A 72,089-nucleotide genomic window follows, 5' to 3' on the forward strand; every position below is an offset into this window, starting at 1 on the left:
ATGGGAGGAGATGGGAGTATGTCTCGAGAGGTACTTGTAGGTGTTGTATGACTAGAGTTTTCTTCATCCTTAGAAAACTTGTCCACAAAGAATTCCACATCTCTGGATTCCACAACAACACCCGAATCAATATCTAGTAACCAGTAAGCCTTGTTATTTTGAGCATATCCAATAAATATACTCTTATTAGCTCGTGCTCCCAATTTGGTTCGCTTAGGATCGGGAGTCCGATAATAAGCAACACACCCCGACACTTTCAAATAGTTTAGGTTAGGCTTTCTACCTTTCCACAACTCATAAGGGCTTGTGGGAATCACACGACTAGTGATCCTATTATGAACATAACAAGCAGTCAATAATGCTTCCCCAACAGATTGTTTGGTTGACCCAATTGGTTCAACATACAGTTGACCATCTCACAAAGGGTTCGGTTCTTTCTTTCAGCCAAACCATTCTGTTGGGGAGTGTATGGTGATGTTCTCTCATGTTTGATTCCATTCTCTTCGCAGAATGTGTTAAACTCTTGGTTGAAATATTCCCCGCCTCTATCTGAGCGAAGAATTTTGATGTGTCTTTCAAGTTGATTTTCGACCTCAGTCTTATATTGTTTAAATGCATCAAAAGCTTCATCTTTTGATCTCAGCAAATAAACATGTAGATATCTACTGAATTCATCACAAAATGTGATGAAATACCTTTTTCCTCCTCGAGTAAGGATTCCATTCAACTCACATATACCGGAATGAATCAACTCAAGAAATGATGTGTTTCTCTTAACTGATGGAAATGGTTTCTTAGTGAACTTTGATTTCACACATGCTTCAGATTTTTCAAAATCTTTTGTGTCATATTTTAACCTACCTTTAGTTTGCATTTTTTCAATGTTTTTAACATTAGTGTTACCTAAACTTTTATGCCATAAAGAAATTGAACAAACAATATAACTAGAAAAGTTCACTTCATTCACATTAGCAACCAATCCATAAATTACATCATTACCAACACTCGACACACTAGCAACACTAGAAACACCACTTTCAACACTAGGACAACTCATATTACCCTCATCACTAAGACACAAGCGATACATTCCCGAAGTATTGTTCGCCCTCCTAACATGTCTTCTACCTTTAGTGATCACAATTTTGCCTTCTCTCAAGCACCATCTTGAACCCACCCTTGTCAAACTTGTCTGCAGAAACCAAACCCTTTGAGATAGTAGGAACATGTAGAACATCTCGAAGAGTCACCCATTCACCACGTGTGAACTTCAACCTAACATCACCCCTTCCTAGAACTTCAGCTCTGTGCCCATCAGCACAGGCGACAACTGTCCCATGTGGCATGGGGTGGTAAGTGCGAAAGCTCTCTCGTTTCCCACAAACATGCATAGCGGCTCTAGTGTCCACGAACCAACCTCAAGCATAGATAGCTCAAGTAAGAGAGGAGATCATGAAAATCTCTCCAAGGTTCACACTAGCCACCATGTCAGTCACCTTCTCGACTGCTTGTGCAACCGGTACTGATTTGCGATCTTTGCATTCTCTTGCATAGTGTCCAAAGTCTCCGCAGTCGTGGCAAGGACCAGCCCTTTTTGGCTTTGAGTTGGGATTCTGATGACCAGGTTTCTTGAAGCTTTGTTTCTTGGGTCCAAAGTTCTTCTTGTTCTGTCCCCAAATTTGCCTTTGTAGCTAGAACTCCCAGCTGACACTTGATGCACACTTTGTCCAAATTTACCTCGCTTGTCCCTGATGCGAGTTTCCTCCTCAATGCGGAGGTGTTTCATCAGATCATCCAAGGAGTAGTCCTCAGATTTGTGCATCATTCTCTTAGAGAAATCTTTCCACGAGGGTAGCAGTTTTGCGATGATCGCACCAACCTGAAAGAGTTCTAGAAAAGAGATGGAGAGTGCGTTCAACTTGTTGACCATGACGTGGAGTACATGCACTTGCTCCATAATTGATTTGTCATCAACCATTTGTAACTCAAGGTACTTGGACACAAGGTACTTGTTAGTACCTTCCTCATGTGCCTTGTACTTAAGTTCCAACGCACTCCATAACTCTTTTGGATCTTTGACCGGCGAGTAAAGATCATAGAGCCGATCAGATAGGGAATTCTTGATGTGACTCACACAAAATTCCTCGGATTCTCTACGCAGAATCCTTTGCTTTTCTAGTTCTGTAATGATAGTTGGGTCCACAGATTCCCCTCCTTGGGAATTGGATTATCAGGAATTGGTGCCAGTTTTGGGTCCAACACAAAGGAGAGCTTCAAGACATGAAGCATGAACTTCACCTTTTCGGCCCAATGAGTGTAGTTCTGACCATCGGATTGGTCAAGTTTGGCAAACTCTTGGTTCATGAAGTGGAGGCTAGCAGTAGTGTCCATTAGTCTGTTGATTTATCACAAAATAAAAACCTTTAAGATTGTTTTGAAACAAACTAAAAGACGCGCAAGGAAACCGACAAATAATATTGTGAATTATATGTCGATTAGTTGCGAATAATAGATCCAATTATTATTAATATATTTACCAAGTTTCGTCCAGAAACCAGATCTATCCTTCTCGATTAGATCTTATTATAAGAAAGGTAGAAGAAGACTGTCCTGTTATTGAACGAATTAAACACAAGACAGAAAAATAAAACTGACTTGTTGATTGCTGATCTTGATCTTGAAGCAACTGCACGGATCAGACTCCTATACTTAAAGGTTTTTACTTCGCTTCTACTGGCTGTAAGCAACAGAGTAAAACCTAAGGATTTAATGCAGCTTGATCGATATTCCAACAGCACTGGAAATCGACAAACACAAAGCGACTACTTGGAAACCAGAAGAAAAAACACAGATGGAGGGAGAGAGCTTTCAGATTTCGTGAGGTGTTAATGCGGCTCCTAGAGAGCTGTATTTATAGGTATTGTAACCCTAGAAGGCATCAAACGGGCCCCCATAGGCCGGCCCTAGAAACCCTAGGGCGACAACTTGCTCTCCAAGCAAGCGATTTCTTGATCCTTCTAGAATACCCTGACTTGTCCTCCACGAAGTCAACGTCGGTCAACCATTTGACCAGATCGATCAAACCGGCTTGACCCGAGCTCGTCAAAAATAAAAGCTCCTCAGCTCCCAGCGACCGATGCAAAGTGCGCCTAAATCGCGCACTCGCGGCGTCGGCTAGTGCTAGGCTAGGCTAGGCGTGCGCGTGGGCTTGGCCTATTCCTTTGATCCACTAAAGCCTTTGAAGGCTTACCAAGGGAATAGGCTTATAAACACACAAAAGTTGCTTCCCCCCCACCAATGTGGGATACAAAGGAAATTGCCAACTTGCAATTCCTTTATAAATAAAGTTCCAACATATTTACACATTTAGAGTTTATTTGTGTTGTAATCTAATCACTTTAAAGTTTATTTTCGAAGAATTCAAGGATACTATTATCATTGAGTTTCAAATTGTTTGATGAGACTTAAGTTGCATATAGTAGATATTAAAAGTTTCGAATTTATGTAGAGGCATTATGTACTAGATCCCTACATTGGAGCACAAGGGAGGAAAGCCGGTTAAACCAACTTTGATAATCGATAACGTGTGGAGGAGTTTCAGAACTTACTAAGATACACCTTGTATATAAGTAGAAACATTAAATAAATGCAGAAAATCGTAGGAAGGGTGAAGAGTCATCAACCCTTAACTCATAATGGTTGTTCTATCTGCACTTCCAGAAGGATCTTCATCTTCTTCATCTAGTCTTGGCCATAGTTCACCAACTCGTGGCCATAGTTCATTAACTGATGGTCATAGATATGATGTATTTCTAAGTTTCAGAGGTGTTGACACTTGTCATAGTTTCACTGATCACCTTCATCAGGCCCTCATTAATGCCAATATCACTACCTTCTTGGATGATGAAGAGATTGAAACAGGGGAAGATATAAAACCAGAACTGGAGACTGCAATTAAGGCATCTCGGGCTTCTATTATTGTGTTGTCTAAGAATTACGCTTTTTTAACATGGTGCTTGGATGAATTGGTGCTGATCCTTGACCAGCGTATGACATCCAACCATATTGTTATCCCAATATTCTATCATGTGGAGCCCACACATGTCAGGAAGCAACAAAGTAGCTTTGGAGATGCAATGGCTAAGCATAAACAAACAATGGAGGCAGAGACAAATGCAAATAAAAGAAGTCAATGGGCTCAAAAGTTGGACCGATGGAATAAAGCGCTTATAGAAGTTGCTAATTTAAAAGGAAATGATGTTTATGGAAGGTAACGACTTTATATCTTCATGCACATTTGATTTCTTTTTTAGTAAACACATGAAATGTCAATAGCATCTTTTGCCTACGCTTTTCAATATCATCAAATAACTCGGTGATCTCCTTAATTCATACATATACATAGATTAACCATCATGATAAATTTGACATGTTTCTGTGCATTTAGTATTTTATTATCAGGTAGTTCTTTAAGATAACCTATTTTCAGTTATTTTAATATGTTTTGAACCAAATTTTGAACAGTTTTATATGCATCTACTATCAATTATGTTAATATGTTCTTACCTGTGAGTAGTAGAGGATAACCTAAAACTGGCATATATTTTTCAGACACATGCAAAACCACATTGATACTTATGTTTGATGGTCTTGTAGAAACATAGTGAAGTTAGTTGGCCCATTAGTGAAATTGTAACATGTTTGTGGATTTTACTTTATCATACATAAATATTTATGACCTTACACATTAGGTGCTAATCCTATATGGTGTTGATGTGAAGAAGTTAATTAAAAATACAGCTATGATATACTTTTGATTTAGCTCTTTGGATAAACTAAATCTCCAAATCTAGTTTGTTAGTTTTGTGTACTGTGTTTTGTAACTCTTATCAAATCAAGTTTCAGGCTAGAGACGAAATTTATTGAAGAAATTGTGAAGGACATCCACCGTAGGTTACATGTACCCTTAAGGAGTGTTCGGCAACAACTTATTGGGATGGACTATGATATTAAGTTCATCACTTCATGGTTGAAAGATGGATCCTCACATACGGCAGACATACTCACTATTACGGGAATCGGCGGGATCGGGAAGACATCTTTAGCCAAACATATCTATGACCTATATTGGTGTGAATTCAACACAAGCAGTTGTATTGAAGATATCAGTAGGAGATGTGATGGAAAGTTTAATGGGCTGCTTGATATACAAAAACAACTCTCGGATGACATTTCAAAAAAAGTTTAATTCAAGTTCATAATGTTTCAACATACACCTCAAAGATAGAGAATGCATTAGCCCGCAAAAAGGGTCTTTATAGTTCTTGATGATATCAATACTATTGATCAGTTGGATGCATTACTCAAAAACAAAGGTTTTCATCCCGGAAGCAATATTATAATAACAACAAAGGAAAGAAGGTTAACACAGAGTTGTGCATTATTCAAAACAAATATTAAACCCAAGCATGTGGAATGCTTCCTTAAAGTCTTATATAGGACTGAATCATACCAACTTTTGTGTTCCCATGCATTTATGTGCAACCATCCCAAGGCAGGTTATGAAGAGGTGTTAGAGAAGCTTGTGAAGTATTGCCAAGGACATCCCTTGTCTCTCAAAGTTTTGGGCAAGTCGCTACATAATCGAGATGTAGCTTACTGGGAAGCGTGCATACAAGGGCTAAAAAAAGAAACAAGTTCCTGTATAAATAATGTCCTGAGAATGATAAGGAGTTGTTTGCCATCTAATGTCCTGAGAATGTATAAATAATGTCCTAAGAATGAGCTTTGATTATTTGCCATCTAACAATGATAAGGAGTTGTTTAAGCATATTGCTAGTTTTTTTGTTGGAATAAATAGAGATGTTACCGAAAGAATATTAGAGGCATGCAATATAAACAAGATCCGGAATCATTAATTTCATTGACAGATGCCTTCTTAGTATAGGACGGAATAATGAATTTAAGATGCATCAGTTGGTTCAAGAGATGGGAAGATTCGAAGTACTTCAAGAATCACTTGACAAGCCATGGAAGCGCAGTCGATTATGGTATCATGAGGAGTCGTTCAAAGTATTAAAGAAAAAAAAGGTAAGAGCCTTTGTAACCCTGTATAGTTGTTAGTAATGTGCATATTTTAAGTATTTTGTATTGTCTAATTTTTGTTGGGTTTTGGTTCTTCTTAGGGTAAGGGAAATATTCCAGGCCTTGCTTTGGACATGCGAATGATTGAGAAAGAGAAGTCAGGTGCATCATTTGAGGTGAAAATAGATGCGTTGAGTAACATGGATAATTTGATGCTGCTACAACTCAATTATGTGCACATGAATGGTTCTTATGAAAACTTTCCGGAAGAATTAAGATGCTTATGCATGCATGGGTACCGTTTAAATTCTATACCTTTAAATTTACCAATGGGGAATCTGGTTGCTCTTGACATGTCATATAGCAATATTGAATCATTTGTCTATTGTGATAGTAATCCACAACGACATGAAAAGAGACAAAAGGTAACTTATCTTCCTTTGTTATTATTCCATGTTGATTTGGTGAAATTCACTATTACTCTAACTTATCCCTATTTCAACAGTTAAGCGGATCATGCTTAAAACACAAAAGGGTACTTGGATCATTGAAGATTCTTAATTTAAGTTTCTGTAAACAACTTCGTAGTCTTGGTGACTTTGACCAATTCCCTGCTCTTGAGAGGTTAATAGTTCGAAATTGCATTGGTTTGCATGAGGTTTGTGAATCAATTGGGCAATGTGTTAAACTTGTCTTAATCGATCTGAGCTACTGCAACAAGCTTGAAAATATTCAAAAAGTCATAGGCATGTTAGAGAATGTTAAAATAATGTTCCTAGAGGGTTGTAATCTTGGGGAATCACGAATCAAGATTAGGGATATTGATTTACAAGAAAGGCTCAAGGCTAACGACATTGACGTAAATACAATAACCTCTTCCTCTGCCTTTGTGGGTGCTATACCAAGTGATTTGACGTTCTCTGCATTTTCTTTACCTAGGTCTTTAGTAAGTTTGGTACTTACAAATAATAATTTGTCCAATGAATCCTTTCCCATGGACTTCAGTTGCCTATCCATGCTAAAGCATTTATATTTAGACGGAAATCTTATCGATTCCATGCCTATTTCTGTGAGAACCCTTCCTAGGCTTGAGATACTTAGCATGAATAATGGTAAAAATTTGAAGTCAATCGAGCATCCTGCACATACACTAAGAGCGTTGTTCCTCGCTTCTCATAGGCCCTCTATAGAAAAATTGGTATTAAATCGAACAACATCCATACACCAATTCTTATATAACGATAGAGATTACGGACGTTGGTCATATGAAATAGAAGGCGTGGTCAAAATCCAAGAAATGGTGGGTGTTGAGGAAGAGGTATTGCGTAGCTTGGGATGGACTAATTTAGACTTCCATAACGACAGGCGTGTAAGAACTAATTTTCGGAGATCTGGAATCCAGGTTTTGTCTAGTTAAATGTTTGTCTTTATGTAAATACATTTAATATAATTATTACGGTGATTAATTAAGGTGGTTTGTATTTGGCAGACGATGCATTATGAATTTGGAATATTTAGCACAATGTATGAGGTGGAGGAGATGCCGAGTTGGTTTAGGCATAGAAGCGTGGGGACATCAATATTATTTACCATCCCATCATCTCCAAACTGCCTTAGAGGATTCAACTTCTGCTCTGTGCAGACGTTGCGAGTTCCAGATGAGGATTCAGGAATCCATCTTTTGCCAAAGATCACAATTAGTAATATAACAAAGAATTGCACATGGATATACCAACGTCCCTTGACCAGATTTAGTGTATGTCGAGAGTGTTGCGTGATGTTAAGTCATTGGATGTTTGGAATGAATGACATGGAAGGTGGTGACCAGGTTACTATTACTGTTACAGGGCCATATAATGAACTTATAAAGGAGTGTGGGGTGAGAGTCTTGTATGCTGATGATGATGATGGTGCATTGGGTTATTACAAGACATGGAATCACATAATTGGTGGAGATCTCTCTCCTTTTCAAACAACTACAGGACAATACATCCTAACCAACTGGGATTTTAGATTCCAGTTTATGAATTTTTTTTCATGGAACACTAAATTCATTAGAGAATGCGTCAGCTATCAAGGTTGATGTCATTCTTAATAAATATTTTGTTGTCAGAGCCTTATGTATACAACCTGACCCATGACCAAACTTCATTAAATAGATGAACAATGACCTATTTATTTTAAATAAATGGATCATAGCCTGATTCGTCTAAATATGTACATCATATGACCCAAATCCACCCATTTATTATTGATTTTGTTTGCCCTCTAAGATGAGAGTTTATTTTTAATGTATCGATCCAGATGCATGATGGGTCGACCCAAGTATTGATCCTTCTAAATGGGTTGATCTGCTACATCAATTGGTTAAGTTTTTTGACATGTTGGGTCACATAATTATAATATACCAGGACCAATACAACTGCTTTGTCCAAATGGATGTATGTGAATAGTGATTAACACAACGCTTTTTTTTTCTCTATATTTTCAACACAAAAGGAAGTGTGGTTCAGATATTTTTCGCAAAGGAAGCCTGACATAATTGGTCATGCACGTGAGGTATATTTTTATACCCAAACATTTCTCTCATCACATAAATAAAGGGAAAATGACTTAGATTTTGTCCACATTTGGTCACTTTCAATTTTTTTTTGACAACATTGACCATTAAATTCTCATTTTCTGTTCAAGTTATAGTAGGTTAATGCCCAATTGGCATATACTTGGCATCTACATGGTGGCATTTGAGATTAGCTGATACGTGATATAAGGTATTTCTTCACCTTCTTCCTCTTTTGTGCCCTAGAATCACAAAATCAACATGTCTTCTTCTTATTCATCTGCCAGTCAAAATCAAGAATTCCATATTGAAAATCCTTGGAAATGTGGGTTACCTTCTCGATTGAGGACATCACAGACTGATGACAACCCTCAAGAAAGTTCAAAATGTGCCCTAACTCCATGGTAAATCAAGTTATGTTCTTTCTTTAACCCTTCTTTTTTATGTTCTTGCTTTAACCTTCCTATTTTTTCAAGACTAAAAGGAAAAGTTGCAATTTCTAGGAGTGGTCGATGAAGATTTAAACATCAAGTTGAAGTCGAAGAATATGGGTGTAATGGAAGCTTATGAACTAATGCTGAAAATTTGCTACATCAAAGCATGAGATGAAGATGGACCACGAAATGGAGGCACTGAAATGGAAGGTGTCCACTCACAAAATAGTGCTCTTGTGTTGTTTGTTATGCTTGTAGTTAATCTACTTTAGGTTAGGGATTAATGGCTTAGTGAAAGTTGGCTTATTGGGTTAATGTACTTTGGATGTAACTAAAAATGGCTTAATGAAAGATGGATGCTAGCTAACTGATTATTAATGACAGTTTTGGATGTTTTTTTGACATGGCTTAATGAATGATACATGTTGGGTTACCGATTGTTGATGACACACAAACATAAAACTAGCAAACAAGTATGTGTCATGAACATAAAACAGATAAACAAATATAGCCATGAACATACTAAATTAGAAAAATTAAAGAACATGATAACGTTAACAGACAAACTAGCTTCCCACAATATGAATGTGGTTCCTTTTCATGAGGTTCATCTTCAGTTGGTTTGGGAACTTCCATGTGTCCTTGAACTTCTTGTTCTGTTTTCTCGGCTTGACACGTCTAGTTTCACTACAAAGATTTGTAAGTTGCAATATTATTTTGTTTTTGCCAAAAATATTTTTGTTGTAAGTTACAATACATTATTTTTTGTTTAGGATACTATATTTGTAGTTCTTCCTATACTCTCCCTCTATTTTCCTCTTTATAATGGGCCTCCCACGTAACCTTCTTTTTAAGGGGGGTTAATGGATTATGAGCATCAACATGAGGCTACATGACACAATTAGAAGTCATAAGTTCAATCATTAACTTTTTTACTTGATTTCTGGATGTTGCTTTTTCTAATGAAGCAATCGTTGATGGGGATTATATTAGATGTCCTTGTTCTAAATGCAAGAACAAGTCTTATAAAACAAGAGGTGACGTAGAGCTTCAATTGTTACAAAACGGTTTCACTCCTAATTTCATAACTTGGCAGACCAATGGTGAAAGAAATACGATATCTCAACATGAGGAATAATCTTCTAATCTGATGCAGGATCCGATGGAAGATGATGATGATGATGATGATGATGATGATGTTAATGGGTGTACACAAATGTTGATGGATGTAATGGAAGGACTCCTGAATCCAACCGCCAAGGGATTCTATGATATGTTAGAAGACGCTGATGAACCTTTGTGGCATGGATGTGAAAACTATTCAAAATTAGAAGTTGCAACAGAGTTGTTGCATTAGAAGTCTGAATACAATATATCTAAGGCTACTTATGATCACATACTTCCTATAATTAAGCGGATGCTACCCAAAGGTAAGAAACTAGTTGAGAACTTCTACGAGACAAAGAAGCTTTTGAAAAGAATTAGACTCCCAGAAAAAAAAAGATTCATGCTTGCAAAAACCATTGCATGATATTCTATTGGGCTGATTTTGATTTGACTAAGTGTCGAGTGTGTGATCATGATCGATACAAGAGTGGCAGATAGCCTTATCTGGTTATGAGGTACTTTCCGATTGCTCCTAGACTCCAAAGGTTGTATTTGACAAAAAAGACGGCAAAGCAAATGACATAGCACTATGAACATCAAACACAATCGGGTTTGATGGTCCATCCAAGTGATGGTGAGGCTTGGAAGCATTTCGACTCAATGCATCTAGAATTTTCAAGTGAACCACAGAATGTTCGCCTTGGGCTATGCACTGATGGGTTCAGTCCAAATAACTCAAATATAACCTCGTATTCATGTTGGCCTATTTTCCTTTCAATTTATAACTTGCCTCCTTGGATGTGCTTAAAAGAAACATATGTTCAATTAAGCATAGTTATTCCTGGAAAAAAGAGCCCAGGTCAAAATATAGATGTGTTTCTCAGGTCGTTAATTGATGAGTTAAAGATGCTATATACATACGGCGTTGTCACTTATCATGCTTCGAGTAAATGCAATTTCACAATGAAAGCTATACTTCTTTGGACAATTAGTGACTTTCCTGCCTATGCAATGTTATCGGGATGGATCACACATGACAAGTTAGCATGTCCGTATTGTATGGGTGAGTCGGGGTCGTTTCGGTTACACCATGGTAGTAAACCATGTTGGTTTGACTGCCATCAAAATTTTTTACCAGAACAACACACATATAGGGGTGACAAAATAGGATTTTTGGCTAATAAGGTTGATCGATCTAGCCCCCCACCAATATTAACCGGTGATCAGATTTGGGAGCAAGTACGACACTTTCCAACAGTTTATGAAGGCAAACCTTTTAAGAGAAGAATGCAAAATTGCCTGGTTTCGGGATTACTCATAATTGGGTTAAGAGGAGCATCTTTTGGGAGCTACCATATTGGCAGAAGTTGTTAATACGACACAACCTTGATCCCATGCACATTGAGAGAAATGTGTTTGAAAATATTTTCAACACCGTGATGGACACTCCAAAAAACAAAGACAACATGAATGCAGGAAAAGATATAGAAATGTATTGCAATCGAGTGCAATGGCATACATGGAAGAAGCGAAATAAGGATATGAAAAAGAGAGCATCGTTTTCTTTGAGCAAAGAACAATTAAGTAACTAAAATATGCCAATGGTTGATTAAACTTAAATTCCCGGACGGATACGCCTCAAACTTGGGGGGTGCGTTAATGTAGATGATAATAGCTTTTACAAATTCAAGAGTCACGAGTTCCATGTATTTATTCAAAGATTGTTGCCTATTTCTCTAAGAGGTATGGTGCCAAATTCAAGATGGGATGCAATTACAGAGTTGTGTACATTCTTTCGTGTAATATGTTCAAAGGTGTTACGCGTAGATGGCTTACAGCGCTTGCAAACTACTATTGTTTAAACCATTTGCATGTTGGAAAAAATATTTCCACCTGGATTCTTTGACTCAATGGAGCATCTTGTTATCCACTTAGCTCGTGAAGCTATGCTTGGTGGTCCGGTTCAATATAGGTGGATGTATCTTTATGAAAGGTATATTTTTTACCATACAAAAGATTTTACCATAAAACCTATGGAATTTCTAATAAGCCTTTTCCAACATCTTTTTAGGAAGTTGGAATCAATGAAAAGAAAGATAAAAAACCATGTGAAGGTTGAGAGGTCCTTTGTTGAGGTTTGCATGATTGGAGAAATATTGACTTTTTGCTCACAATACTTTTTGCCTACAATCGAAGCCCAGTTGAATCGTGAGTCGCGTAATTTTGGACCAGACATTCCTAATTATACCATGGTCGACTCTTGATTAAGCATTTTCAAAGTTCCATCTCGAAGATTATTCGAAAAAAGTGGTCAACGGAGGCCTTTGACAGATGACGAGATGCGTATTGATCATAATTACATCTTGATCAATTGTGTTGAGGTTCTACCTTTTTTAAGGTATGTTAAGTTATCTACTTTTACTTGATGTCATGAATCTCTAAAATGTTTTTTATTTTTTAAGGTTGTTTGATAATTATGTGATCCAAAGAAAACCTAATATCGATGATGGAGCATTTGAAAGGTTTAGGGATCAACATTTTGCTAAGTGGTTTTAAAGATCATGTAAGTATGATACAAGCAAAATTTGTATTCTCAAAAAGTCTTGCCCCATGAATTAATTAACAAATGACTTTATCAATGTAGGTTTCACAACAATCGAATAATATTAGTCAACATCGTAAATGCCTTGCACGAGGATCATTGCGAAATGTTAGGTCCAATAAATGATACTTTGTCAATGATTACAAGTTTCATACTGAAAAATATGGTGATGGACGGGTCACACACAATAGTGGTGTATTCGTAAGAGGAGGAACTTGTTACAATGAGACCGAGTGTGACTATTATGGGTTGTTGGATGAGGTCTTGGAAGTAGAATATCAAGGCATATGGCGTTGCGTTGTAGTATTGTTCAGGAGCACATGGTTTAACCCTACTGAAGGGGTACGTGTGGATCGAAAGAATAATTTGGTTGATATTAAATACAAATCAAGGCTAAGAAATAAAGATCTGTTTATCCTAACGTCACAAGTAGAACAAGTGTATTACACACCATATCCTGCAATGAAGGATTTGAAAGATTGGTGGGTTGTCGTCAAGACGAAGCCAAGGGGTGTATATGATCTACGACAATGTGTTACCAAAGAAGATGATGATGAGGATGAAGAGGATCAATTTTTTCAAGAAAGTGAAGCGACTTTACCTTCTACAAGTAGCGGTGCAAATGAGGTGGCAGGACCCCTTTCTCATGTAATTGAAGGAGAAATAGAAGAAGTTAATGACAATGACGTTGAGAGAGAAGAGGATGAAGAAGTTGATGATAACTCGGATGATTCATCCGAAGATGATATTGAAGACGAAGACAACATATGTGATGATAATTCTGATGATGAGTAATTACTAAAACTGTAGAATGAAACAATGTATTTGGAACAATATATTGTCTGATGGACCTTATTAATAACTTTTTAGCTAAAATGATTGTTTTCTTTTTCTATATACATTGTACTTCCATTTATTCGTGTATTATATAGCATGCTACCTTCTTTTACTTCTATAATTTTCTATTATAATACATACTTGTTCTAACCAATAGTTTATTAATTCTTGATTTTAAAGGGTTTTTTTTTACTAATGACGCCACAAGGAGCCCATGGTGGTGGTCGCAGTGGTGGTCATATTGGTGGTCATGATGTTGGAGATAGAAATGCATCTCAATCATACAATAATACAGAAAGTTAACCTTCTTTAGTCAGAGGATCAAACATTTTGGAACAAGTTCCAACTAACCCATCAAAAAGGAAGTTCATTGAAGTTGATTATGAAAACGAGTACTAATGTTAATTTTATAATTATTTATGAAAATGAATTTACTTGTTAATAATAATACTAATGCTAATTTTTTTAATTATTTATTTTTCCAAGAGGGGTAATTTAGGCATTTTACTTGTTTAACTTGTTAAGAGGATAGTGAAGGTAACTTGTTATTTTTGTGTTGTTTCGAGTGTTTTAATTCAAACAAAACAAAACATTTGTCTTTGGTTCTTGTTTAGAAACTATGCAATATTCTTTGATGGAGATGCAACTATCTTGGGGCAAGCAACCCCGATCTCTGGATACGAAGGAGGAACCAACCGGAGAATCAAGAAGCTAGAGATACCGCTATTTAATGGAAATATTCCGAATGACTAGGTTCTTGAGGCAGAGAGACGGTTTCTAGATTATCGATTATCAGAAGAAGCAAAATCGGAGGTTTGCGGTGGCTTAACTAGAAGGCGACGACGCTCACTGGTATAACGAGGAACACTATCATCGGCCAATTAGCGATTGGGAAGAGTTAAAATTCCCAATCAGCCGGTGATTCGGACCTTCCATGGTGGGGGTTGCAGTCGGAGCGAGAACGTAGTCTTATGCAGATAACGGCTCCGTTAAATGACGGACGGGAAAAAATAAGACCTAGGTCATCACAAAGTTGGCCTTAAAAACGACTTGTGGGCCAAAATTGGATTGTTGGACCCCGAGAAGTTGGATCAGGCAATGGACTCGGAAATTAAAATGGAAGATAAATTAAGCCCAGTGTAAATAAACCTAATAGCCCTAAAACGATGGAAACGTCAGTAAGGGGATCATAAACAATTTACGACGACCAATGTTCAGAATTTTTCAATATCGAGAAACTTCTGTAAGGGGATCATAAACAATCTTTGTGTAAGGTCGGTGGTGTTAACCCAGCTCAGAATATGCAGGAGTTTAATTCTTCAGTGCATTATGATCATCAGCTTCCCTTATCCTCAATCGGTTTCATCCCTGGCATGTGGTTGGTGTGGAGGGGCCTCGTTTGAACTAATCTGTGTTTTGGACAAACACATTATTGGTCAATGGTATCATATCAAGGGATGAATTACCTCAAATAATATAGAGAACTCGTGATGCATTTTGAGATCCGGGGAACACCATTCACGATCAGTGGCTAGGTTCTTGTGTACACCCTTTTTGGAGCTTATTACATTGAAGCAGGTGGAGATTGTGCAATTTTAATAATTGATCCTCAAAACTTACTTCGTGGGTCTGAGGAATTGATGGAGCTTGATGATACTGAACCCATGAAGATGGAGTGGGACATATATGGGGATTGTTGATCATGGTATGGCAGAGAGCAAGACGATGAGGTCCACCTGGGAGAATCCGGATGCTATACACCATTTCTATCCACCGGACAGTGTGAATCTTTGGGGGTGGGGTATTGCTATCCATCCACCTTAAAAATCTCTTAAGATAAGGGTATTTTGGGAAAATCACTATGTTTTATCAGTAGAGGGGTAATTTAGGTATTTTATTATATCCGTAGGCTGAATGTCTTAATGTCTTGTAATCCTAGGTTCTCGCTAGCTTTATCCTTTAAATGAAAATTTTCTTGCTGTTCAAAAATAAAAATGAGGTATTTTACTTATTTAGAGGGTGTTTGGGATATCTTTTTGAGAGGGAAAAGAACTTTTGAGAAAAGATAAGATACAAAAGATTTTTGGGAAAAACTTCTTGAAAGCTTGTTTTGGATTTTTTAAAGAGGGAAACTGACTTTTTAGAAAAGTCAGGGAACTGACTTTTTAGAAAAGTCAGGGAAACTGACTTTTTAGAAAAGTCAGGGAAACGTGACTTTTTGGAACTTTTCCTAAAAGTTCTTTTGCCCTTTGAAAAGATACCCCAAACACCCCCTTAGTTTGTTATGCCAGAGTATTATAAGAGGATAGTGGGAAGGAGGGTGAAGGTATCTTTTCTCAAATTCTGGTCTTAGAACCTTTGGCACAGACTAGGCTCTCGAATCTCTAGCAAATCATTAGGTTTATCTTTGTTATTCTTGTGTTGTTTTGAGTGTTTTAATTCAACACAGAGAAGCTTTTGTCCTGGTTCTTGTTTGTTGAGTTTATTGAGATATCAGTTCATAGCATTGTTTTGTCATTTTCATTAATTACTTGGCTAAATGCAAGAAATAACAATGTATTTTTTATTTTATTTTTTATTTTAGCATTTTAGTTTTATTTCTTCTTCTTACAGCATTGTACGTCCATATTATAAATTCAAAAGGGTATTGTCCTTAAAAAATCTACCTGTTATAACAACTGATAACTCTATAGCTTTTTTATTAGTCATCCCCTTATTTATTTGTGGACATGGCACGATTATGATGACATCAGTGAGCATTATAAGTAAGATTTGGATACAATTAAAACGGCATCGCCTAACATAGTTTAGTATATCATTCTAACTAAGAATTCGTAAGCCAAAGCAGAATGATTTACAAACGCGTACATGTCATGTGGATTTAAAATGTTTTGTTGATATTGGTTGCTTGTTTTGCTAGTGGTTATGAAAAAAATAATGGTACATACTATTTTGCTTCTTATAGTCATGGTTCAATGTTGTGATGCTACTTTAGAAAACCTCCCCAATTTCATAATGTTTGTGTTTACGTGTTGCATTCCGTTATGCTTGTTGATTTTATTTTATTTAAAGACACGCTTAATTTTTTTTTTAATTTGTTTCTTTTTTTTTTTACAATGATGGCCAACCAGAAACGTGTGAGGCCCTACTTGGTCACCTAACATACCATTCCCATCACACGATTAACAAGAAATTGACATTTGAGTTTTTCAAAAGCAAGTAGAATAAGATGCCACTATGAAAAAACAATCTAAATGGATTCATAATGCTTTTAACACAATGATCAACTCCATATCAAGAAAGGTTCATGTTATATACGAAAAAAAAAGGATAAAGCAACTACATGAATGATGAGATGGCCCACATGATGTCGGGAATATTTTTACTCCAATTGTGGCCATTATATAAAAAAGTAATCAACTATTTGTAATTTATAAAGAAGCAAACCACTTAAAGATACATTAGAAATCAGCTGACCATCTTCTTAACAAACCATTATTATAACCACAAAAAAGAAGAAATGTGAACAACGAAGTCGGTCAATACGCATAATTTTCTCAGGCCAACCCCCTTCTTAAAATTCGAACAATTTTACGCATACAATTGGCCTAGGAACAACATTCATTTTTAAAAAGTTGAAATGAAATGAGAATGAAATTTAAAAAGTAAAATGGAAAGAAACTGGAAGAAGATGTGTGGTTTTTTTAAAGGGTATAAAGGGATTTAGATTGTATTCTCTAAAAAGTAAAAATTAGCTTAAGTTTTCAAATTTTGCATCTAATTTTCATTTTTTTTGATTTTTCATAAGAGAATAAAACCGTTTTGGATCATCCTTTATATTTTCTAACAATCGTATTATCTAAAAAAATTGCAAAATATAAAGGAGTATGGTAGTGGGTGGTGGTGGCTCTAATAGGTAGAGGCGGACCCAATTTTTTTTAGTAGAGGTAGCACCAAAAAAATTCCTAAAAAAATAAAATTAGATAATTAGATTAGAAAACAATGAAAATTATGATTTCATTAGATATAAGAAACTAACGTATATATTACATTTTAAATTTAACCTCTTTGTTTACTCGTTTTTTAAAACAATTCATCGTTTTTTTAATCTTAACAAACATAAGTGTCGTTCATAAAATCATCGCCCACTTTCATCACTACTACCAAGTACCAACATCCAATTTTCATATAAAAAAATTCCAAAAAAACCTTACTAATATAATTAAAGATTTAAAATTCACAATTGAAAATTTAAACCTAATTTCACCAATAATACAAATAAATAACAAAGGAAGAACTAATTGATTAATTTTAGGTAATACTTGTTTATTTTGCTAGTGTGAAAAAAAGCCTAACTTTTGAGAGGAGTGAGCAAGTAGGAGAAGACGCCAAACTTTTGTTATTTGTGGTGTCGACTTTCAGTGAAGGAGGGGCAGGAGAACCCAATTTTTCCCTTTTGCTATTGAAGTATGTCGTATACGTTTTGAGTAGCTGATTTATGCAATGGTCTAATTGGCTAATTGATTCACATAATGGGCTGTTTATTTGTATTTTTTTATTTAGCCAATAGTGGACGTTTACTTGGAGTTACACCCGGTGCACATTAGATCAAAGATATAAAATCCAATTGTTTTTTGAAACTTCTAAGTGCTATCCCTACCAACTAACTATATTCGCCACAAGAAGTATGTGGTGGTGGATTGTAGGTGGGATGTGGTTGAGGGTTCATAGAGAAAAAAAGGAGAAATGACAAAAGAATGTTAAAAAAGCCTTTTTATAATTGAACTTAAATGAAAAGTTTAAGAGTTTTGGTAAAAAGGACTACCCATGCAAGAAATGAGACCATAAGGATTGGTGATGTATTGTTTTTTAAATTTGTTCTCAAAGTGAAAATTTCACTAAACCGCAAGGATCATATTTGTAATTTAGTCTTCCGTTCTAGAAAAAGAATAAAAAAAAGAAATTCAAAAGTAGCAAAACCGTGTTCTTTTTGGTAAAGAACCCAGAAAGCCTCGGATCCCAACGAAAAAAAAAACCCGAACATTTTCGTTGTTTGTTTATCGTCGACTCACCGTTTGCCTGCTTGCTCATCTTTCTTGGCCCTTGTCACTCTTCATTTTTCATATGTTATCACCGCTTCAGGTTTATATAAAATCTGCTCATTCTTACAAGTTACTTTTGCTTGTCTAAGAATTCCACTTAGCAATCACAGATCACATCATAATCATTTGAAATTTCATAAACAGGTGATTAAAACTTTGTGTATTTCAGATACTTTTGTTTAGTTTACATATCAGTTACAGTCCAGCTAGCACGTTCTTGCTTCAAGTCCAGAATGATAAACAAAACTTTGCGCAGACGGGAAGATTCTCCAATTCTCGAATTTTTTTTTCCCTTAATCACTTTATATTTTGAGTTCATAACCACCATTTTTTACATTTGATTCTTTATTGAATGATGTTATCTGCTCCTTAATTGTAAGCTAAACACTCAAAATCAACAAGCTTCAATATTCGATTGTCATAATTCTACATTGCCTGCTGATGTTCCCCTTGTTCAAAACTTGTAGATCTGTCAAAGCCAGATTGTAAGACAACCGGGTGTTATTCTGCTTGAATCAAAATTAGGATTTTGCTAGTGCATAATCTAGATCCTGAACCAAATAAGTAATGCCCTTAATTTCTGTTTGAAAATAAGCTGGATTTGGTTTATGTTTCGAGGCACAAAACTGATAAGAGATTTCTTGCATAATGAACGGGGCCTTAAAGCATTAGTAGACAAAAAGATTCAAAGCACTAGAATCCCCACTCAATAGTTTTGTTAGGGAGTTCATAATCTTCATTTAAAGTTACTTCTTAATAAGTAATAACTCACATGGCAATATAATTTTATTTTACATCAATACTTTGCTATTAGCAGATGAGATTTAAGTTGCATACTGTAATCAATAATTTGCTATTATGCAGAGGCATTTGTACGGGGTCCTAAAATTTAAAGAACAAGTGAAGAAAGCCGGTGAAGAAAACTTTCATAACTAATAACATAATTTATTATGGTGGTTCTATCTAAACTTCCAGAAGGATCTTCATCTTCTTCATCACTTCATGGTTATAGTTCATCAGCTCGTGTTCATACTCCATCCACTCATGGTCATAATTCATCAACTCATAATCATAGATATGATGTATTTTTAAGTTTTAGAGGTGTTGACACTCGTCATAGTTTCACTGATCACCTTCATAAGGCCCTCATTCATGCCAATATCAATACCTTCTTGGATGATGAAGAGATTGAAACAGGGGAAGATCTGAAACCGGAACTGGAGAGTGCGATTAAGGCATCTCAGGCTTCTATTATTGTGCTGTCTAAGAATTATGCTTCTTCAACATGGTGCCTGGATGAATTGGTGCTGATCCTTGAGCAACGGATGACATCCAACCATATCGTCATCCCAATCTTTTATCATGTGGAGCCCACACATGTCAGGAAGCAACAAAGTAGCTTTGGAGATGCAATGGCTAAGCATAAACAGACAATGGAGGCAGAGAAAAATGCAAATAAAAGAAGTCAATGGGCTCAAAAGATGGAACGATGGAATAAAGCGCTTACACAAGTTGCTGATTTAAAAGGGAATGACATAAATGGCAGGTCACCACTTTCTTACCCTTATTCATCTCCCTATGCATTTCAATAAGTTTTTCTAAATCATTAAATAGACATATATCTGATGTTTTAGGATATATAGAAAATGAACATAATTGAAAATAAGTTCTCAAGTATGTGTTCTCATAAACTAGTTCGTACAGATGGATTAGCCATTTTGATAATTTTTACATGTTTTTTATGCATTTTGTATTTTATCATAAGTTAGTACATTTAGATAAACCTTCTCCACGATTTTTACATGCTTTTTATTTAAAAACCAAAGTTTGATGGGTTTGCTATGCTTCTACTATTAATTATATCATACTGCCTTCAAATCATAGCGGTTTTAATGATAAATAACTGCTTTTAGTTGTATTTATTAAAAGATAACCCATAACTATTTCATGGCATTTTGTTCAAATCCATGTAAAGCCACATCGATGGTTAAGTTTGATGGTCGTGTATAAACATAGTGAAATCTTGTATTTCGTTGGTTGCTTTGGTCTTATCATAAACTAATATTTATGACCTTCTCCATTAGCGAAATCTTGTATTTCATGGTATTTTGTTCAAATTGATGTGAGAACTCAATTAATAATAACAGAAGTGATATAATCTTAGTTAGGATCTTTGAATAAATTAAATCTCCCAATCTGGTTCATTAGTTTTGTAGATTGTGTTCTGAAATTCTTATATAATCAAGTTTCAGGTTGGAGACAGTGTTTATTGAAGAAATTGTGAAGGACATCCACCGTAGATTACATTTACACTTAAGGAGCGTTCGGCCACAACTTATTGGGATGAATTATCATATTAACTTTGTAACTTCATGGTTGAAAGATGGATCCTCGCATACAGCAGACATACTTACTATTTATGGTATAGGTGGGATCGGGAAGACATCTTTAGCCAAACATGTCTATGGGCTATATTCTCATGAATTCCACACAAGCAGCTATATTGAAGATATCACTAGGAAATGTGATGGGAAGTTTAATGGGTTGCTTGATTTACAAGAACAACTCTGCTATGACATTTCAAAAACAAGTTCAATTAAAGTTCATGATGTTTCAGTATACACCGCAAAGATAGAGAATGCACTAGCACGTAAAAGGGTGTTTCTAGTTCTTGATGATATCAGTACCCTTGTTCAGTTGGATGCACTACTTGGAAGCAAAGGCTTTCATCCTGGAAGCAAAGTTATAATTACAACAAAGGACAATTGGTTGACTGAGAGTTGTTCTTTATTTAAAACAAACATTAAACCCAAGAATGAAAGGCATTTTCTTCGAGGCTTAGATTATTTTGCATCGCAACAACTTTTGTGTACGCATGTATTCATGTGCAACCAACCCAAGGTGGGATATGAAGAGATGTCTGATAAGCTTGTGAAGTATTGTGAAGGACATCCATTGGCTCTTGAAATTTTGGGAAAGTCTCTACATAATCGAGATGTAGCTTATTGGGAAGGGTGCATCGAAGGGCTAAGGAATGAAATTAGTTCCCCTATCAATAATGTCTTGAAAATGAGCTTCGATTCCTTGCCATCAAAAAACGATAAGGAGTTGTTTAAGCATATTGCTTGTTTTTTTGTTGGACTAGACAAAGATGTTACCGAAACAATATTAGAGGCATGTGATATAAACACAAGATCCGGGATCACGAATCTCACTGACAGATGCCTTCTTAGTATAGGACGAAATAATGAATTGAAGATGCATCAGTTGGTTCAAGAGATGGGAAGATTCGAAGTACGCCAAGAATCACTTGACAAGCCATGGAAGCGAAGTCGATTATGGTGTCATAAGGAGTCATTCAAAGTGTTGAAACAAAAGAAAGTAAGAGGTCATGCATGCTTTTAGTAGTGTGTGTGTGTGTGTATGTCTGATATTTTGTATTGCCTAATTTATTTATTTGCGTTATGTTTCTTATTAGGGTAAGGGAAATCTTCTAGGCCTCGCCATTGACATGTGCATGCTTGAGAAAGAGAAGTTAGGTGTATCATATGAGCTGAAAACAGATGCATTAAGTAACATGGATAATTTGATGCTACTACAACTCAATTATGTGCGAATGGATGGGTCTTATAAGAATTTTCCAGAAGAAATAAGATGGTTGTGTATGCATGGGTTTCGTTTAAAGTCTATACCTTTAGACTTACCGATGATGAATTTGGTTGCTCTTGACCTGTCATATAGCAATATTGAATCATTTGTCGGTTGTTATAATAATCCACAACGGCTTGAGAAGAGGCAAAATGTAAGCTATCTTCATTTATTATTCATCCATATTGAGTTGATGTAGTTCTCTACTATTCTAACTTATTTCCATTTTTGTAGTTTGATGGATCGTTCTTAAAAGAGAAAAGGTTGCTTGGATCATTGAAGATTCTTAATTTAAGTTTCTGTAAACAACTCCGTAATCTTGGTGATTTTGACCAACTTCCTGCACTTGAGAGGTTAACAGTTAGAAATTGCATTGGTTTGCTCGAGATATGCGAATCAATCGAGCAATGTGTTGAACTTGTCTTCATCGATTTGAGCTATTGCAACAAGCTTGAAAAACTTCCAAGAAACATAGGCATGTTGAAGAATGTTAAAACAATGTTGCTAGATCGTTGCAGTCCTGGTGGATCTCCAATCCAGAATTGGGATATGGAATTGGGCAAGGCTAACAAAATTGACATAAATACAAAAACCTCTTCCCCTGCCTTTGTGGGTGCCATACCAAGTGATTTGAAGTTGTTTGCAAGTTCTTTACCGAGTTCTCTAGTAAGTTTGTCAATTGCAAATAGTAATTTGTCCACTAAATCCTTTCCCATGGACTGGAGTTGCCTATCCATGTTAATGGAATTATATTTAGATGGCAATCCTATAAATTCCATGCCTAGTTGTGTGAGAACCCTTCCTAGGCTTGAGATACTTGCTATGAGGGACTGCAATAAATTGAAGTTAATTGATCATCCTCCACGTACACTAAGCAGGTTACTCTTTCCTGTTAATGGGCATCTTCTAGGAAAAGTCGTATTTGATCCAGAGATGTCCCCACTAGAGTTATCAATACCCCTGACGCTTCCTACATTTTTGTCATGTGAAATTGAAGGCATTGTGAAAATCCAACCAATGGTATGTGTTGAGGAAAAGGTATTATGTAGCTTGGGCTGGAGTAATTTAGACTTCCTTAACGAAAGGCACTTGGGAACTAATTGTCGGGAATCTGAAACCCAGGTTTTTTTAGTTAATTTTTTTGTCTGTATGTGAATATGTTATATGTATAATATGCTTCTTATGTTGATTAATTAAGGTGGTTGTATTTGGCAGATGATGATTTATGAATTTGGAATATTCAGCACAATGTATGAGGCGGAGGAGATGCCGAGTTGGTTTAGGGATAGAAGCGTGGGGCCATCAATATCATTTACCATTCCATCATCATCGTCTCCAAACAAACTCCTTACAGGACTCAACTTCTGCTTCTCTGCTGACACATCGATATATCCCGGTGAGCGTTTTCCAGTTTCATTTGGTCAGTTCTCTTTGTCGCCAATGATGACAATTATTAATATAACAAAGAACCGCACGTGGATATACAAACGTTACTTCGACAGATTTAATGTATGTGGAAAGTGTTGGGTGTTGTTAAGTCATTGGATGTTTGGGATGAATGAGATGGAGGCTGGTGACCATGTTACTGTTACTGTTACAGAGCCAGATGATGAACTTGTAAAGGAGTGTGGGGTGATTCTTGTGTACGATGATGGAGAGAAGAAGGATGAAGAAGAAGATGTGTTGGGTTATTACAAGTCATGGAATCACATAATTGGTGGAGATCTCTCTCCTTTTGAAACAACAACCACCGGAGAATACATCCTACACAACGAACAATTTTTTATGTATGGCATTAGATTGTTTCCCTATCATGGTAAATTCGTTCCAGACAGCCCCGACTTTCATGGTAGATGTCATTTTTATTATTGTCATGTATATATTACATGAACCATCACCCAACTTCTTTAAATAGATGGATAATAACTCCATTAAATTTTAATACATGGATCATAACCTAATTCTTTTAAACAAATGGATCATATGACCTAAATCCACCCATTTATTATTGATTTTATTAACCTCTAAGATAAGAGTTTCTTTTTATAAAATATAGAAAATAAAACCACTACTTTTATTTTTGATGAATTAACCCAAACATTGGTCAATCTAAATGGATCAATGTGTTATATCAATTGATAAGTCTTTCGAGATGTTGGAATTTGGATCACATAAATATATCGAGACCTAATACAACTACTGTTTTCAAGTGGATATGTGTGAATAATGATTAACACGTAACTTTTTTTTATATGTTTTCAGAAAAAAAGCAACCATGGTTTAGAGCTTTATCCCGAAGGAGACCTTAAATTATTGGTCACACACATGAGGTATACTTTTTGAAACCGAAACCTTACTCTAGTCACATGTATAAAATGCATATACAACCAAACAAGTTATCATGAAAGTTCTTGATTGGTCTATGATGTAATAAAATAAAGGGTGTTATGACCTTGCAATGGATGCTTGAAAATGGCAACATCAGAATGTAGTTGGAGCATGAAATTTGTCTAATGTTCTTTTAAATATTTACATGCACAGCTCTAATCTTTAATCATGTGGACCTATGGAGCCCTAATGTCTTCATTTAGGGCTTCAAATTCAGTGTTTTTTGGTTGTTATTACTTTTGTTTATTTTTATGTCAAATACATGATATTTATTAGGCAATTATTATCAATTATTTTTGGTTGTCAGATACAGGTTTTTCTCTTTCTAACTTAATGCATAATGGATAGCTTAATGGGCCAAGTGTGGGAAGGGATGATTTATGTATTGAGATTTGAAATTTTATCCCCACTATCCTTTACCCAAAATTTTAATATAAAATAAATATACCAGCTGAATTTCCCTCACCTTTTTGTTTTGTACATTTCTAGATATTTTTTATGGTATCAAAATCTATATATTTTTTTAGAACTTTTTCATAACATTAAAATCTATTTTTTTTTTTCTCGTATTATATGATAGTTATATTTGGTGTGTTATTAAATATTATGTTTACTTTAAGTTATTAATTATGTTAGTAATATTTTTATTTTAATTCTTTTAATATGATTATTTGTGATTTCTGTTTTTATTTTAATTCTTTTAATATTTTTATGCAAAAAAGTCCCCATTATTTTGAATTTTTTTTTTTTTTTTTATAAAGTCCTTAACTTTTTTTTGAACAGAGTCCCGGTTATTTAACATTTTGTCCAAATTAACGAAAAAGTCCTTTTTTTTATTTTAAAAGGAAATGACATATTTTGTGATTTCCTAAAATCATGAAACTTTTCTGTTAAAAAAAACATTTAGGAATTTATTAAAAAATTTCTCAAAATAATGGGATTTTTGTGCGTAAAACCTTTATTTATATACAAAAGGGTAAATATAGTCATTTATTCATATTCAAGATAGTTCATTTAGTTCTAAAAAGGAACAGTCTTTATGTATATACAAACGCTTTATTATCCAGACAAACATTAATACCTATTCATCCACTTTATCAATAGAGGACTTGTTGAGGAAAAAAAATCTCTAAGCGTGTAGATTCAAGAAAATGTATCATAACATGTATATACTTCCAAGTGATTATCTATTTTCATAGTATTTTGTATTTTGTCTCTGTATATTTATGTTATGTTTAAAATGTTCTTACTTTTCTTTTATTCGTAGGGCAAGGAGGACTTTTCCAGAAGAATTTAATTAGAAGGTTTGGTCATTGCCATCTCTAGTATTGATTCATCTTTTCAGTTTTTGTTTTAATAGTTGTATCTTTATTGTCAAAAACAGGGGAAAATCCTTATGAATGGTTTTTGTGTTGGTTAATATACGCATCTAAGGAATATTATAGAAATGGTCATGTTGTCTTGATTACTTAATATATTTGTTATTATGGTGAGTTTACATGAATTAATCTCACATTTGTTGCATCTCCAAGAATCCCCACCTTGAACAACCACCCAACCTCACTGTTTGTTGAGTTGCATTGAATTTATGTTTGAGAGTATATATTTGTGTTTCTGTTTTATCATTGGTTCAACTTCCAAGTGTATATTTGATCTGGTATATGTTTGATTGCACATGAAGGTGCTAATATGTACTTGTGTTAAATCGTGGTATGGATATTAAATGGTTGCTCATATTGAGGACTTTAATTAGCTTGTTCTTCTGTAGCTATGAATTGCAATGATTTGACTATACTCGTTAAACATTTGAGAAGTTATATTCACTTGCTGACATGTTTTGCTACGATTAGAACTTGGTTAAAAAAGATAACCGCAACTTGCATGAATTTTCTAGATTAGCTACTAGCTTCCGTTGCAAAATGAAACACTTATTGAATTATATGTTATTTCCCCAGTGATTCTTTTGAGGGTTATTATATATATATATATATATATATATATATATATATATATATATATATATATATATATATATATATATATATATATACACACACTAGATTATAACCCGCGTTAAACGCGGGGAACATATAAAAAACATACAAATATCTACAGATATTGCATAATAATTATTAAAAAAAAAATTATGGTTATTGATATTATTGAAATGTGTAGAAGATACATTGAAATCGATAAATATCTATAATCATTGAAATACCTCTTTGTATACAACATTTTTTGTTTTATTAGTTGAATGACCTTTTTCATCACATATGGTTATGATATTGTTATATAAGCATAAGTATTCTAATTAGACGTTCATTCCATAATAAGGTTACTTAATTTGAGCTTATATTGACAACCAATATACCGTTTTTTTTCACTGCATTAAATATTGACAACTATTTCATTTATTCAAATAAAGTCATAAAGTATAATTTATGGAATGTTAAATGTCATATGGATTTAATTTTAGTATATCATCAATGGAAATTCTTTTCTAAATCATGATTGGTTTATTTTAAATTGATTATGAATATAAGTGCTAGCTTTTATGTTTGTTCTTATTTATTTGGTGTTCGCAAGAACTATGCATTAGTCTTGGCGCAACTTTGAATAATTTTAGTATATCATCAATGTAATTCAGTATATCTTTTAATTATATGAAATATCAAATAATGACATTTCATTACTATTGTGATAATTTAGTTTATATATTGCATTTTTACTAATCTTAACGATCTTATTTTTTTTTTCTAATAACCGTAGTGTTTTTACTAATTGTACTTACAAATCTCCTAATATATTATAATTTTTATCTTACTTTATAATTTTTCATAACTATATTATTTTCAAGATTTGTTGTCTTAATAGTTTCTTTTTAGTCTATTTAATTTTATATTTCATTGTACAATATTATCGTTTGTATGTATTCTGAAATTTTATTTTAAAAATGTTTAATGTTTACATCATGATATTTTTTTAATAAACCCGTGTAATCATTATGGAATATATCTAGTTTGAATTAGCATTTACTTCATTCACTAAATTAAATTCCTCATTAAACGGATATATTTTGAAAAATAATAATTATAATGTGGCAACACTATCTAAGACATAAATGCTTGGTATACTTTTAAAGGGAAAAAATTGGGATCATTAAACATATTTATATAAAGAAAAAGACAAATTTAAATTGGATGAAATTACTGGCGAAAATTATTTTGGAGGGAATTGTATTTTGTAAAGTATAATACTATGACAAAATTCGAAATATGTGTATTGTTCTGTAATTTTATAAATTTTATTGTTATTATATAAAGATAAAACAAAATAGGTTGATATGTTAAACAAAATAATAATAATAATAATTTCAATGTATGTAACTAAAAAATATAATTTGAAGATGAAAATTTAAAACTTAAAAGTATGAAGACACGTGATAAAAAAAATATTTGAAATAGCTTTAACCATAGTTGACCAATTTGTTAGTGAGAAGATCATAAATGGATCCTTTGATAATGATCAACGAATTATTTCTTGTATGAATAAAAGTGGATTCTATAATTAGTGGATTCAAAATGTTTTAAGTAATGCTAAAATAAACATGTATATTGAAGTGTAGATGAACATGTCATTTTCATGCAAACGACATGTTTTATGGTATCATGTAGAAATATACTTTAGAAAATAAATTTTTTTAAACACATATACTTAACTTATATCCTGATCAACCAGGTTCATCAATCGTTTCTCCCTTGAACTTTCAATAATCACTTTCATGAGATTAGTCGACACAACTCGACTAAGAAAATTTGGAACAAAAAAATAAATGGTTGTTGTATTATAAATGTGTAATACAATAAATATTTACGTATAGATAAGGTAGAATGTTAAAATAAAATCTTACCAAATGCAACACGAGTGTCGATTCCTAGCTGTCAAATCCTGGAAAGTCAAAAAATTATAAGGATCCACCATAGTTGTCAACAAAATTGATTCCATACTTAATTTCAAATGATGCATAAATAGATTATATATTATTTCCTATTAAATCAACTTAAAAGTGTAATATGATCATACCAAAATATTTTAAAATCATACCAAAGTTAACCGGATTCTTACGATATAATAATAATAAAAATCATAATCACCTCTAATATATAAAAATAACATTTTCCTAATTAGTGTCAATTCCAAAGATAGTGAAGTTCTATTTTGTTAAAGGTGTGTAATATCTTTTCCTGTTTATATGAAAAGTTTCAGAAAAGTAGTTAACCGATTTCATGTAATTTGTGATAAAGAAAATCGAAATATATGAATACATATATATTTGATATAGGAACAAAAAAATAATCGAAAAAAATATAGAAAGCAAAAGAAGGTACTGACCTTCTACTGCACAACAACGAAACTTTGAAGCAAAGAATGATGACGGAAGTTATAAACAATAAGAATGATATTGTAGGAGAAAGTTTGAAGAAAAGAAACGATTGAAAATAAGTGTGAGTCGCGGATTCAATGATGAATCGTATATGTATGTGCTAATTTGAATCTGATTTTTTGGTATTAATGGTTTCCTAATAAAAATGGATTTTTTATATTAATGGTTTACTAATATAAACAGATTCATATTAATGGTTGATATTAATGTCTTAATTGAAATGGTTTGTTACTAATATGTTTTTAAAGCTGCCCATATTAAAACCTTTATAATCAGAAATTCAGGATTTAAAATATGGAAAGATTTTATTGGAATTATATACATTCCATTTCAACGGATGTAAATTAATTTTGTTTGACAATTGAAAAGTTTTAATTGGAATTAAATATATTCCATTTGGGAAAATGATGTCAGCAATTTGATCTAAGGGTAGAAAACATATAATTAAAATACAATCAATGGCCAAGATTGTTTAAGATGATGTCATAAGGTTTCTCTTTTAATAATATTTAGAAATTAAAGTTATGAAGAAAAGGAATAGTAAACTTGCAATTTTTTTGGCAGAATTGGTCCTTGTACTATTTTACCTATTTTGACGCTTTTGGTCCTTGCAATCAATATTTTTACACTTTTTAGGAACCTTTAATATTTAAAGTTTGGCCACAAAACTTTAACGGTTTGACAACTTTGATCCTTTTTCTAAAAAGTTGCTAATTCCTACCTCTTTAATTCTTTAGCCATTTTGACACTTCTGGTCCTTGCAGTCCAAACTTTTACATTTTTCAATTTTGTTCCTTGCAATCAATATTTTTACATTTTTTAGGAATCTTTTAATATTTAAAGTTTGGCCACAAAACTTTTACGGTTTGACAACTTTGATCCCTTTTCTAAAAAGTTTCTAATTCCTACCCCTTTAATTCTTTAGCCATTTTGACACTTCTGGTCCTTGCAGTCAAAACTTTTACATTTTTTCATGAAAATGAAAAAAACGGTCTGGAGCAAAGCCCGGGCTTTTCATTCTTGCACTTTCTACGTCTGTCATTTTATCGATTTGGAAACAACATTGAAATCTTCTGGCCCCCGCGTTGCGGGGGTAACCTTTCTAGTTGTCATAAAGACCCAAGAAGGTTTTGTGATTGGTTTTAAAAGGTCCTCAAACTAATTTTTGTTCCTTCTATAGGTATAAACTCAAAAATGACATGTTAATAAACAGAAGGTAACCTCTTGTTCCCTGTTAACATATAAATTCAACCAAACCTTAAATGACATGGCATATTTTATGCCACATCGATCCCACGTGTGATGTGTACACCCATCCTCCAAAACCTCACCTGAAACTAATAAAACTCTCTTTAGATTAGCACAACCCTTTTTCATCTTCTTTACATGTGATTTGGTTCTAACATAGATAATATATATTTTTCTCTCTCACAAAATCAAAACAAAACTAATAAAACTCTCTTTAGATTAGCACAACCTTTTTTCATCTTCTTTATAGGTGATCTGGTTCTAACATAGATAATATATATTTTTCTCTCTCACAAAATCCTCCTAAAGAAATCCAGTTACCACCATTTATGTCTCTGGCCTAGAAACTACAGTGCACCATCAACCTTTTTGGCGACCATCTACGGGAAAAGGAATCGAAGCTTCATCTTGTTCATTCACCTTTAAACATTTCAATGTTTGTGTGTTTGTTTTAGTTGCAGGTAAGTATGTGTGTGTGTGTGTTTGTTTGTTTTAGTTGTAAATAGGTGTGTATTTTAGTTGCAAGTAGATGAATAGATCTTATTCTAGTGATCAATCAAGGATTATAATGGTAAACTTATTCTGGAAGTTTGATACAGAAGAGTTCTTTTTTCCACCGTTTTTTCATATACAGAGAGACTGTGGGGGTAGAGAGGTGTGTAGTTTGCCAACACCGACCGATGGTGGGAAAAAGATTACAGATGAGTCGTTCTACAAGTGCGTTTCGTTTCATTTAGGCAAATCAATTTTGGCTAAATCATTGTTTTCCATCTTCATTCCAGGTTTGATTTATATCAAAATCCGTTCTCCAGGTTTAAGTTTGTTGAATCACCATCGGTCAGTGCAGATTTCTACAGGTGCCGATCCGTAGGTTACGAGCTTCAGCCTCCAATTTTTTTTGCAACTAACGATACACGCCGATTAGAATTGTGAGGTGGTTAAGAAAAGTGAGGTTGAAGTTGTCGGGAATAGAGAAGACATCATAGACACGGATCTAAACTAGTCGACGAGCTGGGTGTCGGCCGAGAGTGGCCTCGGAGAAGCTGATTGGAACGGTGGATGTCTGAAGATGGAGATGTGTTTTTAGTCGGCGGGGATGATGAAATTTGCAGACCTAAATGCCAACATGGATTATCTTTTAATTTTTTATTTTTATAAAATAAAAATAAATCCACATGGACTGTAGGTAACCTGTGAAACCGGGACTAAATGGAATAAGTATAGTTTATTATCCTTTTTAACATGTAATATTTATTTTAATGGCACAAAAGACAAAAAAAAAAAGTTTAATGATTTTTTAAAACTAAAGGAAAAACTTCATTAGTTTTTATGTCAATAATCCTTCTTTTGAACACAATTATCAATGTTGAACACTTTTAGAAATGTGTGCTATATAATTTCTACCTATTTCCCCTTGATTAAATTGGAATCTTGGTCTCTACCATTACTCATCATTCTTCAACAATCTCCATCTTATATGATTGGGCTCAAAATCTCAAAACTTTTATAGGATATTTAACTAAGTAAAATTCGCATACTTCACCTTAGTATTGAAGGCTCTGATTCCAAATATGAGAATTCTCTAACAATTGTTTTTTGAATTTTAAACGCAACATGTTTAGGCCTTCCTTTTTTTCTTCACATCACGAGACAGAATAACAGGACATTAATCGATACTTTTTCTATTTACCACCTCTATATCTATATTTTTACTATTGGTGTTAACAAAAGGATACCATTTTCATTTTCCCATGCTATTTTTGCACCAATAACAGACTCCCAAAATTGGTCCATTTAGGCTGAAAATAAATTAGGTACATCAGGCCCTCGATGAGACCCACACAATTCTTCACAACTTACCATGGATTAGGCATAAGCTCATGCGCAAGCCCATCTTGACATACTCCTCCAAAGGCCCATATCTGATTACCTTTAAGGCTATAACCTATAGCCTTTTTCCATGTATTTCCAACATTTAAACGGCCTTTTTAGTCAAATAATTATGTAAATCATATATAGTATACCCATACGCACACACTCTTTCTTCCATCAGGTCCATCTCATTACCAACATCTTGGTCACCACCAAAATTATCCGATTGGCTCTAACTATCGTTGGCAGTAGTAATCTTGTTTCCAATAATTCCATTGCGAGATAGAATGAGCAGAGACTTGAATTTCCTCTCATTTGATACATGTCATTTTATATAATAGGAGAAAAAACAACATTCCTTTACCTGAATTTTCAAAACAATCTCATTCACTTCTATCTCTTTATGTTACTGATTATTTTTCCATGAAACGTAACTTGCATTCCACCAATCAATATATACAATATAAAGGTAAAAAGGGTATACATAAGTGGGCTAGGATACAAAATACAAAGGTAAAAGGGCTATACATGTGTGGGCTAGGATACAATAGGCCACACATATTAAAATGAAACTAAACTAAATATAATATATAATACAACATAAATATACATCTAACATCCTCCCGCAGTCGGAACAGGAGATCTGGAACGGATGCTCAGTCTAGATTTGAAATCAAGAAATAAAGAATATGGAAGCCCTTTAGTGAAGATATCAACATACTGGGACGAAGATGGAATGTGAAGAACACGAATCTGACCCATGGCCACCTTGTCACGCACAAAAGGAATATCAATCTCTATATGTTTGGTGCGTTGATGCTGAACAGGATTGGTGGACATATAGATTGCACTGACGTTAACACAATATACAAGAGTAGCGGAAAGCGGTGGGTAAAGCAGTTCACGAAGTATGTTGCAAAGCCAACATGTCTCAACAACAACATTGGCAACTCCCATGTACTAAAGCTTTAGAACTGGATCGAGATATTGTACCTTGTGTCTTGGAAGACTAAGAGGGAAGGTTGTTGCCAAGGAAGACACAATAACCAGAAGTGGATCGTCACAAAAAGGGGCAGTCTACCCAATCGGTGTCAAAGTAAGCTATGGACAACAGTAAGATAGCAGTCCATATGAGGGGGAGACATAACTGTAAACAAGAATAGATTGAGGGTGAAAATACTTTGTTGATTGTCTACTTTACGAGGAAGCGGTACAAGACTATAAATAGAGGTAGGATCCCTAGACAAAGGAAAACCTACGGCCCATAGGCTAACTAGGCCAAAACCAATATATGTAATATTTACATTCTAAAATTTACATTCTAACAATAACAATGTAAGCAATGATCAAGAGTGTCACGAATGTATCTGAGAATGTGCTTGAGAGCTATAAAGTGGGGCTCTCGTGGATCGTTCCTGTATAGGCAAACCTGTTGGACATCCTAAGTAATGTCACGTCTAGTAATGTTGGACATCGTAAGTAATGTCATATCTAGTAAAATCAGATACTATAATGATCCAGCAAGACTCCAATAGAGAGTAGGATCAGTAACGGGTGGACCGGAACCATCAAAGTTAGCAGACGTGTCTGCTAGTGTGTGAGCTAGTTTGCAACTAAGCATATGTGATCTCTCAAGTATCTCACAACATACTTTGGTTGTGAAAGGAACATGGCATGTCTATCTCTAGTAACACCGATGCCAAGGAAATATTGAAAGGGCCTAGATCAATGATAGCAAATTTTGAACATAACAAGTTAATAACATGCTAAAGAAGAATTGTAGATGAGGCAGTCAATATAATGTCATCAACACAAATGATCGACTCGCACCCGAGTCAACTAACACTAAGGAAGGTACATAATTCACAAGAAAAGTACATACGCATATCATCATATAAGCACAATATCTCAACTCAGCATGAAATAAATAAGAATACATACCAGCCACTACATCAGGCGCTGCGCAGACCTCCTCCGATGTCAACTAGAAAGCTCTCCCGCGAGCCTTCAGTGCCTCGGCCTTCACTGGCCGAACCTTGGTAACCTTAGCAACAGGTGCAGACCCCTGTGCTGATCCCTGATGTAACTGCGGGCACTCGGCCTTTCGATGGTCAGTCTGGTTGCAATGAAAGCAAACCATAAATCCCTTGGGGCAATCCTTGGCGATATGCCTCTCCTTGCCACATTTGTAGCAAGCACCTGATCGACAGACCCCATCATGTCCCTTTCCGCACTTTTCGCAAGTGCGGCCCTTCTGGCCTCCAGATCTCGTATCAGCGGACTTGGACCGCTTGGCTGCCGGATGAGACTGTGCCAGCCGCCGATCCATCCTCTGAGATTCAGCCTCCTCCCTGGCTTGAGTCTCCAACTCAATCTCCCTCTTCCGGGTATTTTCCTGGAGCTCAGCAAATGTCCGGTAAGTCGAGTTCGACACGAACTCCCGAATGTCTCTCCTCAAAACGCCTAAATACCGGCTCATCCATGCCTTCTCAGAAGACACTTGCTCAGGGCAGAACATCGCCCTCTCATGAAACCTCCTGGTAACCACAGTAACAGAATCAGTACCCTTCTTAAGGGTCAAAAACTCCTGAACCAACCGTTCCCTCTCCACCGGGGGAACATACTCATCTCTGAACATGGTGGCGAACCTCTCCCAAGTCACCTCTGAAATCTCTGCAAAAGTGAAGCTCGTTGTCACGAACTTCCACCAGTCCTTCGCTCCCAAGCGAAGCTGGTTCAGCGCGAACCGAACCCTCAGATGCTCCGGACATGAACACGTGTAAAAGCATCCCTCAATATCAACAATCCATCTCATCGTAGTGATCAGGTCCTGTGTCCCATCAAACTCGGGTGGCTTTGTGTTGCTGAACTCCCGAAACAACAACGAGTCACCTCCCTGAGGCCTGGCAGCAGCTACAACTGCGGTAGCTGCAACAGCCGTAGCCTCAGTCACCGCGGCGTACCGCTCATCGAAAGTCTCAATCAGTGTGGTCTTGATAGACCCAAACATCTCCGAAATCTCGGCTCGGATCGCCGTTGCCACCTCATCGTGGATCATCTGACAAAGCTCCTCATCACTCACACCGCTCGCCTCAGGTCTGTGGCGTGTCCCAACCATGATGTCTCTGAAATACAACATAATAGTATCAGAGACTCGCTCGAGCATACTTGCACTCGATAACTCGACCCTACCCGTTCCTTAGTACCCAAAGGATTCTTACTTAGAGTGCGCACTGCTTCGGTGTCTTCAGTAGTACGAGCCCTTATACTACCGTTTACACCGCATCAGTATTCACCCTAAGTCCTCCTCCTTGGATCCCAGATCACAAGTACTCTATATCTCACTGGCATAGGCTACCCTTCGGTAGACCTCTTATCAACTCCTCACTGCTACCTACTCGCTCTCAAGCATCACATAGCAGCATAATGTAAGGGTATTTTGGGAAATCACCGTTCAGGCATCACAAAATCAGGCCACTCTAGTCCTAATATAAATACCTAGCCAACTCTAGTATGCATATCATATCATAACATTTCTCATAACACATAATGTAAGGGTATTTTGGGAAATCACCGTTCAGGCGCTGGCTAATCGTACACACTGCTTCCTTCTGCTTTTCTCAAAATATATTACTCCCTTAGAAAAATTGTTTATTTTGTGAAAAACTTTCTCAAGTCCTCAGTTTGAGTTCAGATTCATCTAAAAATGCACCAGAATCCCTCAAACCAAGGATCTAATACCAACTTGTAACGACGTAAATTCTCAAAACAATTTTTTCATTTTTAAAACATACTTTCAATCATCAAAAACAATATCAAAACATAATGTATCCAATGTTATCATAACAAAACAATTCCCAGAATCTCAAACATAATCTCTATGAGTGTGTACGGATTATGTCGATGCCTTCCCGCGTTCCTCGCTAGTACCTGAAACACATATCATAACAACTGTAAGCATAAATGCCTAGTGAGTTCCCCAAAATACCACATACCATACATACGCCTTTCCAGGCCATAACTCTATAGGATCTTCTGATCCATGTGTCTCAGGGGACTTCCGTCCCAAATCCTGGTAGACCTTCCGGTCCGTACCCTCTTGACCTTCCGGTCCGTATCATCTTGACCTTCCGGTCCTTACCATACGTAACATACATAGCACATACATAAATATCATCTTGACCTTCCAGTCCTTATCATACATAAAATATATAACACATACATATCACATAACCGTATATATCACATACATCATAGAATTCAAGACCTTCCGGTCACACATAGGTACCCTTCCAGGTACAGTATAGTGAGAAGACTCACCTCAATGAAGTCGGATAAACTCTCATGCTCAACGTCCCGAATTAACCTCTTCCTATTTTTCAAATAACATTCCCGATCAATACACTCTCATGGTCTCTTCTCTACAGACTGGGTAGAAGGCCATTCTACCCTTCCCTGAACTCTCCTGAATCAGTCTTGACCAGAATCCTAAGGTCAACGAAAGTCGACGGTCAATTTTGACCTGACTCGTCGAGTGCACATGGGTGACTTGGCGAGTCCATGCGGGTCCTCTGAATCCTTTCAACCTCTCATGGCTCGTCGAGTCATCCTTCCACTCGACGAGTTACACCTGTCACAAATCGCGGGGCAACCCCGACTCGACTCGTCGAGTCCACTTATGGACTCGGCGAGTTGCTCCCATAACAACTCTCAAATGACCTTCTGAGGTCAGATCTTCTTTACCAAACTATAGATCTGGCCTTCCAGTGCTTAAAGGTCACGTAAAGGTGCAGCCTTTACGTGCTCGCAACCCATAACAAGCCATAAATGGAGAAATAACTCTAAAAATGGCAACCTAGTCTCCAATCCTCCAAGAACAAGCATAAAGCAGAATGGGAAAGGTTCTCTGGACCTCTATGGGTCCAGATCTGAGGTCTAACCCAGCGAAGGACCATATACTCAACCTTTCAAGCCTTAAAAGGTTTATAGCAAACCCTAGATCTTAGATTTTAACCCAAAACAGAAGGGAAGTTCGATTTGATACCTCAATAGTGTAGATCTGAACTAGAAAACCTTAGATCTACTGCCCCCTTGACCTCCTCTTGATGGAACCACCTTTCTTTTGCTAAAACACTCAAGAAATGGTGAGTTAGCCACCCTCAAGCACCACAAACACACACACACACACACACTCTCTCTCTAGGGTTCTCAGGGTGAAATGGCCGCAAGCCCGCAATGGAGGCTATAAAGGCCTTTAAATAGGGCACAAGCCCCGAGAATTAGGGTTTTCTCTTAACAGCGCGGACTCGCCGAGTCCATCCATCGAATCGCCGAGTCCTTCATTAAATCAGACCAGAAATGCGCGATCCCACTCGGCGAGTCTAAGCGCCTACTCGCCGAGTTCCTCTCTAAATTTCAATATGAATACTCAAAATAGGATACCTAGAAATCCGGATGTTACAAGTGTGGTCAAACATTAATCGAAATGGGAAGATTTCACGAGAAACAACAAAGTGGACCGAAACCACCTTCGGTCCGGATTCACTTTCGGGCCGAGACCCCTTTCGGCCCAGGCTACTGCGGTTTGAGCCTACTTTCGGTTCAGGTTACTTTCGGTCCTGAACCTAATTTCAATCCAAGGCCATGTTTGGTTCATTCCCCTATGGCACAGACTGCTCTCGGTTCTGACTACCTTCAGGTCCTTACTACTCATAGTTCAATCCACTTTCAGTCCGTAGTCTCATGAACTGAGACCCCACACCACATTTCCCCTCCACCTCATAATTTGAAAACCAAGCTAGAAAACCCAAAAAGGACCCTCTTGGTCCGGAGCCCTCTGAGTCCGGAACGTGACCCTCAAAATGAACCGGACAATTCCGTATACGCCCTCCTTCTTTTGGAACCTCCTCATCCGGAACCAACTCGACTCGAAAGGATCCGTACCAGATGAGCTTCACGGCCTCGGAAGACCAAGGCCACTCCGGAAGTTTATAATCCCGCACCTCTACTCCGAAACCATGGATGAACTCCGGATAGACGTTCCTGACTCCGGACGGACGTTCCTAACTCCATACACTCTATCTCATTTACCAACTTTGTAGAGAAGAACCCGTTCTTATAATATCTATGACTCATTATTAAATCATGGTCTGGGGAAATCCTTATTATAGGAAATATCTATTATACAAGATACTCTCTAAGAATTGGTTGACTTTTTCCAAAAAGTTATGACACCAACCCACTCCCCATACCACTCTATGACAACTTTATGGCACTATTCCCATTGTACCTAGTCAAATCGATATCTTTTCTCCAACACTCCACCAGATTTTCCTATTCTAAATCCACTCATTGGATTCTCAACCTCGATCTATAAAACCTCAATTCCATCCTTCAAAGACAAGCTTTACTTCCTCTTTCTCTATTCTTCAATCTGGAACACAAGAATTCCCTAGGAAGCATCTGCCCTCATTTCACCCTTGGTAAGCTCTTTACCTTCACTCTTGAATATTGCACAATCCCTCACACAAATCATGGTTTTCTTGTGCAATATCATCATAATTACTCTTAGGATCTCCAAAGTTGGTGTCATTTACCAACTTTGTAGAGAAGAACCCGTTCTTATAATATCTATGACTCATTATTAAATCATGGTCTGGGGAAATCCTTATTATAGGAAATATCTATTATACAAGATACTCTCTAAGAATTGGTTGACTTTTTCCAAAAAGTTATGACACCAACCCACTCCCCATACCCACTCTATGACAACTTTATGGCACTATTCCCATTGTACCTAGTCAAATCGATATCTTTTCTCCAACACTCCACCAGATTTTCCTATTCTAAATCCACTCATTGGATTCTCAACCTCGATCTATAAAACCTCAATTCCATCCTTCAAAGACAAGCTTTACTTCCTCTTTCTCTATTCTTCAATCTGGAACACAAGAATTCCCTAGGAAGCATCTGCCCTCATTTCACCCTTGGTAAGCTCTTTACCTTCACTCTTGAATATTGCACAATCCCTCACACAAATTATGGTTTTCTTGTGCAATATCATCATAATTACTCTTAGGATCTCCAAATCCTTAAGCTTTCTCCAAGTGTTCTCGACTTGGAAACCTATTTCCTTCGACATCCATTTCTAGGATTCACTCAAGGTGAGTTCATACCCCTACATTTTCATGTTTTCTTCAAGTGTTCGGGGGGGGGGGGGGTGGAATACAAGTTATAACATCAGAAACTTAACTAAACTCAAACATTAGCTTTCCATAGGAAAGTTTAGTTCCATTCATGGACTGTTTTGAACATCTTAAAATTTTTAGTTTTCAAAACTTTACAAGGTGAAAATAGTTCAGGTTTACACCTTTCTAATGAATACTTGCACAAGTTCATACTATTTTTCTACAAATTATGACGAATTTTACAAAATGGCCTATCATTTCAGCAAATAGTTTCGGACCAGTCTGTGAAGTTGCACATTTTCACACAAGTTAAAGGTCACTAAAAATCATTATAAAAATTATGAACAAACTAGACACAATTTCTAAACTCTCAGAATTTACGGATTCTAATTTCAACTTTCAATGATTTTTCTAAACTCTTAGAATTTACGGATTAGAAAAGCTAAAACTAGAAAAATAGTTAAAAAGTTCATTTACACTTTGTAACATGTTGAGCAAAGTGTGTATTATTGTATAAATACATGTTGTTTGTATTTCATGTCTTATACCTTCGTAAGAAGGTGTGCATCATATACAAAGGATTTCTATCACTGCAAACTCACTATAAAAAGTTCCGTTTACATTATAAAAAGGATTTTCATTAACACTACACGTAAACTCGTTATCATAAATTGTGAGACATAATTTCATTGTACTCTTAGAGTGCTGGTAAATTTCATGTAGTTATAGCCAAAGTCTCTTGTAGGGAGAGCGTGATAGTTGTGTATAGATCTATATTGGGATTGACAACCCACACCTTAGTTGCATGCAGCAGCCTGACCAGCCAGTTAGGGGTGACAAATGTCATAACATTCCGACGCCTGAAGAACGTCGTAGCAGGTCATCTATGTCATAACATGGTTATAACGACTCGCATAGGGAGATAACGAAACATATAGTTTACGGGGATTCTTCATCTAAAAAGGGTTTTATGTTGATTTAAAACCACATTTACTACTATAAGTATGGAAATTTACTTGTACATTTCGGTCTTTGGGTATTAAGACTACAACTCATTTCATAAGGAAGATATTGGATTTTTCTTGAAACATATACATTCATTTACATAGAAAGGTTTGCAATCCTACATGCAAAAAAGCTTATGCACTCACCAACTTAATTGTTGATATTCTTTCAAATTACTTGTATTCTCAGGAAATCAATGAAATCAGGTAACTACAAGCTTTTGTGGAAGGAACACTCCGACGTTTGACAAACTATTTTGATATTATGTTGTAATCGATTTTGAAACACGTAGCATTTGAAAACATGTAACCCTTTTGATAATATTTATGATTGGTTGTATTTACTGTGATCACTATTATACTCATTTGTCATGATACTATACATGAAGTCCTCCACCCCCGAACGTTTCCACCATCCGAGGTTTGGGGGTGTGAAATAAGAAATTTGACGATATCAGGCTCAAGGAGCCTGTTTGAGGCCATACATGGATCTCTGCAACAAGTAGACATGAGTTGGGAGGTTCGGATCATCGAAACCTGGAGGATAATGCATATAGATTGTTTCCTAAAAATGAATGTGAAGAAATGCATTGTTCACATCAAGCTGATGAACATGCCAGTGGTGGGATAGAGCCAAACTAAGGATCGTCCGAATGGTATCCAGTTTGACGATCGGGTTAAAGGTCTCATCAGAATCAATGTCTAGCCTCTGACTGTGACCATTCGCAACAAGTCTTGCTTTATACCGGGATAGAGATCTATCTACATTATGTTGCTTTTGAATAAAAAAATACAATTAACCACGATGGCACTGGGAGGACAAGGCACAAGCACCCATTTTTGTTAGAAATAAGTTCATCATATTCTTCTTTCATAGCGTTTAGCCAGTTAGTATCTCAAAAAGCTTTGAAATAGTTGTGAGGGATATGATAGGAGGAGGATTCAATGTGAAGATTGAGTTTTTGAGAGGTTGGAGATGCCATCATGAGACTGAGTGACCATTGGGTAAGACTGAGGAGGGACGGTAAAAGGAGGATGGGATGGAGGGTGGTGGCCATGATTATTACTGTTACAGAGCTGTATAATAAACTTTTAAAGGAATATGGGGGTGAGTTTTGTGTTTGATGATGGAGATAACTAGGATGAAGAAGAAGATGCGTTGGGTTATTACAAATCATGGAATCGCATAATTGGTGGAGATATCTCTCTTTTTCAAAAAACAACATGACAATACATCCTATACAACTGGCAGGTTTTTCAGCCCCTTACGTTACAATGTATCCATATCATCATAAATTTGTTCCAAACGGTGTTGGGTCAAAAATATGGTTTATACTTTACTTTTCTAGGCACTTATTTTTATGTAATATTTTATTAAGTTATGGTATGGTTTACGGCGGAGTTTACGGCCGTAAACACCTTACGGCCGTAAACTCATTTACAGCCCATTTGTTTTCGGCCCATGTTCCCTAGTATAAATAGAGGTGTTAAGGTGAGGAGTAGAGATTGATGAACTAGATGAAACCCTAAAGAGTTTACGGACAGAGAGCATTTTGTATGAATCTTTTGTATCTGGAGCTTTAATTCATATCAATACATACAGAAATTCATAATATTCTTCTTTTCCTTCTCTTCTTTCTTTATCTGACATCATCCGTTTGATTGGGATTCTGCACCATCAAACGGATCTGACTGATACACGGGCAGTTTAGGGACTCCTCAAACACATTTCATAACCAATATATATTTTTATTTTCTGATTTTTTGATGTTTTGGGAAGTGATATGATCATGTGATAACATGCAATCTGAGTCTGCGTAACGTACGCGAAGTTGAAGGGTCTATGCTCCGACTTGATGCGTCGGTAGGCACGAAAATTTTTAAAATGGACTTGACTAGGCAGAGTTGAACTTAGGAAATTTATAGACTTAACAAATCTTGACCTAGTTAGATCCGTTCAGCCTGACAATACGACGCTCGGATAGGTTGAGCAGGGAGATATATATGGGAATCTACTCGTCACATTAATTGAACCCGTACTTGGAACCGTGGTTTAACTTTTCCTCGATGTGCGGATTCTATCCTTAATTCCAATTGGATGGGGCGACTGGTAAATTACGATAAATTAGGTCTGTAGAATATGATTTTCTTTCTTTCCGTCTGTTAGTCATATGTTGTCTCCTTTGCGTGACTTCCAATCCGACCTGGTACACAACATATGCAACTCTATTTCTCTGCAGGATATATATATATATATATATATATATATATATATATATATATATATATATGTGTGTGTGTGTGTGTGTGTGAAATATATGTGTGAAATACTTCTCATCTGTTAGCCATATGCTGTCTCGTTTGCGCAACTTCTAATCCGACCTGGTACACAACATATGCAACCTTCTTCTTCTCAACCCCTCTGAAGTAGTTAGCAATAGAATTCTGAATCTCTTCTCTCTCTGAATGGTTGTCTGCTCACCCGGTGTAAGGAGTACTCTAGAAGTTCTTGATGGTTGGGGCATATCAGGAAGCGGGAAACACGTTCCAGTACACTTAAAATTGAACTCATACAGATTGTCTGTAGATCTCGCTGCTCAATTTAGGTGGACAACAATATCCCTGGTCATCGTCAGATGAATGGTCCTTAAGATATAGTATCTAAGGAATTAGGATCAGATATAATTTTTAGGAACTTAAGTTCACCTTGTCTTGTATCAAATAGTATGTCCTAAATTTGTCACAATTTTTCGTGTTTAAGTGGACAACAATACCAACGATCGACCAGACAAAGATGTGAATATGGAAGGCACCGACAAGTGGATAAAGGCTGTCTAAAAACTTTGATCCCAAATCTCTCTTAAAGTTAGATATCATTTTTGTTTTTGTTAAATTTGTCATAGTTTCTTCTAATTTAAATATTAAGGGAGAATTAAAAATTAAAAAATAATAAAAAAAAATCCAAAAATAGTGTTATTTATGTTTTATTTCTTGTTCAGAAAAATAAAAAAAATCCAAAAATATTTTTCTTTATGTTTTAATTTGTGTGCTAAGTTTTCTTTTAGTTTTGTTTTGTCTTGAAAAGTGATTTCAGGTATAGATAAGACTCATGGAGTTTGTGTTGAAGATTTCTGAGCCAAAGCCTCGTCCGTGAGCATCGAAGAATTCGCATTCAAAGGAGCAAGAAATGAAGGTTATTCTTTCAACATTCAATCCTTCAACCCCAGAAGCAAGGTGAAGCTGAAATTGAAGATTATGTGACAGATTACATTGAAGCCTCCTCAATCAGTCTGCTGCTATCTTTGTACCTGCTGAAGTGATCCAGAAGATTAGTTCTCTCTGAAGATTCTCAAGTTGAAAGTATCATCTTTCAAGAATCAGTATGTCAAGCCTCCTCACTCGACGTGCGTTCAAAGCCAAATTCTAAAGAAAAGCCCAACTGCTCAAGATGAAGTCATTCATTGAATATTCATCAAGTTCATCTTGAAGTCGTGAAGAATTTGAAGATTAATGCTGAAGCCAAGTTCCTAATGAAGATTATCAAGAAAGCCAGCTACTTTTTAGGGGGAGCATGTTGGCTCAATTAAGAAAAGAAAGCTATAAACCAAGGGGGAGATTGTTGGGTCAAAAATATGGTTTATACTTTACTTTTCTAGGCAATTATTTTTATGTAATATTTTATTAAGTTATGGTCTGGTTTACGGCGGAGTTTACGGCCGTAAACACCTTACGGCTATAAACTCATTTACGGCCCATTTGTTTTCGGCCCATGTTCCCTAGTATAAATAGAGGTGTTAGGGTGAGGAGTAGAGATTGATGAACTAGATGAAACCCTAGAGAGTTTATGGCTAGAGAGCATTTTGTATGAATCTTTTGTATCTGGAGCTTTAATTCATATCAATACATACAAAAATTCATAATATTCTTCTTCTCCTTCTCTTCTCTCTTTATCTGACATCATCCGTTTGATTGAGATTCCGCACCATCAAACGGATCTGACTGATACATGGGCAGTTTAGGGACTTACAAACGGCCCTAACTATCAAGGTAGATGTAACATCTCAAAAATACAGGCCAAAAATTTCATTTTTCACTCAATATCTAGTAAAATCATTCTTAAATAAACATTGCCCGTTCAAACCATTTCATAAACATATACTATGTCTGAAAACCAAAACATGTGTTAAATCAAAATGTAAGAGTATAAATCCCAGAACAATCCCATAAATGCGGTAAACAGTGTGTGTGTATGATGTGTCGCTACCGCGCCAGCTCCTTCCCCTTCGACGAAGAGGTACTTGAAACCAAAACTGTAAACTGTAAGCACGAAGCTTGGTGAGTTCCTGTAACAATCCAAAAATACGAGCCAAAAATTTCGTTTTTCATTAAGCGATTTGAAAAAGCATTTGTAACAAAACATCATACGGTCATAATATTTAATAAAACATGTCTCGTGGCCATAAACCAAAACATAAAACATGACAATGTCAGAGTACAAAATCCCAGAATGTCTCTTGGTGCAGAAATCAAAAGAGTGTGTGTGATGCGCCGCTACCGTGCCAGCTCTTTCCCCTTAACAGAAGAGGTACCTGAAACAACAACTGAAAACCGTAAGCACGAAGCTTAGCGAGTTCCCCCACTGTACCACATACCATATACCCACCTAACATACATATATTTTCAGGCATATCTGGGTGCTCGACCTACTCCTTCGGTCCTCTCGACCGGATACTGGCTAGCATATCTGGGTGCTGGCCTCCCCTTCGGTCCTCTCGACCGGATGCTGACTAGCATATCTAGGTGCTGGTCTCCCCTTCGGTCCTCTCTACCGGATGCTCGGGACTATTTCACCCCTACTACTACCACATAACACATATCACATATTCTATCTAACATGGCTGGGCATGACCGCCCCTTCAGCCCTATCGATCGGTAATCTAGGGACTATCTCCCCTACTGTCACTAGCACATAGCATCATATCATAGTAGCACATAAATATATCACAGGTAGTAGCAACCCTAGATGAATATCACAGAGACAATCATCTAACATACAACTCCTACTGGTGGGCCGGCATTGTGGCCGTAGACCCACCGCTACTGGAAGGTAACTCACCTCGAAAGCAGCTGCTGATGTCTGTTTGCTAAGCGCCTGACTGCTGAATCGGAAATCCTCCGACTATAAATCATAAACATTGATTAGCCCCTCATGCATACCCTAGTTCAGATGACTAACCCACCCTTAGTCCAAGGTCAACTCCTTGGTCAAGGTCAACTTCCAATTGACTGGACTCGCCGAGTCATGGCACTGACTCACCGAGTCCTTCTCCAACTAACTCGGTCCCACTCTACAAGTCCCTCTTTCCCACTCACTGAGTCGCCCTTAACTCACTACTTGGGACGGTAGGACCGGCTCGCGATCCGACTCGTCGAGTCCAAGAACAACCCACCGAGTCCATGCAAGCAGACTTCCCACTCGCTTCTAGATCCTCATCCGAACATCCTTCATGAGAATATGGGTTTCTAGGGCTATCATAACACGTTACATTGCTAATTCTACGTGCAAACATGAAGGGTTGGACTTCTGACACTTAACCCTTCGTACGCAGTAACAGTTCATACGACTCGCCGAGTTTGAAGAACAACTCGTCGAGTACCAGGAAATCTTCATAGGACTCGCCGAGTTGTTCATCCAACTCGCCGAGTCTAACGTCATCTTCATAGAACTTGCCGAGTTCCACTTTGGGACTCGCCGAGTCCCTTGACCCATTTCCCATATGAGCCAAATCTGAGACATTCAACGCTTCAAAACCACAGATCTATGTTCCTAGGGCATGCTTAACACGTAAAGTTGCAAACTTTACGTGCATGCATGGCCCTATATGCTCAAAAATGAAATTCCAAGCTCTTTAAGAGGTCATGCACTCAATGGGGTCCTCAATCACTTCAACCACAACAACTTTATGCTTTTAACACGTCCATAAGGTCTAGATTTGAAGTCCTTTCGGATTATTAAGCACAAACACATGGAGTTTGGTGTTTTAGGGCTTGAAAGCCACCAAATTGGGACAAAATGGGATCTAATGAACTAACGATCAAGGTAGAAACTTTACTACCTGAATGGAAGCTTCTCCCAATGTAGATTTCGAATCTACTCCCTCTCTTGCACTCTTCAATCTCTTCTTTTCTTCTTCTAAGCTCTAATTCCCTTCACCAAGCAAGAACTCACTCACAAGCACAATATGGGGGACTAGGGACTCTCACTACAGCTCTCTGGAAGTGTTAAGGATAATGGACCGAGTTAATGTGCTTAAATAGGGTGACAATACTCGGGTTTGGGTGTTTTCCCAAACAGGGACTACTCGCCGAGTCGGGGAACCGACTCGCCGAGCCCAAGGCTCAGACCCCGCGTCTTATCCCGCTCCTACTCGGCGATTCGGTCGTTCAACTTGCCGAGTCCAAGGCAAAAATGCAAGAATTAAGAATTTTAAATTACAAGAAATATATACCGGGAACCATGTGCTACAAATCTCCCCCACTTATTTTAGACTTCGTCCTCGAAGTCTACTGCCCGATCCTGAATAGCTCAGGGTAGTGCTCCATCATCTCTTCCACCGGTTCCCAAGTCCACTTCGATCCCTTCCAATGCTGCCATTGCACCTTTACGAGTTGCACCCTCTTGTTCCTCAGATCCTTCGACTTCTTGTCGAGGATCGCCGCAGGCCGCTCGATGTAATTCAGGCTGTCATCGACCTGAATGTCCTCCAAAGGCACTACTGCCGAGTTGTCCACCAAAAACTCCCGCAATTGAGAGACGTGGAAAGTGTTGTGGATCTGGCTAAGTTCGGCCGGTAGATCCAACCTATATGCCACCTTGCCCACCCGGGCTACAACCCTGAACGGTCCAATGTATCTCGGCCCCAGCTTGCCCCGCTTCCTGAATTGGATGACGCCCTTCCAAGGCGACACTTTCAGGAGAACCATATCCCCGACTTGGAATTCCAAGTCTGAACGACGCTTGTCGGCATAACTTTTCTGCCGACTTTGTGCAGTCTGAAGCCTGCTCCGAACCTGTTGGATCCTCTAAGTAGTCTTGAGCACCACTTCGGTGCTCCCCATGACCCTCTGGCCCAGTTCACCCCCAACATATCGGGGTCCTGCACCTCCATCCGTACAACATCTCGAATGGGGGACGGTCAATACTCGTGTGGTAGCTGTTGTTGTACGAGAACTCAGCCAAGGGAATATAGGTATCCCAACTACCACCGAAGTCTATCATGCATGCCCGCAACATATCCCCCAAAGTCTGGATGGTCCGCTCGCTCTGACCATCCGTCTACGGGTGAAAGGCAGTGCTAAAATGCAAACGAGTGCCCAACTCATCATGAAACTTCTTCCAAAACCTGGAAGTGAAACGCACATCTCTGTCTGATATCACGGACACTGGCACCCCGTGCCGCGCCACTATCTCCATGATATAGATATCGGCCGACTTTTCGGCCGAGATACTCTCCTAGATCGGAATAAAATAAGCGCTCTTGGTCAATCGATCCACGATGACCCAAATCGAATCTACTCCCCGTGCGGTCCTGGGAAGCTTTGTGATAAAATCCATCGTAATATCTTCCCATTTCCACAATAGGATATCCAACAGCTGCATCTTGTCATGCGGTCTCTGATGTTCGGCCTTGACCTTCCTGCAGGTCAAGCACCACTCAACGTACCAAGCCATATCCCGCTTCATGCAGGGCCACCAATAGTCTAGACGAAGATCCCTATACATCTTCGTTGCCCCAGGATGAATAGAAAATCAAGATTTGTGCGCCTCCTCCATCAAGATCTAACGCACGCCTTCGTGATACGGCACCCACACCATACAGTGTAGTGTCAATAATCCTTGGCTATCATAATCGAAGGAGGTAACTTGACCCACTATCCGCTCGCTTTTCCGATGCTCCTCCTTCATAGCCTCCTGTTGAGCTTCCCGAATCTGCTCTAATAGTGGAGTCACCACCGTCATCTTCATACATACATCCCTGATCGGCGTCGCCTTACGGCTAAGCGCATCAACCACCACATTGGCCTTCCCCGGGTGATAAAGGATCTCACAATAATAATCCTTCACCACGTCCAACCACCGACGCAGCCTCATGTTTAGATTCGGCTGATCCATGAGGCACCTCAGACTCTTGTGGTCCGTGTAGATGGTACATCGGACCCCGTAGAGGTAATGCCGCCAAATCTTGAGGGCGAAGACCACCTCCCCCAACTGTAAATCATGCGTCGGGTAGTTCGCCTCGTGGGGCTTCAGCTGCCTCGAAGCATAGGCAATGACATGCCCCATCTGCATCAGTAACGCGCCCATCCCCGAAATGGACGCGTCATAGTATACCACAAAATCCTCTACGACCTCGGGCAGGTCTAAGATTGGCGCCTCGCACAATCTCTGTCTGAGAGTCTCGAACGCTGCCTGCTGCTTAGCCCCCCACCAAAAGACCACCACTTTCTTAGTCAACCGCGTCAAGGGTATGACTATCTTGGAGAAATCCTGGATGAATCTCCGATAGTAGCCCGCCAATCCTAGGAAACTCCGAATCTCGGATGGAGACTCTGGAACCTCCCATCTCATCACGGCCTTGATCTTGGCCGGGTCGACCAATATACCCTTCTGGTTGATAAGGTGCCCAAGGAATTACACCTCGTGCAACCAGAACTCGCACTTGGAGAGCTTAGCGTACGAGGTCTCCTTCCTCAGGGTCTCCAACACCTCCCTCAGATGCTCCTCGTGCTCCTCCTGCGTCTTGGAATAAACCAAGATGTCATCAATGAAAACTATCACAGACCAGTCCAACATCGGTCTGCACATGCGGTTCATGAGGTCCATGAACTCGACAGGAGCATTGGTGAACCCAAACGGCATCACCACGAACTCATAATAGCCATAACGCATCCGAAACGCGGTCTTCTACACATCCTCCTCTCTGACCCTCATCTGATGGTAACATGAATGCAAATCGATCTTGGAGAACCAAGATGCTCCCTGTAACTGATCAAAGAGGTCATCAATCCTCGGGAGTGGGTAACGGTTCTTTACCGTTACCTTGTTTAGCTCCTAGTAATCTATACACATCCGATATGACCCGTCCTTCTTCCTCACAAATAGGATCGGGGCTCCCCAGGGTGAACTACTCGGTCTAATGAATCCCTTGTCTAACAACTCCTGTAGCTGTGTAGACAACTCCTGCATCTCAGGAGGAGACAACCGATACGGTGCCTTGGCTATCGGAGCCGCACCAGGAACTAGGTCGATCCTGAACTCTACTTGTCGTTCCGGAGGTATTCCAGGAATCTCCTCCGGGAACACATCAGCGTAGTCTCGCACCACTGGTACCTCGTTCACCGTCGCCTTACCCGCCTTCCGGGTATCCATAACAAACGCGACATATCACGTGCAACCCTGCTGAAGGTAGCGCCTAGCCCTCGCTGCTGAACATACTGTGGGTCCACGTAGTGGCCTCTCGCCATGGATCACCAACTCTCCCCCACTTGGGGTCCTGATCCGCAATAGCTGCTGAGCGCAATCTATCACCGCCCCATTAGAGCTCAACCAATCCATGCCTATAATCACTTTGTTCCCACGCAACGGAATGGGAACCAAATCCACCAAGTAGCGCTCCTCAAACAACCTTAGAACGCAATCTCTGAACACTGCTGATGCTCGCACTGATCGGTTATCGGCAATCTCTACCCCTAAAGGGCAATCCAACATGCCCAAAGACTCGGTAAACTTCTTGCTAAGCGCAAGAGAGACAAATGATCGGGTGGCACCCGAGTTGAATAACACCTGAACTGGGATACCGTTCACATGGAACGATCCTAACGCGCATATATATAGAGCACATATCAATATCATAACATCATAAAAATAAAATAGAGGGAAAGAATCATACCCGTCACCACATCGGGTGCGGCGCGAGCCTCCTCGGTAGTCAGCTGAAATGCCCGGCTCCTCACCACTGGAGCCTCTGCCTTGCCCTGCCGGCCATCAGTGATCCGTAGGGTTGCTGGAGCTGGCGCCTTTACTGGCACTGTTGCTGTCAACTGAGGGCAATTGGCTTTCTTGTGGCCCCTCTGGTTGCAGTGGAAACATAGTAAATCAGACGTCTGCATCACAGGTGCAGGGGCAGTATAATCCCTGCTGAAGTGCCCTGACTTGCCGCACTTATAACAGCCTGACGACCGCAACTTGCACGCTCCCTCGTGCGTCTTGCCGCATTTCCTGCAGCGGCCTCGCCCCTGTTGGCCTTTCGGCCCCGCATCTGGTCCCTTGGGATTCTTCCCCGAAGCCCCCATAACATGCCCCTCTTCCGCCTTCCTCTTCCGAATGTGCTCCAGGTCTATCTCCCTCTCCCTTGCCCAGGCAATCATAGAGTCTAGAGTAGGGCAAACTGAAAAACTGACATGCTCCCGAATATCAGCTCGTAGCATGTCATGATAGCGGGTCCTCCGCAGGTCTTCATCACCTGCGTACTGGGGCACCAACAATGCCCTCTCCAAGAACTTGGCGGTGATCTCCGCCATGGTCTTTTTCGTCTGCCTCATGTCCAAAAATTCCCTGGCCAGCTGTTGAAGCTCGACAGCCGGCGCAAACTCTGCCCTGAACCTGGTTACAAAGTCCGACCAGGTCATAGCCTTGACAGCCGAGGCTCCCAAAAAGTCACCAACGGACTCCCACCAATCCCTAGCTCGATCTCTTAAACACCCTGCTGCAAATCTCACCTTCGACCCCTCAGGGTAGAAGCTAGTCAACTGTGCAGACTCAATGTCTGCAATCCATCACCTCGCAGCTATGGGGTCCTTCGCCCCGTGAAAATCCGGCACAACACTGCCCCTGAAGTCCTTAAAGGACAGTGTGCGAGATCCCGACTGGCCAGATGCCATGTCGCTCCTGAATGCCCGAAGGCGATCCTCCATCAACTCGACTATCCCTTCCTTGATCGACCCGAAGATAATGGGGGTTGACTCAAGGATGCCCTTGGTGATCTCTGACGCGATGAAATCGTGTAGCCCCTCATCCACCAGCTCGGAACTTGATCCCGAACCTGATCCCTCTCCTAAACTGCCAACTGCTGGCCTCGAGCGTAGTACCACCATTCTGAAATACATAAATATCATCTGTTAGTGTTATTGATACTTCCTGAGGGATCACATCCACTACAAGTTCCCTGGTCTTATCTTGGCCTTCTTCGGTTCGGGTACGGATCCTCTGCTTTCAGTAGTACGGGCCTATACTACCTTCCACATCTATCCATACCTTCTTCAAGGACTACCTCGACTCCACCAGATCCCTTTCACTACTGCTGATCACTGCTATACTCATCCTAGGCTTGCCCTAGGGAAATATCTGACTCCACCCTACCCGGTCCTCAACTGCTGAAGGCCTCCTTGTAATGCCAATTAGCCATTACCTGAATACCATCACATGTGATGAGGCTCAGATAATCCTTCAAGTAATAGACTCGTCCCTACAATGGTTAGACTAAGACAAGAGCTGCGCAATAGGGCCAAATCCATCACTCTAAGATTATTCAACCCTGATCACATGTGACGTGAGGTATTCACCTAATGGCTAACTCCCATCGCTCAGAGTCCCACGAAGCACAAATAAAGTAGCATTTAGACAAAGGAAACAATCTCAAGCAACTATGCTCTCATAGAGAGAAACTGAACTAGCATACCGTGCTAAACTCATACTATCAGGCATAACCCTAACAGGCTATCATACTGCTGTCTACTCAATTCTAGCATGCAATTTTCATTCACTGAAGCATATAAAGCAGGCACATAAGGCATCACTCCTAGATCCTTAGTCCTATTCTAGCATGCTGTTCTACTGTAACTGAGAAACATAACATAAGCTTGTATGGGTACTTTGGGGAATACTTACTTGAGCTCGGCCGGTCGCGCACATCACACACTTGTTCCTTCTTAAAACTCTTTACTTGACCTCTTAGAAAACATTTTTCTTTTCCAAAATCTTTTTTTCCCTTGATTTGAGTTCATACACCCCCGAAGGTGTGTCCGAATCCCTCAAACCAGGGCTCTGATACCAACTTGTAACAACCCAAAAATACGGGCCAAAATTTTCGTTTTTAATTAAGCGATTTGAAAAAGCATTTGTAACAAAACACCATACGGTCAAAATATTTAATAAAACATGTCTCGTGGCCATAAACCAAAACATAAAACATGAAAATGTCAGAGTACAAAATCCCATAATGTCTCTTGGTGCGGAAATCAAAAGAGTGTGTGTGATGCGCCGCTACCGTGCCAGCTCTTTACCCTTGACAGAAGAGGTACCTGAAACAACAACTGAAAACCGTAAGCACGAAGCTTAGTGAGTTCCCCCACTGTACCACATACCATATAACCACATAACATACATATATTGTCAGGCATATCTGGGTGCCCGACCTACCCCTTTGGTCCTCTCGGCCGGATACTGGCTAGCATATCTGAGTGCTGGCCTCCCCTTCGGTCCTCTCGACCGGATGCTGACTAGCATATCTGGGTGCTGGTCTCCCCTTCGGTCCTCTCGACCGGATGCTGGGGACTATTTCACCCCCTACTACTACCACATAACACATATCACATATTCTATCTAACATGGCTGGGCCTGACCGCCCCTTCGGCCCTATCGACCGGTAATCTGGGGACTATCTCCCCCTACTGTCACTAGCACATAGCATCATATCATAGTAGCACATAAACATATCACAGGTAGTAGCAACCCTAGATGAATATCACAGAGACAATCATCTAACATACAACTCCTACTGGTGGGCCGGCATTGTGGCCGTAGACCCACCGCTACTGGCAGGTAACTCAACTCGAAAGTAGCTGCTGATGTCTATTTGCTAAGGGCCTGACTGCTGAATCGGAAATCCTCCGACTATAAATCATAAACATTGATTAGCCCCTCATGCATACCCTTAGGTCAGATGACTGTCCCACCCTTGGTCCAAGGTCAACTCCTTGGTCAAGGTCAACTTCCAATTGACTGGACTCGCCGAGTCATGGCACCGACTTGCCGAGTCCTTCTCCAACTAACTCGGTCCCACTCTACAAGTCCCTCTTTCCCACTCACTGAGTCGCCCTTAACTCACTACTTGGGACGGTAGGACCGGCTCGCGATCCGACTCGTCGAGTCCAAGAACAACCCACCGAGTCCATGCGAGCAGACTTCCCACTCGCTTCTAGATCCTCATCCGAACATCCTTCATGAGAATATGGGTTTCTAGGGCTATCATAACACGTTACATTGCTAATTCTACGTGCAAACATGAAGGGTTGGACTTCTGACACTTAACCCTTCGTACGCAGTAACAGTTCACACGACTCACCGAGTTTGAAGAACAACTCGTCGAGTACCAGGCAATCTTCATAGGACTCGCCGAGTTGTTCATCCAACTCGTCGAGTCTAACGTCATCTTCATAGAACTTGCCGAGTTCCACTTTGGGACTCGCCGAGTCCCTTGACCCATTTCCCATATGAGCCAAATCTGAGACATTCAACGCTTCAAAACCACAGATCTATGTTCCTAGGGCATGCTTAACACGTAAAGTTGCAAACTTTACGTGCATGTATGGCCCTATATGCTCAAAAATGAAATTCCAAGCTCTTTAAGAGGTCATGCACTCAATGGGGTCCTCAATCACTTCAACCACAACAACTTTATGCTTTTAACACGTCCATAAGGTCTAGATCTGAAGTCCTTTCGGATTATTAAGCACAAACACATGGAGTTTGGTGTTTTAGGGCTTGAAAGCCACCAAATTGGGACAAAATGGGATCTAATGAACTAACGATCAAGGTAGAAACTTTACTACCTGAATGGAAGCTTCTCCCAATGTAGATTTCGAATCTACTCCCTCTCTTGCACTCTTCAATCTCTTCTTTTCTTCTTCTAAGCTCTAATTCCCTTCACCAAGCAAGAACTCACTCACAAGCACAATATGGAGGACTAGGGACTCTCACTACAGCTCTCTGGAAGTGTTAAGGACAAGGGGCCGAGTTAATGTGCTTAAATAGGGTGACAATACTCGGGTTTGGGTGTTTTCCCAAACAGGGACTACTCGCCGAGTCGGGGAACCGACTCGCCGAGCCCAAGGCTCAGACCCCGCATCTCATCCCGCTCCTACTCGGTGAGTCGGTCCTTTAACTCGCCGAGTCCAAGGCAAAAATGCAAGAATTAAGAATTTTAAATTACAAGAAATACGTACCGGGGAACCAGGTGCTGCAGTCCCCCCACTGTACCACATACCATATATTCACGTAGTATACATACTGCCAGGCAATTTTGGGGTGCCCGACCTACCCGGTACGACCATTCTGGGGTGCCGACCTACCCGTGCGGCCATTTTGGGGTGCCGTCCTGCCCGTGTCAAGCCATTCTGGGGTGCTGACTACCCATGTCAAGCCGTTCTGGGGTGCTGACTACCCTCGGGGACTGCTCCCCTCCTACTACCACTAACACATATAACAGATCATACTGGCATATAAACATATCATCACATATTGTCAGACATAGCTGGGGTGCCTGACCTACCCTTTGGTCCTAACGACCCAACTCTACTACTATCACAAATAACATATCATGCCAGCACATAACATATTAGGGAGTAGCAAACCTAGATGATATCACAAAGACAATCATCTAACATACAACTCCTACTGGTGGGTTGGCATTGTGGTCGTAGACCCACCGCTACTGGAAGGTAACTCACCTCGAAGTAGCTGCTGATTTGAGCAGGAACTGACTGTCTACTGCTGCTGTTGCTGCTATTCCGGAAGTCCTCCGGCTACAATTACCACAAAACGTTCAGTCAAACACTGCTAGATGTACTTAGGGTAAAATGACCATTTTACCCTTGATCAGGTCAAAGTCCAAGTCAAAGTCAAATTCCAGTTGACCCGACTCGCCGAGTTGGCTTGCCAACTCGTCGAGTACCTACCCATTCAATTGTCCTTAATCCAGTCTCTACTCATCGAGTTAGGCAACGACTCGACGAGTTCTTCTTCTAAACTGATGTTCAAAAGTCCTTCATCCTACTCGCCGAGTTGTATGAACAACTCGTCGAGTTCATCTTTATCCTATGAACACTCTATGCTGAGACTCGCCGAGTGGTATGAACAACTCGCCGAGTCTGTTCTTGAGGTAAGAAGATTGCCTTAGACTCGCCGAGTCAGGGCATTGACTCGCCGAGTCCCTCCATGGATGAGTTTGGCTTCCGACTCACTGAGTCCACCCATGAATCACAACTCCACTCAGCAAACAAGAAAAATGGGAAAACTCGGGGACTCACGACTCGTCTCGCTGAGTCCGATGAACGACTCGCCGAGTCGCATGCATGCAAAAACTGTATACTCGATTCTACTTGAATCCAGTGCATACCATTCATAGATCTGGGTTCCTAGGGTTGATTTTATATGTAAAGTTTCCAAATTTACGTGCACGCATGCTCATTAAAGTGATTTAAGGACTTTAATGGGGTTAGAAGTGTAGATCTAGGCTTGTTCATGAAAATGGCCCGTAAAGGTTGTAGATCTGAGCCTCTAGAGCTCAGATGTGGTCAAATCTGAAGGCTAAACGAACCAATGAGCCCTCTAAACCACAACCAAGCCTATAAATGGTTTCAAAAGTCATAAAGATGCTCTAATGAAGGTTCAACCATAGATACAGAAGAAGGGGTCGAGTTTTTACCTTACTATTCTCTGAAATGGGCTCACAACTTCTGTTCTCCTCCTTCTCCTTGATCTTTCCTCCTTCTCTTCTTCAAAACTTCAAAGAAACACACACAAACACTCAAATCACAAAGGGAAAGGTTAGTGTTTGGCTAAGGTTGCTCTGAGAGTGAAGGGGGCAAGCTTGGGGGGTACATATGGTGGTTTAAATAGGGTGCAAACCTTTGAAATTAGGGTTTCATCCAGACAGCGGGGACTCGCCGAGTCCAGAATGTGGACTCGCCGAGTCGCCAACTTAAACGTGCTCAATATCCCGACTCTACTCGGCGAGTCGGGCCTACAACTCACCGAGTCCAAGGCTAAAAATGAAAATTACATAGATAGGTCATACATACCAGGAACCAGCTGCTACAAATCTCCCCCACTTATTTTAGACTTCGTCCTCGAAGTCTGCTGCACGATCCTGAAACAGCTCGGGGTAATGTTCTATCATTTCTTCCACCGGCTCCCAAGTCCACTCCGAACCCTTCCGGTGCTGCCATTTCACCTTCACTAATTCCACCCTCTTGTTCCTCAGATCCTTCGACTTCCGGTCGAGGATTGCAACTGGGCGCTCAATGTAATTCAGGCTGTCATCAACCTGAATATCTTCTAACGGCACCACTGCTGAATCATCCACTAGGCACTTCCTCAGTTGGGAGACATGGAAGGTGTTGTAGATCTGACTGAGTTCGGCAGGCAAATCCAACCTATATGCCACCTTGCCCACCCAGGCTACAACCCTGAACGGTCCAATGTATCTCGGGCCCAACTTGCCCCGCTTCCTGAATCGAATGACGCCCTTCCAAGGCGACACCTTCAGGAGAACCATATCCCCGACCTGGAACTCCAGGTCTGATCGGCGCTTGTCGGCGTAACTTTTCTGCCGACTCTGCGCAGACTGAAGCCTGCTCTAAACCCGCTGAATCCTCTCGGTCGTCTTGAGCACCACCTCTGTGCTCCCCATGACCCTCTTGCCAACTTCAACCCAACATATCAGGGTCCTGCACCTCCGTCCGTACAACATCTCGAATGGAGGACGGTCTATACTCGCGTGGTAGATGTTGTTGTACGAGAACTCAGCCAATGGAAGATAGGTATCCTAGCTACCACCAAAGTCTAGCACGCATGCCCGCAACATATCCTCCAAATTCTGGATGGTCCGCTCGCTCTGACCATCCGTCTGCGGGTGAAAGGCGATGCTAAAATGCAGACGAGTGCCCAACTCATCATGAAACTTCTTCCAAAACCTGGAAGTGAAACGCACATCTCTGTCTGATATCACTGACACCGGCACCCCGTGCCGCGCCACTATCTCCCTGATATAGATATTGGCCAACTTTTCGGCCGAGATAATCTCCTGTATTGGAATAAAATGGGAGCTCTTGGTCAATCGATCCGTGATGACCCATATTGAATCTACTCCTCGCGCAATCCTGGGAAGTTTTGTGATAAAATCCATCGTAATATCTTCCTATTTCCACAACGGGATATCCGACGGCTGCATCTTGCCGTGCGGTCTCTGATGGTCGGCCTTGACCTTCCTGCAGGTCAAGCACCGCTCCACGTACCAAGCCACATCTCATTTCATGCAAGGCCACCAATAGTTTAGACGAAGATCCCTATACATCTTTGTCTCCCTAGGATGAAGAGAGAATTGGGATTTGTGCGCCTCCTCCATCAAGATCTGGCGCACGCCTCCGTGGTACGGCACCCACACCCTACGGTGTAGTGTTAATAATCCTTGGCTATCATAATCGAAGGAGGTGACTTGACCCACTATCCGTTCACTCTTCTGATGCTCCTCCTTCATAGCCTCCTGCTGAGCTTCCCGAATCTGCTCTAACAGTGGAGTCACCACCGTCATCCTCATACACACATCCCTGATCGGTGCCGCCTTACGGCTAAGTGCATCGACCACCACATTGGCCTTTCCTCAGGTGATAAAGGATCTCACAATCATAATCCTTCACCACGTCCAACCACCGATGCTGTCTCATGTTCAGATTCGGCTGATCCATGAGGTACCTCAAACTCTTGTGGTCCGTGTAAATGGTATATCGAACCCCATAGAGGTAATGTCGCCAAATCGTGAGGGCGAAGACCACTGCCCCCAACTCTAAATCATGCGTCAGGTAGTTCGCCTCGTGAGGCTTCAGCTGCCTTGAAGCGTAGGCAATGACATGCCCTCTCTACATCAGTACCGTGCCCAACCCTGAAACGGACGCGGCACAGTATACCACAAAATCCTCTACGCCCTCGGGCAGGGCTAAGATTGGCGCCTCGCACAATCTCTGTCTCAGAATCTCGAACGCTGCCTGCTGCTCATGCCGCCAAATCTTGAGGGCGAAGACCACCTCCCCCAACTGTAAATCATGCGTCGGGTAGTTCGCCTCGTGGGGCTTCAGCTGCCTCGAAGCATAGGCAATGACATGCCCCATCTGCATCAGTACCGCGCCCATCCCCGAAATGGACGCGTCATCGTATACCACAAAATCCTCTACGACCTCGGGCAGGTCTAAGATTGGCGCCTCGCACAATCTCTGTCTGAGAGTCTCGAACGCTGCCTGCTGCTTAGCCCCCCACCAAAAGACCACCACTTTCTTAGTCAACCGCGTCAAGGGTATGACTATCTTGGAGAAATCCTGGATGAATCTCCGATAGTAGCCCGCCAATCCTAGGAAACTCCGAATCTCGGATGGAGACTCTGGAACCTCCCATCTCATCACGGCATTGATCTTGGCCGGGTCGACCAATATACCCTTCTGGTTGATAAGGTGCCCAAGGAATTACACCTCGTGCAACCAGAACTCGCACTTGGAGAACTTAGCGTACGAGGTCTCCTTCCTCAGGGTCTCCAACACCTCCCTCAGATGCTCCTCGTGCTCCTCCTACGTCTTGGAATAAACCAAGATGTCATCAATGAAAACTATCACAGACCAGTCCAACATCGGTCTGCACACGCGGTTCATGAGGTCCATGAACTCGACAGGAGCATTGGTGAGCCCAAACGGCATCACCACGAACTCATAATGGCCATAACGCATCCGAAACACGGTCTTCTGCACATCCTCCTCTCTAACCCTCATCTGATGATAACCTGAACGCAAATCGATCTTGGAGAACCAAGATGCTCCCTGTAACTGATCAAAGATGTCATCAATCCTCGGGAGTGGGTAACGGTTCTTCACCATTTCCTTGTTCAGCTCCCGGTAATCTATACACATCCGATACGACCCGTCCTTCTTCTTCACAAACAGGATCGGGGTTCCCCAGGGTGAACTGCTCAGTCTAATGAATCCCTTGTCTAACAGCTCCTGTAGCTGTGTAGACAACTCCTGCATCTCAGGAGGAGCCAACCGATACGGTGCCTTGGCTATCGGAGCCGCACCAGGAACTAGGTCGATCCTGAACTCTACCTACCGCTCCGGAGGTATTCCAGGAAGCTCCTCCGGGAACACATCAGCGTAGTCTCGCACCATTGGAACCTCGCTCACCATCACCTTACCCGCCTCCCGGGTGTCCATAACGTATGCGACATTGTAGGGTTTGGAGCATTCTAACACTTCCTAAGTGTACATGCAACCCTAATAACCTTGGATCTATGTTTGTCTAATTATCATGCAAAGTTGATTTCCAAGGCTATGATCCTATCTAGCATACATGGGGAACAATTTTAACTTGAATAATAGATAGAACTACATACCTTGTTGTAGTAAGTGTTCCTTGAAACCTTGTGAGCCTAGCGCCTCAAGTGTGATGCCTCAAATGCTTCACACAACACCAAATGCAAAGTATAAACTTGAGAGAATACTCTAACACACTCAAAATTGGCCAAGCCCTCTTGTTTCTCTAGTGTAGCCGATTTTGGGGAGAGACATGGTCCTTATATAGTGTGTTATTTCTCTCCTTTAGTTTATCCAATTGCATGGTGCCATGCAACCCAAATGGACCATGCCGGGTCCGGTCAAGTATTTACCAAAAATAGTTATGGACTTAGACACCTTATCCAACAGTCACCCACTTCGATAAGTCTAATAACTATAACTGCAATACTTCAGGAACCGATCGAAAATCGTAGCTCTTTCAAGGTCTCTTGGAATTGAGAAGATGTTGATACGCCATTTAAGTTAAGTGATCATATAATCCTCTATTCTAGATATCATTCGGATAGTTACATGGAACAATGTCTTACTTATTGTCCAGCAGTTTGTTTCCTGATTTCCGATTTGTTTGACAAAGAACTTAATTGAACACATCAACTTAGTTCTAACCGGGCCCGGTACATAGGTCAAAACAAAATCATCGAGGGGACCAGATATCAGCTTCTAATCAAAAAAGGAACAGATAAACTTTGACTCATATGTTTGTTCTACCACTCATTGAATTACACATAAAAGCACATTTTATAACATCGAGTTACCAATGCATTTTTGTACAGTCAATGCATAACCAACTCGTAAGTAACAAATCATATCTCTAGGTTTGAAGACTTATATGACATTACCGTCTCACGATCACTCGAGATAAAATTCCATGAAGTGATTCTAGTGAGCGTGGGTTGATTCCAATACTCAGGACTTATGAGCACTCATGAAGTGTTGTCTTATATCCTGACACCTACAACCAAATTCATGACAGTCTTACTTCATATCTACTTCCAACATATGACTGACTGTGGAAAGTTTGAATAATATGTGAAACCACAACATACTATTCTGGAAGTCAAAACATGCAAAAGAAATTATAGTAACAATTGACAAAAGATAGTAACACTTTACTCATAAATAAACACAACTTTTATTCATCATCAATTGTCAATTACACTTTACAAATTTCATAATTTATCTAACTACTAAAACTTATATCATCCTTCAGCCCTATGCTCCGAGCATGCTGGAGATGCTTAACCCTACTCAGTCCCTTTGTGAGGGGATCTGCTAGGTTCTCATCCGATGATACCCTCTTTGCCATGAGGATTCCTTCTTCTATGCGATGTCTGATAAAATGATTTTTTCTGTCGATGTGTCTGGATCTCCCGTGATCCCTTGGTTCCTTGGCTAAGGCAACAACACTTTCATTATCACAGAAAATTTCCATGGGCTCTTTTATAGATGGTACAACTCCAAGGTCTCCAATGAAGTTCTTTAGCCATATTGCCTCCTTTGCTGCCTCGCTCGCTGCTATATACTCTGATTCACAAGTGGAATCAGCCACTGTCTCTTGCTTGGAACTCTTCCAAGTGATTGCTCCTCCGTTTAAGGTAAAGACCCAGCCCGACTGAGAGCGGAAATTATCCCTATCAGTCTGGAAGCTAGCATCACTATACCCTACAACTCTCAAGTCATCACTCCCACCGAGAGTAAGGACCCAGTCCTTAGTCCTCCGTAGGTACTTGAGGATATTCTTTACCGCAGTCCAATGAGCCTTGCCAGGGTTCCCCTGATACCTGCTAACCATGCTCAAGGCAAAGGCTACATCAGGTCGAGTACACGTCATAACATACATGATCGAGCCTACTGCTGAAGCATAAGGTACTTGACTCATTTCTGCAATCTCAACCTCGGTACTTGGGCTTTGTGTCTTACTCAATCTGGCGTTACTCTGGATGGGTAACTCTCCTTTCTAGGAGTTCTGCATGCTGAATCTCTTCAACACCTTGTCCAAGTATGTACTTTTACTAAGCCCAATTAGTCTTTTACTCCGGTTTCTCAAAATCCTTATCCCTAGAATATAGGCAGCTTCTCGTAGGTCCTTCATAGAGAAACACTTCCCAAGCCAGGACTTAACTTCCTGCAGAGTTGGGATGTCATTTCCTATGAGTAGTATGTCATCCACATACAACACCAAAAAGCTACCTATACTCCCACTAGCCTTGACATAGACACAAGATTCATCTTCACTCCTAGAAAAGCCAAATTCCTTGACCTTTTCATCAAAGCAAAGATTCCATCTGTGAGGTGCTTACTTTAATCCATAAATGGATTTCTCAAGCTTACACACTCTATTAGGGTACTCGTTGCTGATAAAACCTTATGGCTGACTCATGTAAACATCTTCAGTCAACTTTCCATTAAGGAAAGCGGTTTTGACATCCATTTTCCAAATTTCATAGTCATGAAATGTAGCTATGGCTAAAATAACCCTAATAGACTTAATCTTGGCTACTGGAGAAAAAGTCTCATCATAATCCAGTCCAGGAATTTGAGAGAAGCCCTTTGCAACCAGTTGAGCCTTATAAGTGTGTACATTATCATCCATGTAGGTCTTCTTCTTGAAGATCCATTTGCACCCTACAGTCTTACGACCTGGTACATTCTCAACCAAGTTCCAAACTTGATTGTCATACATGGATTGTATCTCGCTATCCATAGCCTCTTTCCATTTAGCAGACTCAGGGCCTGCCATGGCTTCCGTGTAGCTGTACTAGTGTCTCATCACTAATAAGTGTCTCACCTTCCGCAGTAATATGGAAACCATAGTAATGCTCAGGTGCATTCCTAACTCTCGTGGAACGCCTCAGATGTATAGATTCGTCAATTGGCTCAACAGGAGTTTCCTCCTCAAGTTAAGGGCTAGGGTTTGAAGTTCCTTCACCACTTGACTCTTGAAGTTCTTCAAGGTCAATTTGCCTCCTACTGTCTCCTTGGCTTATAAATTCTCTCTCTCTCTCTCTCTCTCTCTCTCTCTCTCTCTCTCTCTCTCTCTCTCTCAAGACTCCTCTTCTTGCTACAAAGACCACATTATCACTAGGTCTGTAGAAGAGGTAACCAAAGGATCTTTGTGGGTAGCCGATGAAAATACACCTCTCGCTTCGGGGTTCAAGCTTATCATGAGACTCGCGCCTCACAAAAGCCTCGCAACCCCAAATCTTGATGTGGTCTAGTTTAGGTACTTTACCAGTCCACATCTCGTGAGGAGTTTTGGCAACTTTCTTTGTAGGGACTAGATTAAGAATATGGGCGGCAGTCTCTAAGGCATACCCCCAGAATGAGATTGGTAGCGAAGCTCGACTCATCATGGAACGAACCATATCCAACAAGGTTCGATTATGCCTCTCAGCCACACCATTCAACTGAGGTGTCCTGGGAGGTGTCAATTGTGATACAATCCCACATTCCCTAAGATAGTCGAGGAACTCTGAACTAAGACACTCACCACCTCGATCGGATCGAAGCATCTTAATGTTCCTGCCCAATTGATTCTCGACTTCCTGTTTAAATTCCTTAAACCTTTAAAAGTCTTTGACTTATGCTTGATTAAGTAGACATATCCATATCTACTATAATCATCAGTAAAAGTCAAATAATAACGATTAGCATCCCTTGTGGCATGTTTGAATGGTCCACACACATCCGTGTGTACAAGGTCCAACAAACCTTCACCCCTCTCACAAGAACCTGTGAAGGTTGACTTTGTCATTTTTCCTAGTAAGCATGATTCGCAACTATCATCAAACTTTAGGTCAAATGACTCCAAGACTGCATCCTTTTGGAGTTGGCCTATGCGTTTCTTGCTTATATGTCCAAGACGACAATGCCATAGTGATGCTTTATCCAAGTTATTATTATTAACAGAATCAACACACAATACATTATTTCCTAAGTTATCAACCACAGATACAATTTCATACACGCCATCACAAGGTATCACTTTAAAATAAAGAACATTATTAAAGAAAGCATTAATCGAACCAACTTCATTATCAAATGAAAAGGTGAAACCTTGTTTATACAATGCATGAAAGGAAATAATATTTCTTGCCATTTCTGGCGAATAACAACATTTATTCAAATCTAAACTAAACCCACTACTTAGCGATAAAGTATAAAATCCAATCTTGGTGACAGGTGAAGCTTTCCTGTTTCCCATAATCAAGTTTATCCTTCCTTGCTCCATATTCTCACTTCTTCTTCATCCCTCCAAATCAGAACATATATGAATAACACAACCGGTATCAAGGACCCATGAGTTAGAATGGGGTGAGTTATTAGATAAGATAGTGTAAATACATGCATGGTTGGGTTTAACTTTCCCATCCTTCACATCTTCCTGGTACTTTGGGCAGTTCCGCTTCCAATGTGCCTTTTCATGGCAATAGAAGCATTCAGCCTCTTTTGGGTCAGAAGAAGGAGTGATGAAACCTTTCTTGGTTCCACTTGAAGAAGAGCCATCAAGGGTCCTAACCTTGGTACCCTTCGAAGAACTCTTTCTCTTCTTCCCTCGTACTTTCCCGATTGCCAAGACAGGGGCGGAGTTGGTAGGAGTAGGAGTAGTAACAACCGCCTTACCCTTAAGACCACTTTCTACGGTCTTTAAGAGTCCTTGAAGTTTGCTGAGAGTGACCTCTTCCTTATTCATGTGGTATGTCATGCGGAATTGATCATAACATGAAGGTAAGGAGTGCAAAATAATATCTATTGCTAGCTCCTCGGGGAAGTTCACATTAAGCTTCAGCAAGCGGTCCACAAATCCTTGCATTTTCTGCATGTGGCCCGTGATGGGTTCTCCATCCTTCATTCAGGTTGTTATCATGGAGGAGATGATTTCATACCTCTCTTGTCGTGCACTATGATGGTATCTTTCCATCAAATCTTGGTGCATTTCAAAAGGGTAGTAGTCCTCGTAGGACTTTTGGAGATCGGCTGTCATAGTGGCCATCATGATGCATGCCACCTTGGTGGCATCCCTTTCATGTTCCCTAAAGTCAGCGATCTCTTGAGGAGTAGCAACTGTCTCATCAATCTCCTTAAGCTCCTTATTGAGGACATATTCTTTGTCCTCGTAGCGGGTAATCATTCAGATGTTTCTGATCTATTAATTAAAGTTGGATCCATCAAAAGTGACTTTCCCACACAAGTTCATAAGAGAAAAGGAGACATTAGGATTAGAGGCAGAAGCAGCAATGTTTGCAGACATCTAAAAAGAAGAAAAGTTTAGTTTAGAAATAGAGATAGTCCTTAATAAAACACCCAAATGTAGTATTAAGTCTAGGACCCTATCACAATATATTATACTTAGAAGAGGTATGCCGTAATCTAAGTAATAACGTATTTGAAAGGTAGGTGAATGACGAGTCACCAATTTTCACCAAAGTCAAAATATTAAAAATATTTAATTTGGTTCTTAGAAACTCCTAGATTCTTTTGAGATTTAATGAACTTTTCAAAGGCATGTTTCAATCTCGAGTGTGCCCTCCAAGTTTTGTGTTTGGGATGCCGAGGATCACAAAACGAGGTGTGAAGTAACTATGCAAATTACTTGGTACCCTTAATAAATTACCCCTCAATCGATGTGCCGGTTAACCACACACGCTCCATCGATACTATGATAAATATTAAGTCACCCTTTACCTACCTTGTTAATTCCAAGTTAGTGTGCCGGTTAACCACACACGCTCCACTAACGACTTAGACAAAGTGTAAAGTGTAATTTCATGGATTTGCACCTTATTCACATTTTTCATAAAGTAACTAAGATTGGGAATTTAATAAAACATTTAGTTACTTTATAATATTCATCATACTTTTAATGAGAATTTATAAGTCCTTTTCTTACCGTTCGGCTAACAACCCTCCACCAGTCAAGCAAGCGGTGGGTGAGAGTGGACACCCATTAAGTTGCCATTTTATAGGCAACAACCTTATACCCACCTTATAGACCGGCTTCGTGAATGAGGCGCACCAGCGGTAAGACGACTTTAATCTTATACATACACACACACACACACACACACACATATATATATATATATATATATTATTAACTTATAATATTATAAGTATAAGGTTTGAATTTTAACTTTCTAAAATTCTAAGGGTTGGAACTAAAGTTTTAATCAAGTCTTTACTTGTTCCAAAACATGAGGGCAAGTTTTGTAAACTTTCAAAACTTTTCATTTCTTGTAACTTATGAGTTTATTAGGGTATTAAAAATGAAGACTCTTCATTTTTATAACCCATGTGTTCTTTTAATGGTTTTTAAACAAAGTGACTTTTGGTTTTCCATAACTTGAGGACAAGTTATGGACTCCATTAAAACACATAATGATCATGAATTAATCTACCACATAGGTTACAAATAATTCCTATGATCATCTAAGCATCATAAGATCAAGAACATGAATATGAACACTTTCATGAATCAAAAATTACATTTAAAACTTTGTAATTTTGATAACTTGTTGTTGTAAATGGATTAGCAAAGACATTACACCATCTAAAACAGGTTTTCAAGTACCAAAACAGTTTAGGGTAATGTTTCTAATCCATTTCCAGCAACTAAAGTCGAAAATCTGCATTCTGAGGCTCTTATTCGCCGAGTGCATGAACATACTCGGCGAGTAGGTTGAAGATTCACATGAACTCGGCGAGTCCCCCCATGGACTCAGCGAGTTCATCAGTCGGATTGCAAAAATATCGACTTTTTTCAACTATATAGCACAAATAACAAACAAACAAGCCTAGGCTCTGATACCACTATAGGGTTTTGAGCATTCTAACACTTCTTAAGTGTACGTGCAACCCTAATAACCTTGGAACTATGTTTGTCTAATTATCATGCAAAGTTGATTTCCAAGGCTATGATCCTATCTAGCATACATGGGGAACAATTTTAACTTGAATAATAGATAGAACTACATACCTTGTTGTTGTAAGTGTTCCTTGAAACCTTGTGAGCCTAGCACCTCAAGTGTGATGCCTCAAATGCTTCATACAACACCAAATGCAAAGTATAAACTTGAGAGAATACTCTAACACACTCAAAATCGGCCAAGCCCTCTTGTTTCTCTAGTGTAGCCGATTTTGGGGAGAGACATGGTCCTTATATAGTGTGTTGCATTAGGTAAAACCCTAATGTAACATGACTCTTCATTTCTCAATCCATGGGTTAACTCCATGGAGCATCCATGGAGCATCCTATGGGTGGAACCCAACTTGATAATCCATGGAGCCTTTTAGCCCACTATATAAGATATGGAAGATTTACATAATCTACCCATATATTTAATTAGTTATTCTTTTGATCACTTAATTAATTCTAAATTAATTCTAGATCAAAACTAATTAAATAATATTATTAATATATTAGAACTTATAATATATTAATAAACCATATGTGTTATTTCTCTCATCTAGTTTATCCAATTGCATGGTGCCATGCAACCCAAATGGACCATGCCGGGTCGGGTCAAGTATTTACCAAAAATAGTTATGGACTTAGACACCTTATCCAACAGACATATCCCGCGCAACCCTGCTGAAGGTAGCGCCTAGCTCTCGCTGCTGAACATACTGTGGGTCCACGTTGTGGTCTCTCGCCGTGGATCACCAACTATCCCCCACTTGGGGTCCTGATCCGTACTAGTTGTTGTGCGCAATCTATCACCGCCCCATTAGGGCTCAACCAATCCATGCCTATAATCACTTTGTTCTCACGCAATGGAATGGGAACCAAATCCACCAAGTAGCGCTCCTCGAATAACCTCAGAACACAATCTCTAAACACCGCTGATGCCCGCACCGATCGATCATCGACAATCTCTACCTCTAAAGGGCAATCCAACATGCCTGAAGACTCAGTAAACTTCTTGCTAAGCGCAAGAGAAACAAACGATCGGGTGGCACCCAAGTCAAACAACACCTGGACAGGGATACCGTTCACATGGAACGATCCTAACGCAGATACACAGAGCACGTATCAATAACATAACATCATATAAATAAAATAGAGGGAAAGAATCATACCCATCACCACATCGGGTGCGGCGCGTGCCTCCTCAGTAGTCAGCTAAAATGCCCGGCTCCTCACCACTGGAGCCTCTGCCTTGCCCTGCCGGCCATCAGTGATCCGCAGGGTCGCTGGAGCTGGCGCCTTCACTGGCACTGTTGCTGTCAACTGGGGGCAATTGGCCTTCTTGTGGCCCATCTGGTTGCAATGGAAACATAGCAACTCAGATGTCTGTATCACAGGTGCAGGGGCGGTACAATCCCTGCTGAAATTCCCCGTCTTGCCATGTTTATAGCAGCCTGACGATCGCAGTCTACATGCCCCCTCATGAGGCCTGTCGCATTTCCTGCAGCGGCTCAGTCCTAACTGGCCTTTCGGCCTACCATCTGATCCCTTGGGCTTCTTCCCCGAAGCCCCTCCTATCTGTCCCTCCTCTGCCTTCCTCTTCCGGATGTGCTCCAGATCTATCTCCCTCTCCCTCACCCTGGCAATCATAGAGTCCAAGGTAGGGTAAGCTGAAAAACTGACATGCTCCCGAATATCAGCTCGGAGCATGTCATGGTAGCGGGTCCTCCTCATATCCTCATCACCCGCATACTGGGGCACCAACAATGCCCTTTCCTGGAACTTGGCGGTGATCTCCACCATAGTCTCCGTCGTCTGCCTCATATCTAAGAACTCCTTGGCCAACTGCTGAAGCTCGACAGCCGGCACAAACTCTGCCCTGAACCTGGTCATGAAGTCCGACCAGGTCATGGCCTCGACAGCCGGGGCTCCCAACGAGTCACCAACGGACTCCCACCAATCCCTAGCTTGATCTCGTAAACATCCTGTTGCAAACCTCACCTTCGACCCCTCAGGGCAGAAGCTAGTCAACTGTGCAGACTCAATGTCTGCAATCCATCGCCTGGCAGCTATGGGGTCCTTCGCCCCGTGAAAATCTGGTGCACCACTACCCTTGAATTCCTTAAAGGACAGTGTGCGAGATCCCGACTGGCCAGATTCCATGTCGCTCCTGAATGCCCTGAGGCGATCCTCCATCAACTCGACTATCCCTTCCTTGATCGACCCGAAGATAATGGGGGTTGACTCAAGGATGCCCCTGGTGATCTCTAACGCGATGAAATCGCGTAGCCCCTCATCCACCGGCTTGAAACTTGATCCCGAACCCGATCCCTCTCCTGAACTGCCAACTGCTAGCCTCGAGCGTAGTACCACCATTCTAAAATACATAAATACCATCCGTTAGTGTTACTGATACTTCCTGAGGGTTCACATCCACTACAAGTTCCCTGGTCTTATCTTGGCCTTCCTTGGTTCGGGTACGGATCCTCTGCTTTCAGTAGTACGGGCCCATACTACCTTCCACATCTATCCGTACCTTCTTCAAGGACTGCCTCGACTCCACCAGATCCCTTTCACTACTGTTGATCACTACTATACTCATCCTAGGCTTTCCCTAGGGAAATCTCTGACTCCACCCTACCCAGTCCTCAGCTGCTGAAGGCCTCCTTGTAATGCCAATTAGCCATTACCTGAATACCATCACATGTGATGAGGCTCAGATAATCCTTTGAGAAACAGACTCGTCCCTACAACGGTTAGACTCAGACAAGAGCTGCGCAATAGGGCTAAATCCATCACTCTAAGATTATTCAACCCTGATCACATATGACGTGACGTATTCACCTAATGGCTAACTCCCATCACTCAGAGTCCCATGAAGCACAAAGCAAGCAGCATTCAGACAAAAGGAAACAATCTCAAGCAAATCCGCTCTCATAGAGAGAAACTGAACTAGCATACAGTGCTAAACTCATACTATCAGGCATAACCTAAACAGGCTATCCTGCTGTTGTCTACTCAATTCTAACATGCAATTTTCATACAATGAAACACATAAAGCAGGCACATAAGGCATCACTCCTAGATCCTTAGTCCTATTCTAGCATGTTGTTCTACTGAAACTGATAAACATAACATAAGCTTGTATGGGCACTTTGGGGAATACTTACTTGAGCTCGGCCGGTCGCGCACATCACACACTTTGTTCCTTCTTAAAACTCTTTACTTAACCTTTTAGAAAACATTTTCTTTTTCAAAATCTTTTAATCCCTCGATTTGAGTTCAGACACCCCCGAAGGTGTGTCTGAATCCCTCAAACCAGGGCTCTGTTGGATTAGTGTCTAAGTCCATAACTATTTTGGCATGTACTTGACCTGATGGTGCATGGTCCTTTTGGGTTGTCTTCACCAAAGCAACTTGATAGGATGAATTATGGAGAGAAAGGATTAATTATGATTTGTTAATATATTATGAGAATAATATATTAAAGGAGAAATCATATTGTTTAATTAATATTAGTCAAGAATTAATAAGAATTAAGTTTGTGGCTAAAAGACATTAATTAAAATTAAGGGACTAGAACTGTCAATTGTGTGATAGTTGAATATTGAGCTAATGGACTCCATATTAAAGGGTTGGACGAATTCTATGGGGAAACCCATTAGAAATCATCCAAAGGCCTTTAAGAAAGGGGTTCATGGGTTGCTTAGGGCCTAAGCATCCAAATTAGGGTTTCCTTGTTAAATAAACCTAATAGCATCACTATTTAAAGAACCCTTAAGCCCCAAAAACGTGGTGAACTTGTTCTTAGCCTCCTTCTCTTTTCTTCTTCATCCTCTTTCTCTTGGTGTTTGTGAGCCATTAGAGGAGTGACATTTGTGACTCTAAGCTTTCTAAAGTCATTACAAGAAGGATTTGAGATTGTTATTGCTACATAACAATCAAGGTATGATTTAAACCCTAATTCATATGTTATATTGATTATTATATACTAGATCTAGGGTTTGGAGACTTGGATGAATTGCATGTACAATAGAGAAACCTAGATCCAAGCATTAGGGTTTGTATGAGCACATAGGATGTTCTTATGGCTAAAACCCAATAGTGGTATCAGAGCCTAGATTGATTTCTATTGTATTGATGCCTTGTTAACTTGTCCATGCTTGAAAAATTCGATTTTGGTGAGTCTTCCTGATGAACTCGGTGAGTCCCATTGTGGACTTGGCGAGTAGGCCCCTACTCGGCGAGTCCATAGGGGTACTCGGCGAGTTCGAGCGTCAGAAAGAGGGGATTTTGGGATTTCTTGCTGTTTTACTCATGGATACATGCCTTATCTGTTTTAGATCATTAAAATCCGATTTTATACATATTTATGAGTATATCCTTGATTAAACAAAAGAATTACCAATTGATTGGATAATAACTTCCTTATATGATTAAAGTTGATTATTTGTATTAATTGGGTAATTTATTTTGCAAGAAATTAAAATTAGGTCAAATATAGATAATGATAAAATAAATTATTTAATTTATATTATTTTTTATTTGATCCTTGTGTTATAAAAAGTTTCAATTTTTCCCCTTTAGGTTTTATAGTTTAAATTTGAACTCAAAAGTTTTGTTTTTGAAATTTAAATAGTTGAAACCCTAATGTTTTGAAAAAGGTTCAAAACTTGCCCTCAAGTTTTGGAATTTAAAATTTGATTAAAAGTTTAATTTAGGAATATTAAATTCTAAAACACTAGAATTGTTTTGAAAAGTTCAAATCACACCCTTACGGTTTTATTAATTAATTAAGGTGTATAATTAAAAGAGGTTTAATAAATCCATAAAATTTTGGTTTACAATTTAATTGAATTAAAGGTATAATTATTAAATTTGACCACCTAGTATTTTAAAAAGTGTAAAATACACCCTATACTATATATAACATTAAAGGTCTAACATTATATATATGTATAAGTAAAATTCAGTCTTACCGTTAGTAGGCCTCATTCATGAAACTGGTCTATAAGGGGTGTTTAAGGAAAGTGCCTATAAAATGGCGATTGAATGGGTATCCACTCTTACCCACCGCACTCTTGACTAGTGGAGGGTCGTTAGCCGAATGGGTAGGATAGGACAGAAACCTTCCATTATAAGTATAATGAAGTATAAAAGTTACTAAATGTTTCATAAAATTCCCAATCTTAGTTACTTTAGGCAAAAGTGAA

The 72,089-nt window shown here is 39.4% G+C and overlaps 2 protein-coding genes and 1 pseudogene across 6 annotated transcripts; all 3 read left to right on the forward strand.

The window, feature by feature from the left end:
• The first annotated feature begins 3,695 nt into the window (after positions 1–3,695).
• Positions 3,696–5,248, forward strand: LOC145061988 (toll/interleukin-1 receptor-like protein pseudogene; annotated as a pseudogene).
• Positions 5,249–5,967: 719 nt separating this feature from the next.
• On the forward strand, positions 5,968–7,501 carry LOC145061997 (disease resistance protein RML1A-like). Its single transcript, XM_079009606.1, has 3 exons — positions 5,968–6,090; positions 6,186–6,509; positions 6,590–7,501. Exons 1-3 carry the CDS (start codon positions 5,968–5,970, stop codon positions 7,499–7,501), a joined length of 1,359 nt encoding a protein of 452 aa, XP_078865732.1.
• Positions 7,502–18,627: 11,126 nt separating this feature from the next.
• LOC145099192 (disease resistance protein RUN1-like) lies at positions 18,628–26,275 on the forward strand. Of its 5 annotated transcripts, none has more exons than XM_079036785.1 (9): positions 18,628–18,870; positions 19,591–20,272; positions 20,979–22,107; positions 22,205–22,528; positions 22,609–23,496; positions 23,590–24,223; positions 24,637–24,704; positions 26,030–26,066; positions 26,147–26,275. In XM_079036785.1, the coding sequence occupies exons 2-7, from the start codon at positions 19,677–19,679 to the stop codon at positions 24,681–24,683; spliced, it is 3,618 nt and encodes a 1,205-aa protein (XP_078892911.1). In that variant the 5' UTR covers positions 18,628–18,870; positions 19,591–19,676; the 3' UTR covers positions 24,684–24,704; positions 26,030–26,066; positions 26,147–26,275. The 5 variants fall into 5 exon arrangements, with proteins under 5 accessions (XP_078892911.1, XP_078892923.1, XP_078892917.1 ...); XM_079036797.1 differs by having other exon boundaries at positions 23,590–24,161; XM_079036791.1 differs by having other exon boundaries at positions 18,628–18,766; positions 18,871–20,272.
• The last annotated feature ends 45,814 nt before the right edge of the window (positions 26,276–72,089 follow it).

This window comes from Lactuca serriola, chromosome 1, assembly GCF_051521515.1.
Source record: "Lactuca serriola cultivar US96UC23 chromosome 1, Lser_US96UC23_V15, whole genome shotgun sequence".
Classification (NCBI taxonomy): domain Eukaryota; kingdom Viridiplantae; phylum Streptophyta; class Magnoliopsida; order Asterales; family Asteraceae; genus Lactuca; species Lactuca serriola.

Coding starts and splice junctions, on each gene's coding strand:
- LOC145099192 (XM_079036785.1), top strand. CDS start 19,677: ATGGTGGTTCTATCTAAACTTCCAGAAGGATCTTCATCTTCTTCATCA. Junction 22,529..22,608: donor GGCTTGAGAAGAGGCAAAAT/GTAAGCTATCTT, acceptor CCATTTTTGTAG/TTTGATGGATCGTTCTTAAA. Junction 23,497..23,589: donor GTCGGGAATCTGAAACCCAG/GTTTTTTTAGTT, acceptor TGTATTTGGCAG/ATGATGATTTATGAATTTGG.
- LOC145061997 (XM_079009606.1), top strand. CDS start 5,968: ATGCATCAGTTGGTTCAAGAGATGGGAAGATTCGAAGTACTTCAAGAA. Junction 6,091..6,185: donor AAGTATTAAAGAAAAAAAAG/GTAAGAGCCTTT, acceptor GGTTCTTCTTAG/GGTAAGGGAAATATTCCAGG. Junction 6,510..6,589: donor GACATGAAAAGAGACAAAAG/GTAACTTATCTT, acceptor CTATTTCAACAG/TTAAGCGGATCATGCTTAAA.